Source organism: Tauraco erythrolophus, chromosome 5 (assembly GCF_009769465.1).
Source record: "Tauraco erythrolophus isolate bTauEry1 chromosome 5, bTauEry1.pri, whole genome shotgun sequence".
Lineage (NCBI taxonomy): Eukaryota > Metazoa > Chordata > Aves > Musophagiformes > Musophagidae > Tauraco > Tauraco erythrolophus.
Window position 1 is genome coordinate 14306123 of NC_141469.1, and position 72089 is coordinate 14378211.

At 38.7% G+C, this 72089-nt stretch overlaps 1 protein-coding gene across 5 annotated transcripts; it reads left to right on the plus strand.

Moving 5' to 3' along the window:
- The first annotated feature begins 23180 nt into the window (after positions 1–23180).
- Positions 23181–58842, plus strand: IL15 (interleukin 15). Of its 5 annotated transcripts, none has more exons than XM_086611924.1 (8): positions 23644–23681; positions 29007–29134; positions 32383–32512; positions 54067–54176; positions 55405–55486; positions 55951–55992; positions 57612–57752; positions 58337–58842. In XM_086611924.1, exons 3-8 carry the CDS (start codon positions 32450–32452, stop codon positions 58448–58450), a joined length of 552 nt encoding a protein of 183 aa, XP_086468050.1. In that variant the 5' UTR covers positions 23644–23681; positions 29007–29134; positions 32383–32449; the 3' UTR covers positions 58451–58842. The 5 variants fall into 5 exon arrangements, with proteins under 5 accessions (XP_086468053.1, XP_086468054.1, XP_086468050.1 ...); XM_086611926.1 differs by having other exon boundaries at positions 32410–32512; XM_086611927.1 differs by lacking the exons at positions 23644–23681; positions 29007–29134 and adding an exon at positions 23181–23212.
- The last annotated feature ends 13247 nt before the right edge of the window (positions 58843–72089 follow it).

The following is a 72089-nucleotide window of genomic DNA, read 5'->3' on the forward strand; positions in this document are numbered from 1 at the left end:
AGCTTTGTCGTCAGTGCAATGCTGTCCTAAACAATTTGACTTAGCTTTCTTCCTACTGCTCTTGTATTTATGAAGCTAGATCCAAGAAAAGCCTAATATGAACAAAACTGATACTGCAGTGTAAGTGTTCATGCCTAAAGCTGTAATTAATACATCCCCCCATTCTTTCCCCCTGCAGGCATGTTGCTCCTAACCAGAATTTTAAATACTAAACTTCATACGTCCCTCTTGACTTGACTTTACGTTTCTTCAGGCATTTGCAATAAGGTTTCTGGACATACACCAAATTGCCATTCCTAATTCACCATCTGAGCCTAGCTGGATTTCACAAACAAGATGGAAAATCTCCATCTAGTAGGTGTTTTCACAGCACATTCATACACGACAAAACCCAGGTCTCTGCAACATGTTAACCTCATTCTTTTGAAATTGGACATTTGAGCTCAAACCCAAGCCTCCGAGAAGCTCAGGTTTTCTTTGCTGTTCTTCCTCTGACCAGTAGCGGACAGGTTATTTAAGCACGCTCTGGTTCTTCAGTCTGTGCCAAGAGCTGTAGGCAGCACAGGCATGAAGTTGGGAGCAGCCTGTTGTATTTCGGGCGGACTTTGTTTTCCTTCTTCAGGCAAGAGTCATAAACAACATTGGATCCAGTTTACCAGTTAAACCATTTCATTAGGGTCGTTATGCCTGTCTCTGGTTATACATATCACCTTATAGAAAGGATACAATCCTGTAGGAATAGCCTTACAAGGAGAAGCGTCATCTTGATCTGAAAGCAGTTCAAAGCCAAGACATTAGGCACAGTAAATCAGAGGCCTAGAAATTCAGCTGAGGGCTCATGCTGTACTCTGCGTCTGGAGCTACAGTATTAACAGGGACGCCAAACAACTAACTTTTAAAAGGAAAGAGTGACGCTGTGGTTTTTACTGAAATGAAGGATGTAATTAACCAAACTCTGCAGGGCTCAAGGCTGTGAATTTGAAGAGAGGCATGCGCTGAGAAGAGGAATCCAAATGGCCAAAAGGACCAGAAGCTTAAAATCCCCGGATAACAACTTAACATATATTCATACCCAAGAGACAGAAAAAAAGTAAATGACATACCTACAAAAAATAGTCTCATTTTCAGAGGTTATACAAACACGTGCAGACTTATTTACACTTAAAGAATCAAAGAGAAGTTATTAGTTGAAAGTTGAATGATATTGGATATCTGTACAGAATGCTGATAGGAATTTAGGTTCACTCATTCCCCCCAACCAGCACCAGAATGTTGAGGACAACCTTGCCATGTGCTCCCAACATAAGAGTTCAGAAGAAATGATGCATTAGTCAGAAGGTGACTAAATGCGTTCACGCAATTTCTTTGTTTATTTGATCCATTCAGCTGCAAGTTAGAAAGGTCTTGCAGCATCTAGTAATATCTCTGTTAAGAAGGATTTTGGATAGGAACTTTTCTGACCATTTGTTCTGCTATTTATACTTAGAACAAGTCAAAAGGAGCAGAAAAAACTTCTCTAGCTTGTGTTGGAAGAGCTGCCTTTGTAGTATCAACAGTGAGAATTCTTATATAGGAAACATGTTCATAGTCATGTCAATATTCATTCGGAAGAGAGAATAGGTGAGGGCTACATACAAGCTGTGCTTGTGGGAAGGGCTGATGCAGGCCTGTATTTACTTATGTCCATTTCTAAATCCTAGATTTCAGCCATTTCTGTGTCCTCAGTCTTCCTCTTGGCAACCAAGGAAGTTCTCTGTAAGGCAAATGTAGGAGATGGAATTTCCCTGAGACTGTGGGACACAAAAATAGTCTCCCATGAGACCGTGGGACACAAAAACAGAAGTACGTGAGAATGAGACAAAGAAGTAGAAGCACGTGGCAACTGCAAACAACAGGTAACACCAACAGATGTGCAGGACACAGGATTGAGAACAGTGACCTTGGAAAGAAGAACAGAAAAATATTCTTACAGTAAACCAGGACTGGGACCAAATGCGGGAGGGGGGCTTGTCACATGTATATAAGATTGCCAGCTTGGCTCAATAAATGATTTTGCCTGTGCTTTTGCCTGAAGCACTCAGAGGGGTCCGTGCCTTAAACCTCCACAGACAGGCAGAGACACAGGGAATCTTACTTTTAGATGGCTGATTAGTTAGAATGTCTCTACAGTGCACTGCATCATTAGGGGAGGAAAACAGATGCTGCATTGCATGGTCCTCACTGTCCTTGGCCATCATCATTATTTGGACTTTAGGGCACTTAATGGTTTGAAATACCTGTTTTTCAAAGCGCCAGTTCTGATAATGAGTCTGTCTGAAAGGGAGCATATAAACTATGTCACTTCCAAATTCCATTCTAAATACCCAGTAAAATAATCTATTAAATAATGCTTCTTCTGGGCACGCTCCACATTAAGGAACAGGAAGGGAAGCGAGACTAAAATAAATTTCACAAAGACAGACGTATTGTCCAGGAAGGATTTCCCACATGAAACATCTACTGTCCAGTCCTCTGTCTACTCGCCTCCTCTGACTGCAGAACACTCCAGTGTTCTGTGGACTGAACCTCAACTAGATAATGTTCAAATTTCTGCAGAAAACTGTGACAACTTTGACTCTGTTCACTGTCAAGCTATGCTTCATGCACATTCTCATTCCTTTTTGGTAATAAAAGAAAAACAAACAAAAAAAATCTATCTAAAAAGTTATTCTGAAAGCTGGGTAACAAATGCCAGAGGATTCATAAAGCTGGAAAAAAAAAACATCTTACAATATACACAAGACAGAGTTAGTGTCACCAGACATGCAAGTGATCCATCTTCGCATTTTGTTTTTGAAGTTTTGAGCAATAAAACTTGTTTGTAAAACTAGTGTGGTTCAAACTACTCTATTTCTTGCTATCGAATTCAGGCAAACTTAACAGATACGTATATATCAAACTGACATCATATTGCAGGAGTTTCTTCCCTGCCTGCTTTTTTACCAATCCTCAATCCACTTTTCTTCCTTACTGTCATTTGTAATTCTGAAATGTCCTTTTTATTTGGTTTTGAGCTGCACTGAGGATTATGTTTATTGTTTTTATTATTTGAATCTCATCCTGGCTCCTATCTGCTTTTAAGTTTCCCAGCTACTCTTCATTTCAATGTGCCTAAAAGCACATTCTTGTCTCCTGATCCCAAGAAAGGCTTCTGAAATCCCATCTGCCTCTTGAAGGCACTCAACATTGCGAGATACCAACAGCACCTACAACTACACTGAGAAACAGCTGCAGACACAAAGCTTTCCTCATGAGCCTTTGCTAGGGAATGCAGGAGTTAACTCTTTCCATGTTTTAAAATTGCCCCCTTTCTTTGGCAATGTGTGCATCCCAGTTGATGGGGTAAAGAGGGACAAGGCACAGATAGTCATTTAGGATACTCTTCCACACACCCCTCTGAGATGATGTAGAGCTTCTTTGCTGGGCTGTTCATTTGCTAGAACGATTAGTCTGGAGAAATGGGAGCTCGAGGGGGACCTTATCACTCTCTACAACTACATGAAAGGAGGTTGTAGCAGGTAAATGTTGGTCTCTTCTCTCAAGTAACAATTGATAGGATGAGAGGAAATAGCCTCAAGTTGTGCTGGAGAGGTTTAGATTGGATATTAGGAAAAATTTCTTCTCTGAAAGGGTTGCCAAGCCCTGGAACAGGCTGCCCAGGGAAGCGGCTGTCACCTTTCCTGAAGGGCTTTAAAAGATGTGTAGATGTGGCACTTAGAGCCATGGTTTAGTGGTGGACTTGGCAGTGTTAGGTTAACGGTTAGACTCAATGATCATAAAGGTCTTTTCCAATTTAAATGATTCTATGATTCCTCACAGGATCTTCTGCAGATACACCTTTTCTTTATTACAATACCTGAAGTTAAGAAAAAAAAAAAACCCTCTGTGCTGTAACATGAAAGACCTACTGGAAAGAGGCTCTAGAGGAAGATGAATATTTCTGTGAAGAAAACACAGAATTACAATTAACCTTTTAAATAAATACTAGATCAAAAATTAGTAAGCCAAGAGTCTGAGAAAGAAAATCTACTGAAATAGAAACTGATACAGAACTGACAGAAAACACATAGCAAGTAGAAGGAATGAAGTCACAGGAAAGCCTGTTTAAGGATAGGGCTGGAAGTACAGGGGAGTAATATATCTGGGTTTTATACTGTAGTCCTGCCACAGCTGCACAGGCAAGCACAGAAAGGATATTCACACTGTCAGTTCTGGACAACTGGGTTAGGTGTAACTCTGACTCTTACTTTTCACCATCTGAGATCCCTGCACACTCACTGCAGAGGGATTAAGGACACAGATGAATGCTCAGCTTGGTTTTTAGTGGACAGAATTGATGAGGCCAACTCCCTGTGGAAAAGAACATGGAGTGCTGATACTTCAGCTGGCCTTCACAAGCTAACAGGAGTGATGCTGCTGTGCAAGCTTCCCAGCCAGATAAGTTGAGCCCAGGGAGAGCTACAGAATAATTCTATCTCGTACATGAGTAAACTTACTCAATGCAGGGACCCACATTTGCATCACACAGCCATATTCCTGAGTCTTGTCTGTCTAACTGTCAAAGGTAATAGACAGCCCCCTTTGTACAACAGCCAGTAACAGTAGTGCCTAGGAGACCTCTCCCCTCCTTTCAGCTGTTTTCTGTTCACCTGTTTTCAGGCAGATAAAAAGCAGAGTATAATAATTTCATACGAGGATTGCAAGGTATCAAACTTATAAGGTGCTCTCCTCGTTATCTACCCATTCCATTTTACTTTCTGGTAATATCATTTTAGCTATTGAAGTAATAGGAATAACTTAAAACTTTTTTTTTTTTTATGGTAGTCATCCAAATGATCTCGGTTGTTATATGTGCTCTATAAAGACATTTAAAAAACATTGTGATCTAATAATGGGATTGGTGGCTATCAGCATTAGGTGAAGAGCTGGTGACCAAACAGATGGAACAGTGTGTGCTGAGACATCTGCTGAAGCTAGTGGTGGAGCACACACACAAAATATCCTCTTCGGCGGTGCAGGATGGCTTCTTTGCATCTGGCCACTCCTGTGTGACCTGGTACTGTAACAGCATCTCCTGTCCTGCATCCTGTCTCTTCTCCGCATGATGCTGTAGCTTGGGCTAGAAAGAATCACGGCCCTAACAAGCCTCTGCTACTTCAGGGTAAGGAAACCTCTTCAGAGACCTCCTGCATACCAACTGGCCCTGCACAGTACAAAATACTATATTTTTCACAGTCAAATTATTCCCGTAGTTTCAATTTTATACAAAACAAAAAGCAGTAATCCGTTTTCCTGTGGTTTTCAGCAAGTTACTTACAAAAAAATGAGGTGGGTCAATTTCAGCTGAAGAGAAAAATTCACCATGCAAGTCTGAAGGCAGGATGTAAAATTCTTGTTACTCCCACTAAGTTACTTCTACTATTAGTGGGAATGCTTCCTGCTCTCGAAGAGAAACACAGCTTTAGCTGAAACCAGAGTAGCACAAAGCACTTTCCAATTCAGTGAGTGCAAACAGCAAGGTCCTCTCAGTAACGGAAGCAGCTGTAAACAATGGAACACAGGTGCAAGGTACTTAACCCATCACAGCTAAGATACACAAGCTGCAAACACAGGGGTAAGCTATTTGTTTTCAACTAAGCAGGAAATTAATTAAATGTGTGAAGCTGAGAAGAAGCCAGACATATGGCAATACTTGTAAGACAGCGGGTTTGTGGCATGGCATATCAGAAAAGCAAGAGAAGTTGTGTATGTTCAGAGAAACAGGACTTTGATGTAAATTGGTTAAACCAACACAAGCATGCCCAGGTAAAGTCTACCTTTGTGTCATCAGTTTTAATCCCAGAAGTAATCACAAGAGATCATAAATATGAAGCACTTATTTACCTAAGTAAAAGGAAACAAGTTCTTATTTTTGTATGTAACCCATGGAAGTGACTTTAAGTTACCTTCTAGAAATATTAGAGCCTATACTACCCATGTGTTATTTGTATCCGGCACAAAGGAGACTCAGTCAGGACCTCAGTATCCTTGAAAAAAGCAGCCTGGCTTGTATCAGAAATAGTGTGGCCAGCAAGATCTGGGAAGTGATCGTCCCTAGTCTAGTCTCACTGTGCAGCATCACGGGTGCTGCATAATGCTAAGTATATTATTTAGGTCCTGTGGAACTTTCCCAAGTTAAAAAAATATTGCAACCATTCCCTACTTGAAGTCACATCTGAACAGCAGTATTGACTTGTTAATGACACTGACAGCTTTTTCATCCTTTTCTCCTGCTATTAAAAAAAAAAAAACACCACAGTTATGGCCTCCTCCTCCTTTATATTGTTGATTTTTCGCTGTGTCTTCAGTGTACTTTGGAAAAAACTGTTGTTTCTACATATTTGAACAGGTAGGGAGTTTGACCTTTCATGGCGATTTTGCCTTAATTAAAATCATCTGAAACAAGTGAAGTTTGCTCCTTTTCAAAGTAATTGGATTAATGCACACTTTTTCAGTGCCTACTTCAAACTACTATAAATGGTCTGACATTAAATGAGGTTAAAAAGTCCCCTATAAACTACCACTACTGTTATTAAATTTAATTAAGATAGAACAGCATGCAGTTTAAATAGGAAAATGTTGCACAAAAATGGCAGCACAGAAAAATGACTCCAATGTTGTCATTAAAGCTAATTGCAAGCAAGGGTTTCTAAATGACAGTGTAATTAACAGGCTAATGAATACCTATTAGGATTGTTATTAACAATGAAATTTGCAAACATACATGGAAAACTAGTTAGGGATATCACACCATTAGAGAGAGATTACAAGGTAGAACTCTACAAACAAACTATGCAGCACTTTATCTGACTATGATACAATGCTCCAGCCATGTAGCACTAATTAAACCTTTTGCCCTTTCACCCTCCTTTTCCACCAAATTAGATGACAGTTACCACAGATTAGCTGTAAAATGTGTGCTTTGAGAAATTCCACCATTCCAAAATTCTGCATAGAGCTCATGGAAGGAACACTGTTTGATAAGGCAATGATCAAAGCTGCAGGAAGGCCACTGATTGTGTGCAGCCTATGCCCTCTGGCTGAAAACAAGCCACCTTTGGGATTCACCACTAAGCAAATCATCCACACAGCTGAAACCTAAGGGTTCTGCTAAATTAGGCTAATGTAGTTTTATGCATAAATGAAATTATTTCCACTTTTAAAGGGAGTATTTGGGCTGGCTACTTTTCCATGAACCGTTGCTAAATAGCAGACGGAACAGTGCTGGCTCGAATCTAGGAGACTGTCCTTTGCGTGGCAGATTATTATAATTCCAGTGCTTGAAGTGAAACTTCAAGGGAAGGGCAGGGCAGGGAGGATGAGAGTTCTCAATAAGGAGGAGACCATAATGAGCAACATAAAATGTGATAAAATAAATGAATTAAAGAAGCACCTGATGGTGGTTTGATATTTTTTTCCCCCTCCAAAAGAGCTTGAATGTGTTCACAATGACCATAAGGAACCTAATATTTTTGCTGGTTTGAGATAGTCTTACTAGAAGATATTACAGTTGAACAAGTATTAGATATAATTTGTTCTTCTCACTGAGCATGGTTTATGCTTCATTCTGTTGCTGAAGAATGTGCCACCGCTTTTTGAGCACAAAGGCCACATCTGCAAGTTTGGGCTTAGGCATATAACAAGAAGTCCCACTTGTTCTGAGTCTAATAGTTAATATCTGATATTATTACTTTTAGTCAGGAACAGAGGCTTTAGAAAGCAGCATTTTTTATTTTATAGGTTTTTTCATAATGCAAAGATAATTGGTTAAAACAGTAAATCAGCAGACTTGTGGCAGATTTTTGCCCCTCGTTGATTTCTGCACAGCTGTTATTTTTATATGCACTTCACAACACAGTCTTAGAAAAACAAGTTTATCTCTTCTGTTAAACTTGCTGACATGAAGGACAGAGTAAAAAGACCTGTTTTTCAGAGAAGACAGACAAATGTAATCCCAAAGTGCTTAGCATATTCAAATAAGTTAATGTTGTTTTCCCAGAGGCTGCAAATGGACAAACAAAAGGGATATAAAGTACTCCACAGAACATACAAAATTACTGGATTTGGATTACAGAGGCAATATATGCCAAAATTGGCGGATTTCATAAGAAATCTGAGAGAGAAAAAGTGTAGTGCTGATTAAAAACTTAAGACCAGAATTTTAAAGAATGATTTTACTTAACTAGCAAATACTAGATGACAAAATACAAGAGTACAGGTGTGATTACAAAAAGGAAGGAAGAAAATAATAATAAGCACGTTCCTGCAACTGTACCAGACTCATTTTCTTCAAAGACCTTGCAAACAACTCCAGTTTATAAGCATTTTTACAGGTTAGAAAGGTGAAACTTTCATCAAGAAAAAAAGCTTTAAGTGGTCAGATCTGAAGATTCAGACTTCTAAGTTAGACTATAAAACTGTATCATAAAGAATACGCAAGCTATTGAATATACACATGAAAAATTACACAATTTCCTCTGCCTCTATAAATAAGCATTTTTGGATAAACATATATTTCATCCTTAATTGTTTCATCCAAGCAAACTGAAGTCTATTGAACAAGTTATCAAAACACATCTTCAACCCAAATATATGTAGTGGAAAACAAGAAAAACAAAAACATCTAGAGAAGACAGTAAAAGAAAGACAGACAGTGGCAATTTGTAGGAAAAAGATGGTTTAAATAAACCCAAGGTTTATCCCACATCCCTTGACTCAAAAATTGCTACGTATCCAAGATTCTTTTCTTCATAGTAAGCCTCATAACCCAAAGAAAATTTTTCAGCAATTACTCTTCTGCCAAGATTGAAAACACTGACACCCTTTAAATAAAAATCTCTTTATGTAATCCTTGCTCTACAGTATTTGGTGAAGTCAGAAAGATCTGAATCATACACAGTCATGAGGACAGAATGAAACTCTGAAAGCATCAACAAAACTCATCATATTGAGCCCTGAAAGAGACCACATCTTGCAAGATAAGAATTAGATTATTTCAGCAGTTCCCAGTATCACATCCTATCAAAAGATGAAAAACCTTTGCCTGGCATATATGTATTTCTTACCTGTAATCCCTTGGAAGGGAAAAGCATATACCTTTACTTCTGGGTTGCTATTGAAGTGGTCTGAGCTAAAGTCACTTTATTTCCAAATAAAGGAAACAGCACAGGTGTTAAAACTCTTCATTTACACATGTCACTCTAATTGCTTTGCCTTAGTTTTTTTGAATCTCTCTGTGTAGGGAAGCTCTTACATGGGTTAACATCAAAGTTGTTTCAACATGTTCAGAGTTATGCAACACACTTTTTAGTTGCATCTAGATAATTTATGGAAAGTTCTTCTCATGGCCCTTTAGGCTATGAAGCCTTGAAAAAATAAAAGCTTAAATTCTCTAGAGTAAATCTCTATTGACTGCAGAAGAAATCCACAGTGTATGGATGTAAGCTGAGCAAACAAGTGAATTCTTCAACTACGCACCTTTTTGGTTTAGTATTCATTGATATCCCTCATTCAACAATGGTTTCATCTACAGATATGCAAAGGCAAACTGAATTGTAAGATTTATTTAGTTGAGAAGAGGAAGCTTATAAAGGTCAGCTCACGTGAAGAGGAGACAAGTTACCACGCAGTTTCACATACTAGTCACTATGAATAGCACACAGTAAATAAATAGTAATTCCTAGCTTTTATAGCATCCTATTCAGTTCCACATGAAACAAAGCTAACATTTGCATTTGCAGTACTAAATTCAACTACATAAAATAATGTAATCTTAACAAAGTCAAGGTTTGTTCGCAAATCGCAAAAGAAATTGATTTATGATGCAGGTCTTCTGTAGCAATTGTAAACTCTTTCTTTTTGCTCAAAAGGTTAAGAAACTGGAGCTTTTCCATCTTCTTATCTTCTAAGGTGGGTGAGGAAAAGAAAGAGGATGGGGAAATAAATGGCTATTTAAATTGCTAAAAATTCTAACCAACATCTCACCTGAAAATTCATTTTATCTGTTTGCTGGGCAACCTGCCTAAGAGAAGTTGAGATACTTTTACTGAACTGGAGCTAGTCTAAAAACTTACAAACTTTAATGAACTATCATGAAACGTTAAATCACTGAACTCCCCTCAACATTTACCCTTTTTCACCATGGAAATACTCTGTTTCCATTTCCTTTCAACATGTCCTTTGACTTCTTTTCCTTTTTGCAATAATGCTCATATATTTTACTAGAATGGTCTATTATTTTGCACTGTCCCACACTGAACAGAGTCAAAGGTTCTAGAAAACCAATTAAATTGGTTGTGGCTTTTGAAACACAAATCTTTTTAAAGCTTCAAAGATATCATCTGCATATCTGCTAACTCCCCTTGTTAATCTACAGTATGGAATTGTCTGTTCTTTTAAGTCAGCACCTTCTCATGTCCTTGTGATTCCTAGATGTGAAGATGTTCCATAAATCCTCCTCAAGAAGTCCATGTTAATGGTTTCACCCATAGGATCATCATCGCTAATCTTGACATTCACACTTTAAAAGTACCTTCATCTTTCTACATGACAGTAATGCAGAAGCAAACTTTTTCCAAGTAAAAAATTATCTTACAAAACCGACCCTTTCCTATAAATATCTATTCCATATATGCTAACTAGCATCCTATTGTTTATTTGTTATAACACCATGAGCCATTATAACAACAGAAAAGGATGTCATACAATATTGTGTTTTGTGTGGAAATGTAGTTTCCCTAAAAGTGAAAATTTCAAAATCCTCTATACCAGACAATGATCGTGCAGCAGCAAAACAGCAGGCTATACCAATGTATACCAGCTGATGTTTCCTTAACTGACATGTGGTTCAAATCTGTCTTAATCTCTAAAGATCAGCAATTTGCTGGGAAAACAGTGAAAGATTGCAGCAAAATAATTTTTTTTTTTCCCAGTTACTTGCAAATATTTTGTGGGATACTTTCCAATGTAAATACCTAAATCATGGTTTGAAAAGTAAGTTAAGAGTTATTATAAAGCTATAAGCCATATAAAATGTCTTAACTGCTGGAAGAATAAAAACATACTGATTTTTTTTGAAAGCTTAATTAAAAAATCATCTACTGAAGCTGCAGTAGTTATCACTTAACAGCATCCAGTATACACTCAGATAAACATATAAACAAATCAGATAAGCCAGGGGGTGGCACGTCAATGTTTGAGGGATGGTATGCTTGTGAGGTCCTTCAGTCTGCCACCTCAGTGGAGGCAAGGGATGGAGATCCATGAGGCAGCAAAGACACAAGAGCCATCGATGTGTTAGAAACCACAGAAGTGCCTGATAATGGTCATGTAGGAATTAGGGTTTCTCCCTCAAAAAAGGTGGTGTGATCAGTAGCCCAACTGAAGTGCATCTACACCAATGCACGCAGCATGGGCAACAAAAAGGAGGAGTTGGAAGCCATTGTACAGCTGGAAAACTATGATATAGTTGCAATCATGGAAACATGGTGGAGGACTCGGACAACTGGAGTGCTTCAATGGATGGTTATAAACTCTTCAGAAGGGGTAGGCAAGGAAGGAGAGGCAGTGGAGTAGACTTGTATGTTAGGGAATGTTTTGACTGTCTGGAGCTTGAGAGCTATGAAAGAGTTGAGTGTTTATGGGTAAGAATCAGGGGAAAGGTCAACAAGGCAGATATCATGGTGGGAGTCTTATCCTCAACCAGGATGAAGAGATGGATGAAATATTCTATAAGCAGCCGGGAGAAGTCTCACAATCACTAGCCGTTGTTCTCATCGGGGACTTTAACTCACCAGATGTCTGCTGGAAATACAATACAGCAGAGAAGAAACAGTCTAGGAGGTTCCTGGAGTGTGTGAAAGATAACTTCCTGACACAGCTGGTGAGTGAGACAACTAGAGAAGTGCCCCACTGGACCTGTTGTTTGCAGAGAAGGACCTATGGGTGATGTAATGATTGGAGGTCTTCTCAGGCATGGCGATCACAAAATGATAGAGTTTTTGATTTTCGGAGAAGTACGGAGGAGGCTGAGCAGAACCACTACCTTGGACTTCCAGAGGGCAGACTTTGGCCTGTTTAGGCACTTGGTTGATGGTGTCCCTTGGGAGGCAGTCCTGGAGGGCAAAGGAGTCCAGGAAGGCTGAACATTCTTCAGAAATGAAATTCTAAAGGCACAGGAGCAGGCTGTCCACATGTGCCAAAAGATGAGACAGTGGGGAAGTGCGGCCAGCAGGACCTGGGAAGTGATTGTTCCCCTGTACTCAGTACTGGTGAGGCTGCACCTTGAATTCTGTGTTCAGTTTTGGGACCGTCACGACAAGAAAGATATCGAGGTGCTGGAACATGTCCAAAGAAGGGCTGCGAAGCTGGCAAAGGGTTGAGAGCATAAGTCTTATGAGGAGCGGCTAAGGGAACTGGAGTTGTTTAGTCTGAAGAAAATGAGGCCAAGGACAGACCTTATCACTCTCTACAACTACCTGAAAGGAGGTTGTAACAATGTGGATATCAGTCTCTTTTTCCAAGTAACAATTGATAGGACAAGAGGAAACGGTGTCAAGTTGCACCAGGGGAGATTTAGATTGGATATTAGGAAAAATTTCTTCACTAGAAAGGGTTGTCAAGCTTTGGAACAGACTGCCTAGGAAAGTGGCTGAGTCACCATCCCTGGAGGGATTTAAAAGATGTGTAGATGTGGCACTTAGGGAGATGGTTTAGTTGGTTGGACTCATGATCTTAAAGGTCTTTTCCAATGTAAATGATTCTATTCTGTTCTGTTCTATCCAAAATTACTATTTCCTATTATTTTTTCTGATCCTCTGTTTGGGATAGGTTTATAAGTATACATTTCAGTGTCAGACAATAGTTTTTACTTTGCCTCTGTTTTGAATTTTTCTACCGGTATAATCTGCAAACTAGTAGCAACAGACCATGTCAAGATCTGAAGTGTGAATAAGTGATCGAAGACATGAGAGTAAACGAAACATAGGCATTTACTTGCAATGGTTTATAGGATTAGACTAGCCAGTCTGTCATGCAATGTCTGACAGTTTATTAAAAATCCCAGTCCTTAAATGTCCAGATATTTGCACAAAAAGGTTTAATTACTTCTGAAAGTGCAGCACAGATATACCTAGGTCAGTGTTCATGAACCAAATATATACTTACTTAGGGCCAAACTGGGCATTGATATATGGAAATAGTTGCACTTTCCCTGCCTCTGGAAGTATTGTATAAGGGACATGCTGCATTTACCACCAGATGCAAAAGGAGGCGTTACCTTAACTTTTAGATACATGAATATTTTAAGAACAACATATAACATTTCACTTATCAAGACATCACAGCTGAAAATCACTTGGAGCTTCAGTGATAAAATTTAAAAGTTTAACTTTGTTTATGACAAAGAACAGGTTATGTCTCAAAAAAAAAAAAAATCTAATTAGCAGGAAAAGTGTAGAGAACAATAGTGAAAAAATAGGACCAACTGTGAACAGAACAGGACCCCTGTTCAAGATCTGATGTGAAAAACTGTGACAGCTGGCAGAGCTTTTTGCTGCCTGAAAGAGACAAGCTATCTGAGAGGCTTCTGGAGGACACAAGGATACCCCTGGGAAATGGTCCCTGTGCCCTCGGTCTGCTCTCACACTCCCCATGTGCTCCTGGCCAGCAGGCAAGTTGCATTCTGGGATAACACACCTTTGGTTTGACTAAGTGTGGACTTCCAGTCTCTCCTTCGGGATCTTTGACTGATGTGCTAGGGTCCAAGCCAGAAGAAAAGAGGCGCAGATTCACTGTCCTCAAGATGGGGGCAGAAAGAGTGAAGGCACTACAGCTAGTCTCCCATTCTTGAAAACCTACCAGAAGAAATACTCAAAGAAAATGGAAATCAGAGGAGGAAGAAGCCTACACATTTTGTTATGGACAAACTATGACAAATTATTCTTCCTTTCATGACAGGATAACAAGTCTAAATGATAGAGGAGAAGCAGTAGCTGTCAGGTCGTCTTGACTTCAGTAAGACTTTTGACATGCTGTCATGTGAAATTAATAAAAGCAAGCACGGAATCTGCCAGCATGAGGGGGCACAACCTGTTGGAAAGGTGGACTCAGGAGTGCTGCTCACAGAAGAACTAGTGTAATTGAAAGAAAGGAATACGGGTAGGTCATCCAGTATTATTCAAGCATTTTCACTTGTGATGCAGCTATCGAATGAAAGTGCTGCTGAAAAAATCTCAGACAGTTCTAAACAGAAGGAATGAAATGTTTTGGAAGGGAAGAGCAGACTGCAAAATAATCTTGAAAAACTGGAGAAGTGGTCCAAACTGCAACACACCAACACCGAGTGCAAAATCTGAATAGTCAGCTGCTCGAAAAAACCAGCCATGACATACCTCTGGAGAAGACAGCCAGTCACAATCAGCCATATGCTGGCAGGGGCATGCAAAGGGGAAAAAAAAGGGGACTAAGAGTAGCCTACTTACAAAACAGGAATAAAATCTGGTGCTCGGCCAGAGGGCAGTCATCAAATCACAAAGAGCACCAAGAGATTCTGAACAACTTAAAAATACCCAGGGCATAAAAATTCCCACGTTTTCAAAATAACTCAGTCATTAGGTCAGACAGAATGGATATTTTAAACACATCTCCCTCCCTGCCCACTCACCCTTCCATGGAGGAACATCACTTGTGGTCCTGAGTTGCAGCATATAATTCTCACTTTCCTCTCTGGTTTTCTAAAAGTTCTTTTTGTCCATCTCTAAAACCTGGCTCTCTGCTATGTGTTTTCTCATTCTCTCAGTTTCCTTGCATTTGTCATAGGATTCTACCTTTGCTGTGCACCTCTCTTGCATGCCATATTATGCCACATCCCTGTGAAGTTCTTCAGCACACTGGAGGTTTTGAAGAGGGCTTCAATAAAATATCCACTACGTGTGGTTTAGGCACACACGCTCATGTCTTGGGGCAGAAGGATGGACTAGACAATGTCACAAAACCTTTACAACTCAATTTTTGATCTGTTTTAACACAGATTGATCTAAAACTGTTTTATATACACAATTGAAGAACACTCCGTATACATCAGAAAGATAAGTGTTGTATTTTTTAAGCAAAATATTAAAAGAAGGTGCAACCACAGCTAAAAGACTCACTGAAATCTGAAGGGTCCATCTCCTTGTTTGGAGATGAGGTGGAAGGAAAGTAAGTATATAGCAGAGTCCGTGATAAAGCTCAGATCCTAATAAACACTTTGAGACAGAGACTATATGAATATCCAGTATTATCTCTTGAATTACTGTTTACTTGGCACAGGAAGGTTTCTGCTCCTGTGCAATGTTTATGGTGACTGAAGTTGCCTCCTTATGGTAGCAGTGCTCATCTTCAAAGGGGGTAGTATGGGCCAACATGACCATGAAATATAAATATTGCTTTGGAAGGGAAAAAGGATAGGTGAAGACTAGTAAAATGAGAACTTCCTATTTAATGTGAACAGGTCTTCAGCAACCAGCAGTGGCGGGGGGTGGGGGGTGTGTGTGTGCAGTGGGGAGAGAAATCCCCAAGTAAACAGAAATCACAATGCGAATGACCACAGGAACCAGCTCCTCTCCCTCTCAGGTGAAGAAGTAGATATTTCTAAATTATCAGATGAAATATATTAATATTTCTAGTACTTGTAAACCCTCAAGTTACGCTACCTGTCCCACAGCTATCCCACAGTGGCCATCCCTAGGCAGCCCTGAGAAGGTCATCACTTTCATGTATTCACTCAGCTTCTGAGAAATGAACAAATTAGCAAAAAACCAACATTTTAAAATAAATCTCGTATTTCAGCCAAAGTAGAGCATATAGGATTTTATTCAAAGCTGCTGAATATAGCTATTGCTAATTGGGCTGACTGGCGATGAAAAAGGCCTCTGAGACCTTGTGATTTAGGGTGTTATGAACTTGCACCATCGTCAAAATTTCAAATCACTTTTTTGTACATTCAGTGCAAAGACTTAGATCTTCCTCCTTGCCAATGATTAAATGGATCTTTTGCTCCTCTGGTGTGCCAGAAGACAACTGTGTTTATCAGATTCTTAGGTCCAAGCTTCTATTGATATGTGTATGAAAGTAGAATAAAATTGATTTCTTACAGTCACTCAGGAACGAAACAAGTCAAGCGTGCAATTTTAGGTACCAGCTGCATGTGATGTAAATCTAGGAAATCACGCAGTCTCCACTGGTATAAACACAAGGAAGGGTTTGCAAGAAAGTGTAATATCAGCAGGAACTCAATTCCATCCCTCCCCTAAGCCACACAACACTCATTTTAAAGACAGGAAACTAGTTACATTGGGAGCTGCACAAAAATAGATGCTCTGGTAAATTCAGTGGGAGTCACTTCAGAAGGAAAGCTGTGGTAAAAAAAACAAATGACATGATGTTGCCAGTAATTTAGATTCCTGGGAAGTGAAAAGAAATGTCATAGTTTTCCATATCTAAGATTTTGGAGAGATTTTATTAGCCTTTCTCAGGTGACATCAAGTCCCCTGTTCTTCTGGAGTATGCCTACTCTGACTACTTGTCCATGTCTTTCTTGCAAGTTCACTACTTAGTATCTTCATTACATAGGATTTATGGACTAGCATTACTATGTGTAGCTGCACTCTCACAAACTGAAATATTTTTGAGGCAATGTATTTTCCTGAGTTCAAGCTTGATTTGTTTATTAAATACACACACATGAATCCTAATGGCCATATATCAGTACTTGCATTCTCAATTGTGATGCCCTCTAAAGTGTCTTTAACTCTTTCATAGCAGTAGAGTCTTAACTTTGTTCCAGTGAAAAAACATCTTTACTTGTATTGATTAAAATTCAGTATATACCATTTTTATTTATATTTCAGATGTTTGTGGCTGTTACTGTTTGGTTATATTTGACAAGGTACTGCACAAGCAGCTTCTGGAGACACATAAAAACAGGTGAAGTTAGCAACAATGGATGGTTTGAGTCTCATTTCTTCAATAATGTTTTTTCACAAAAAGCTACTTTTTTTTCCCCTCACGTTTTCAACTCTGCAGAGAATATCATAATCTGTTGAATGCCTTTTATCTTTTATTTTAATGCACAGAAGCTTTGATCCAACCATACTGACAAAAGTTTTTGACTTATTGCCAGTTTCCCCAGTTTGGATAGGCTGTATCGCAGTGGCAATTTAAAGGGCTGCTGCTGCTTTACGCTCCCATGCTAGGACACAGCCCTGGAGTCAGTCTTTGGTCTTTCTTCACTTTGAGCAATCTCGAGCAGATTGCGAATCCCCTTGAGCAGTAACAAGAACTGCAAGTCATTGGATCAGGGGTAACCAGACCTGCCGATATTAGGAAACGCTGACATTTTCACACAGATAAAAGTTGCTTCATATACCTTGTATCTCTGGGAAGCACGACCTTCTCGTTTCTCTCTGGATGGGCCTGGCCATGCCATGGGTCTGAGCAGCTGCCAAGTCATCTGCGGCATTCTCTGCTTCTGTGGGCCACTGTTTGCATCTGCAAGCCAATCCCATTCTGGACCTTGATATAGACAATTCATCTGAACTGGTCACTACACAAATAGAGTTCAATGGCCTGATACTGGAAACCATGTCCATAAATATCTTATCTTTTGCTGTTTTTAGGGTACATGAAGTATGTGCAGATAAATAATCAGGAAAATGGAGAGGACTGGAAATGCCTTGTAAATTTCTGTTGCTACATGTCATTGTATGATTTCCTACAAGGAATTCCAGTGACTTAGGCTAGACAGTCACAAGCAAGAATTCAGAGTGAGTAGTGGAGGTTAAATATGGGGATTCTCTATCCTTACGCATATCGAACATTTCTGTGTCCCACACGGTGCTAGAGAAAGCAGTGGCATACCGTTCACAGGAAGCTCCTGCTTCTGAATAACAGGTGCTTCGGGGAAATGTGAGAAATAACAGATGGGAAAAAATGCTCGTCTGAGGACAATAAGCTATCAAAAAAACCCAGGACTGAAATGACAAATGGCCAACTACTGATAGTAAATCTCACACCACTATCTTTTCATCTACTAGTCAAAACTTTGATAACTCCCAGTGCATTCAGCATTTCTGTACATAGTACGCCACATATTAAGATTCCCTACAGAAAGCACATCGATTTTTTTTATGAAAAGGAGTGAGCAATATATTGTGGGGTGATGTGGGAGTTCAATATTGCACAAGTGTGTCATAATATATGAAAAGGCTCTTTATATGTCCTAGTAACCTGAAAGCAATGTGACAAAACTAATGACAACCTTGAATTTGGTATGACTCCTAATTTTAAGTTAAATTTCTTGGAGAAAGCCCTTTCCTCCCTTTTGGCTAAATACAGTATGTTGTGCAGAGCCTCTTAAATTTCAAGTGTTTAGAATACATTCTGTCCATGTGGTAGCTAAAGTTCTTGTTTTCTCTATTTATATAGAAATTACTTTCTATTGAGATATTTCTAGCTTTGTCTCAAAAGCTCTGAGCATTAAAGAGACCAGCTGTATTACAATGTAACGAAACTATAAAATAGTATTGTCAAATGAGAAATATGACACGTCATGGTTATTGTATTTTAGTATTAGAGAGAAAAAAAGGGAAATAACCTTAATGGAATGCACATCATTTCTCAGTTGCGTTCTTTCCTCTTTCAGCTCTCTCTTTAGTGTTATTTCTTTTTAGTAGAACTTATTTGTACAGTCGTATGGATTAGGATCTAATTCTCCAGCATTCCTGAAAGCTCCAACTACAAATGGCAAAGTGAGCCACAAAGCAGGTTGTTAATCTCAGAAAGGGTGTCTACACAGACTAACACTGAGAGATCTTGACAACTTGTTTTGACAAACATTTAGTTTTGAGGAAACGAATCCAACCCACCTCCCCCACCCTCCCTGCCAAGTGATTCGGTTTCATTATTATAATACAACATTTCCATTCTTCAATTCACTGTTCAGGAATTTCTGTTGAGAAACACTTAAAAAATGCTTGTCTGGTAAACAAAGTAATAGTTGACTGACACATGTGTCTTGGGTGCGGTGCTTTAAACTGAAGAATGGCACTGTGTTCAGAGGAGGATTCTGAGCTGTGGATCCTGGTTGGAGGAATGGCCAGTGCAGTCAAGGACCCCTAAACCCTCAAAAGGCTTTTTCCAGCCCTGCTAATTGACTAATTTAGATTGTTCTGATCAGCACATGAAACCTAACAGCAAAACGTACCTGACTCCCTAGGCACTGCACTGGGCTCCAGCTACCCAATTCAGAAATCGCCCAGACGTCTGAAGTCAAGTGGCACAGCTTTCAACTTCAAAAAAGCATTTGAGTAGACAATTAATGCTATGGGAATAGATTCATCAACAGTTTTGTGGATTTGGCATGTAGCTCTACATCAGAGACCACTGAGACAGTGTGGACTGCAAGAGTTCTATGGTCTCGCCGCTCCACTCAGGGTTGATTAACCCAGAGAGAAATAATGCAACCATAACTTGAGAGAACTGCTATAGTGAAGATGTGCCTTTCGGGATGTTAGCCAGCTTTCTTATAAACAGATTTATTTTATTTTGTGTAGGATTTTCTGCATCTATTATGCAATTTACGTAACGACTCTTTTAGGAAAACTTTTAGGCTGCAATACTGCAAATATTTTGTCTAAATAGGATAGTGTTTGTTCACAAGGCACTAAACAGAACACTTAAGATTCCTACTCATCTTAAGCATTAAATGCCTTTCCCTCAGTTTTGTTTATGCTAACTTAGCAATTGATATGGTTTTGCTTGGAAACACTCTCTGTTTAAATAGGAATAGCTCATGCTTAGTGGCAATAGTTAATAAATTACATCACGCTGGAAATATTGTGCATACTTCTGAAAGGCAGAATATAATGTCTCTCAAGATGTGTCTAGAAATCAAATAGCATTTTTGAGATGCCAGAAATGTTTAATACCAATCTGAAGAGCTTATAATTTAGGACATATTATAATGTAGTGTGAAAACTAAGAGATAGATTATCTATAGTCCTACACCAGCCATGAAGCAGAAGTTTCCTAGATTTTCAGAAGGCACGCATTCCCACCTGCTAACATGTTTAGTATATGACATGTTCTATTACAGCAGTAACTCTGCCATAGAATTAGTTCAGACTTGAATATTATGTGTTGTTATGACACTCGTGCAGGACAGTTCCCAAATTAAGTTATATGTATGATTTACTGAAGATTATAGTTTCCAGAAACGAGCCTTCCTAGCATATATTAAAGACAGGCTTATGTATGTCCCTCATCATACAAATTCCCCTCTGCCCTCTCCTGCTCAGGAGTAAGGCTCTCTGCTGCTGGCCACTACCACTAGAATTAAGGCTCACCTTAGCTGAAATAACATGCAGAAACGGTGAACACTGGTGGGATGACTGGAATGTGACTCCTCTGAGGCAGAAGGCTGTTTCTTCCTGAATTAGTTCCTCTGGCTGCCACACTGGGAGTTGAGGGAGTCAAAGTTGTACCTGCCGATTAGCTCTTTGCATCCACTCTGTCACCTAGAGAAAGAAAACAACAGTTCTTTCATTTTCCTGTGCAGAAATTCACGAGGTTGACAATTGAGGGTGTAATAGTTCAGCCCTGCAGCAAAAATTCAAGCACGGCAGGAATACTATAATAAAAACATACTCAGACACACTATTCAAATTGCAATTACTGTCCTCTGCATCTGCCTGTACATTTGGGCTCAGGTTCTCTAAAAATTTTGGAATTCATTTAAAAAAAATAAAATTGTGCTTATCAGAGCATAATGGCTTATCAGAGCTCACGTTTTATCAGAGAAGGTCTCCATTTCAGGAAGCCTTTTTTAAAACAACTGATACTGAGACAGTAGGGGAGAAGAGCATAGCGCAGTCCCATCTTTAAGTGTTCAGAAATTTAGGAAAGAAAGTTGGCTCTGAGCTGGGTTGGTTGGAGCTATCCTGAAGGAGCCTGGCTCTGCAAGAACTGCCATTTTTTCCTCAAACTACTGTCAGAAAATATGTCATTGTTGTATAACCACCCACATCACATTGGTCTGGAAAAGCCTTCTTCCCTCTCACTTCTGTACTCTTGTTCCTGTAGCGATACTTCCTTTCCCAGTGTTCAGCAACAGAACTAACACCAATTCCAAAGGAATTCATTTCATGAGAATATGGGCAAACTTTTAAGAGTACAGCAAAGCCAAACTTCTTGTTGGCTGTCATGCAGCCACACAAAACATTTGGGCAGTGTTGCTTCAAATTAGGATGGTAACGTTTGAATTTTCAGTTATCCAGTTTTATTTTCAAAATGACATTCATGCATCTGTTTTCACTTTACTGTTTGCATGACGTAAGTTATCCACATTCTTTGTCACTGCACTTATACTAAGTTACAATTTAGTAGCTCTTTAGTGAGAGTAATTGCCAGTATCTTGCCAAAGAGCCTGTGTCCACTGTAAATGAAACTTGCATAAATTAGAAAGACTTCCTTGCTTGTAGGAGAGTATGAGAATAATTTATGCTATAAATAAACACCTTGATGGGGCTAGTAGTGTTTAGGTGACCATAAAGCATCCCTGTGTAATTAGGAAGCACATAGCTGTGTAATTAAGAAAATGAAAGAGAATTAAATGCTGAGGGAGTGCAAGTGGTATTGCCACCCTATTGTAACAAAATATATACTGACACTTGCATTATTTTTATATACAACTACTGTAATGTTTAGGAACACTTTTTGTATTAAGCTAGAAAATGATATATTTAAACCTCAGAAATGCCAGCAAAAAAAAAGAAAAAACCCAGACAGGTAGTTTAAAAAAAAAATAAATCCATCCTACACACAGTGCTTTCATTTTGAAGTGTTCAAAGGAAACTGTTCGGAAAGTGATTCAAAAAAAAATTTCAAACGAGTGATTCTTCCCCTTTCCCCACAGAATATAATTCATGAATACCTAAAGCTTTGTGTACTTGTTTTTTTCTGTGTGCTTATAAATATTTTTTCGTTGAGAAAATTCTGACAAATTATAGTGTAGCACAGGTACCACATCAAAAAAGCAAAGACAAATGGAAAACAATCTATTTTCTTTCAGTCTTAACAGTGACAAATATCAGAGGCTGTGGGATCTCAAGTCCAAATACATACCCTCACATATATACTTGAAATTATTTACTCTCATTCTCTGAGCTGGAGTAAACTGAAGAAACAGAGGTGTTTATGACCACTTTTGTCTTAGAAGTACTCTTATCACAAGACAGTTAATAAACGCATATGATCCTTTGGTTTAAATATTTATCTAGGCTGGTGTGTTTTCCTGCAATGCTGGTACCTCCTTTTGGGTTGCATTTTTGTGCTCTTGTCACAGCAAGAATTCCAGCCAAGTCTCTACTATTCTTTTCTCTTTCAAATCCCACCCAGGTGTCTAACAGCCGCCAGTCAAGGCAGATTTCACCTGCTATGTCTACACAACTGCTTGAAAAGTGATGTTAATACTCTATGCTGCAAGAGCGTACAAGGAGCGTGAGTAGCTGCTTTTCTGGAGACACAGATACAGTGTCGCGTGAGAGAGCCAAGAGCCCCTGGAGAGCACGAAATTCTGAGTTTTGCCTTGTGTTAAATTGCTGGAAGGTTCTTTGCAGTGATAGTGACTCCAAAACAGATCCTGTACAGGAGTTAATCAGCGTGGCTGTGTTTCATTTTTGCACCTTCTCTGCAGAATGGATGCTGGACCCAAGCGTCGGATCACAGGATACGGTGCACAGGAGTGCTAAGAAACGGCAGCAAGCTGCCTCGTGTAGTGAATCCGTTCTGCAGCCATCTAGAACTACTGTCTGGAAACACTCAGTTCCAGTCCTTGTTTCTCTCTCTTGTATGACAGCTGTTCAAGATACAGCAGTCTTATTTAGGTCCTTAAGTAGATTTTGTGAATCTGGCTGTAATAGAATAACCCAGCACAGGGAACTAACTGGTATTGCTTTCTATGGCTGTGCTCTTCTTTCTGGGTGTTGCCCTGAGAGGCAACTTCTCTTTCCTTCCCATGGTGGCTGCCCCAGTAAAATACTGTTCAGGCTGCAGAGAAGAGGAGGAGTTAACAGCGAAAGCCATAGTTGTTTCCAAGGTAAGCAACTCTTCGGAGCTCTGGTTGGGAGGATACACCTAAGCTACAAAGGTGGAAGGGACTGTGCAGAGACAAGGGCGCAAACTGTGCGCTTTGTTCCCTTTAGGGAAAGACAGGAGATAACATGCGCAAATGCTGCTGCCTGGGACACAAGCAGCTGCCTTTTGTGTTCGTCAGTCACTTGCCTGCCTTCCGAATCACAGGCACGTGTCTCCCCCCGCGGGTTTTTGGGTTTCTTCCCAAGTTAGAAAATTGCTCAGAAAAGGCAGCAGGAAATGCCTGCTACCTGCTGTTTGCGGTGAGAATAATTTCCACACCGTATTAGGCATAAACATAGTCCTACATTATTATATAACAACTGAAAGTAAAACAGAATGGAGGAGGGGGTGGAGCTTTTGCTGCTGTCACTAGTGCAAACCTTATCCTAATTACTTCTGTGTCAACTTGCTGCACAGCTTTTCCAAGACTTGTAAGTATTTTACACTTTTAACATCCTCTTGCTTTTCCTTCTTTCTTGTGCTACAAAGATGAGGAAACTTATACTGCTTTGCTTCCAATTATTTAATGTTTTTAAAAATTGTCTCATAAGATTTGTTATAAATATAAAAGACATAGTTTAAGAATTGTATTTAACCTGGTACCTGGCACCTGGTTCTCTGGTTCTGCTGTGTGATCAGTAATCATCAGCAAGTACAGAGAATCAGTGTTAGCCAGTGAAAACGTGTTGTTGCTTTCTAACTCACACAGCAAATATGAGGAGACAACAAAGATACTGCTGTAAGCCTAGCTAACATAGCAAGGACAGAGTTAAAAACCTGTGAGAAAAGTTATTTACCATCCTTGTATGAGCATTAAATGCAAGCAGGGAACTGAAAATCTGCAGTCAAAAGTGGAATCCTACTGTAAACAGTGATACAAAGACACTGTAGCTGACTGCAGTATAAGAGCGAGGTACTAGCTGGTAGTAAATCTGAGTAAGCAAATGCATTTATGAGTATGCTGTTAAAAATACCACTTTCCACCTAATGAAATCAAAAGGTAGGAGGAAAAGGACATGTGGGGCAGAAACTTGCAAAGGATTGTATTGTTAAAACCTGCAAAATTATCTGTGTAAAAGCCACTAACAGGAAATTCCCCTTGCTGTGCACAACCACTACCTTGTGATTCCTTCTGTTTACAGCAGGTATATTTTGCTTCTTACTTTTAAGAGAGTTTGATGTTGCAGAACAAACTCCTGATTGTTCTGATTATTATCACAATATGTTTTGCTATACTGCCCAAATAGTCAACAGCACAGCACTTCCTTTGCCCGTTATGAATGTGTTTATTTCTGTTTACAGTTACCTATTTATTTGACATGTACTAGATGAATGGAAGAGTATGACTCAGTTATTTTGTCTTGGAAGGAGGCACTTGATTAGAGATCAACTTAGTATAAACAAATGATCTTTACAGATCAATAGAGGTATCAAATTCATTCTTTGGGAGCCTACTGGACTGGTCTAAACTCTAAGAACATGTAGTATGACTTCATAGCCTGTCACAATTGTTTTAGCTCTGTGAACTCAAAACAATAACGATCAGTTTTGGCAGCTCTTTAAGGCGTAACCTTATACCCTGCTGTCTTTAAGAATGTTTTAATTCTCTGGGAAAAACAATATTATGGTCAGATCCATTCTGAGGCTTCCTAGGTCTTCACTGAAAAGAGAAAGTGATCACAGGGGACAGAAGTACAGGCTGATGTGGAGCAATTGGGTAGTATGGATGCTGTAACACTAGATTTTTTCTGAAGAGTGAAAAGTTCTGTCTCACTTCAGCTTGCAGTCTCTTCCAGGCCATGGCCAGTAATACATTTGACACAAACATTCCAATGTCAGGTGCAGACTTCTGTCAGTCAAGCGTTCTCTTCTGTGCTCAGGCAGTTCAGCTTGCTGCAGCCAGCATAGGAGGGAGAAGGAAAGTCTGGAACAGTCCCTCTGTGAGACATGTTTTTCTATGAAAATAGCATGTTTTGTGGTGTGAAGTAGATCACTGCTCTGTAGACCAGTACAGTGTTATTGCTTGCAGGGATCCACAGCAGCCCAGCCTCAGCTATTGCAACAAACTTGTGGTCTGCACAGAAGTACGTATTTTATTCCTATTGTTTTTTACATGACACAGTCTTGTTGCTATATCCTCTATTTCATCACTGCACCATCAGAAGGAGCTACAACCCAGGACAGTTTTTCACGAGGACTTTCTGTGCACTTGAAAACTCATAATGGAAGATAGTGACTTTAAAGGTTATTTTAACTACAGGACTGTAATGCACTGCTGATTCTCAGTATTGTAATACATTTCCAATTCTCTACATCAAATTACAGTGTGTTAGGCAAAGCAAGAATATCTCAAACATGTCCATCTGCTGCACATGCATGCTAAAATATTGCTAATTGTCAAAAGTATTTCAGAAGTAATTGCTCAGAAACAGAGGGGGGAAATCCCTACTATCAGTTATTTAGTATTGGCTACCGATTACTCACAGAAATGCATGTGAAGCAACATCCTTTTTTTTATACATAGTTTCCAAATTTAAAGCCATTCTTCTCACTCAACCCAGATTTCTGATTCCCATTTTACAGGGTTTGATAGGACAGGAGTTCACTCCAGGAATAAATGCTGACATATTAACAAACAAGCTGATATATTTGTCTCTGCAAAGACCTATTAATAGGTCCCCATGGGAATACATGCTCAAAACTCATTTTGGAGCAGCAGTTCAAAGGGATGGAACTATGTTGGAGGTCCCCAGTACCTAGACACACAGATTGTTATTCTTTTACACACAAAAGAACTTCTGATTCCATATCATTAATCCCAGATCAATTTACCATCTCACTGCTTCTGAGCCAAACACTGAACCTCAGCTGCTTGTGCCCACCTCAAAGGTTCCTGCATACTAAAGGCTCCTCTGCTCCTGCTGGGCCAGTGCCATTCCTGAGATGGGTGCCATGATCCCACACTCAGAATGAACCTGAAGGAAGGACTACAAGAGAAAGATATTTCATCCAAGCTGCCTGTACTGTATCAGTGTAAGCAGAGATGCGATTTGGCCAGGGCTGAGTGCCACCTTTGAGATAATATTCTACACGTCTGTGAGAGGTCTAGTCAGGATTTCCTCCACATCCTTTAGCTGATCTGGGGCCTGTTCATCACCATCCGTCAGGATTTATGGGCAGATGTGGCTAGATTTTTGTATCATGAAGACAACACAAAGAATTCAGGCACCTCAGCAGCTAATAAAAGCTTTCTGTCTTTCGTTCATAAATTAATGTACTAGTGTAAAATAAGGAGACTGATTCTTTTTTAGCTAAGAAATTAGTGAAGAACAGCAGAAGTATTTGGAAGCCAGCAGGAGATGTACAATATAATTAAACTGTTGTCCTTGCCAATAGGTTATTCATAGATTCATAGATTTCTAGGTTGGAAAAGACCTTAGAGATCATCGAGTCCAACCATCCCTAATCCCCATTAAACCATATCCTCAAGTAGATCTTCCACCCTATTCTTAAACACATCCAGGGATGGGGACTCAACCACCTCCCTGGGCAGCCTATTCCAGTGGCTGACAACCCTTTCAGAGAAGAAATACTTCCTAACATCCAACCTGAATCTCCCCTGACTAAGCTTATGCCCATTTCCTCTTGTTCTATCACCCATCACTAATGTAAAGAGTCCTTCCCCTACCTCCCCACCATCTTTTCTCAAGTATTTATAGGCCGTAATCAGGTCTCCCCTCAGCCTCCTCTTCTCCAGGCTAAACAGCCCCAACTCCCTCAGCCTCTCTTCATAAGTTTTATTTTCCAGCCCCTTGACCAGTTTAGTTGCCCTTCTTTGGACTCGCTCCAGGAGCTCAATATCTCTCTTAAAGTGAGGGGCCCAAAACTGGACACAATATTCCAGGTGCGGCCTCACCAGTGCCGAGTACAGGGGCAGGATCACTTCCCTGCTCCTGCTGGTCACACTATTCTTGATACACGCCAGTATCCCATTGGCCTTTTTGGCCACCTGGGCACACTGCTGGCTCATATCAAGCCGGTAGTCAACCAACACCCCCAGGTCCTTCTCCGCCAGGCAGCTCTCCAGCCACTCTTCCCCGAGCCTATAGCGATGCTTGGGGTTTTTATACCCCAAGTGAAGGACTCTGCACTTGGCCTTATTAAAGCTCATGCCATTGGCCTCAGCCCAACGATCCAGTCTGTTCAAATCCCTCTGAAGGGCCTCCCTACCCTCGAGCAGATCGACACAGCCTCCCAGCTTGGTGTCGTCCGCAAATTTACTGAGGGTACATTCAATTCCCTCATCCAGGTCATTGATAAAGATGTTAAACAGAACTGGACCCAGCACTGAGCCCTGGGGAACCCCACTGGTGACCGGCCTCCAGCCGGATTTAGCCCCATTTACCACCACTCTTTGGGCCCGGCCATCCAGCCAGTTTTTAACCCAAAGGAGGGTGTGCCTATCCAGGCCAGCAGTTACAGTTTCTCAACCAGAACACTATGAGAAACTGTATCAAAGGCTTTACTGAGGTCAAGAAAAACTACATCCACAGCCCTTCCCTCGTCAACCAGGCGGGTCACCCTGTCATAGAAGGTGATCAGGTTTGATTGGCAAGACCTGCCTTTCATAAACCCATGTTGACTGGGCCTGATCACCCGGTTAACCTGTATGTGCTCATTAATAGCACTCAAGATAACCTGTTCCATGACTTTGCCCGTCACTGAGGTCAGACTGACAGGCCTGTAGTTCCCCGGATCCTCCTTCCGCCCTTTTTTGTAAATGGGGGTAACATCCGCCAGCCTCCAGTCCAGCGGAACTATTATCAGCAGGTAACAAGATATATGCACTGTTACAAAACATCTTACAGTATTTCATGCTATAACAGATGAGGTATGTCTTTAGTGGCAGCATAGGGTGATCACTCAGACATTGTTACCGTTATAACTGCTATAAATTACAATTTAACAGTTTAGTAGTTTATCAATTAACTTTAGTGCCAATGCTTAAAATTTTTTACCAAAAAATGGCTGATTTTTTTTGCTCACTAAGGAACTGTTTTTAAAAACCTGTTTTATAAAAACACCTGTAAACTAGAAGGGTTGACCTTGTGACAGTTAAAAAAAATCTTACACCTGTTTACCCATGACTAGAATTTATCAAATGTTTTGAGGTGTCTTTCTGTAAATAAAAATACAAGTGAAGCAAATTTATTGGCTGTAATTTATTTTTGAGGCGAGAGATCACGATATTCTAAACCACTAGCCAAGAACTGCACCTTTTCCTGGCTGCAGACTTCCAGAAGGCTGTGAGTGTTGAACACTTAGTATTCTTCCCTAGGGTTTAATGTATAAATAAGGACAGTATGGAGAAGTTTATTGTCTCTGCTGGAGAAAGGACTTGAGCTCATTGGTGATGTCCGGCCAGCGTCTGCCACAGATCCTGTTTGTGCAGGTACAAAATCTGATGACGCAATTGTTGGGCTAATGACCTTGTGAACAACTTGTGCAGTAGAAGACCCATTTTATGTAAAGGAATAACAACACTGACAACATTCACTCCATATCTCTTAAATATCGTATCATCTGTTGATATGTTGTTGACTATTATTAACATAATACTAATTCTGTAACAAACAATTTTCCAACATGGAAAATTAGACACGATCTCCAGGGCCTGTTTTGATGCTGCACTGGCTAATTAAGAATTACAGCACTCATACCAGCGTTGTCTGTGTCACTGTCCGTCTTCCTGCAAGGGGAAAGAGGAACCTTCCCTTCCCTTCCGGGACTGAGGAAACATACTGCACGAGCATGGAAATCTATGCGCGTCACAGCTGAAAGCTGCTGCTGGTTACTGCCACCAACCTGCTTCTAAAAGTAAAAGGTATCAACATAGGCACACTTGTTCAAAAATAACTAATTATATCTGTTTGTATAAGCCATACAGGCTCTCTCCTGAGTCATGTAGCCTCAGTTTAAATGTTATATTAGTCTGTGTCAACATATCTTAAAATAATAGACATTTGCATATCTGTTAAAAGCGAGTGCATGTAATGTGCTTTTAAGAACACAGTAGTAACTCTCGCAGGGTCATCCATTGTAGCCTGTGGTGGAAAAAAAAAAAAGTATGATTTGTTTCCCTGCTAGTGTACTTTGGTAATGCTATAGTTGCTAGGTGGAGTTTTTCTTTATGCTGCTCCTTGGCAGGTTAAATAGATTAAATAATTAGATTAAATAGATTAAATAGTACAATTAGTTGTACTCAGGGCTGCCACGTGCAGAATAGATCACTGCTGGGCAGCAGAGGGAATGGGAAGGAGGGTGGCAATGGGAGACCACCCAGGATTACACTGGTTCCTGTTCTCAGCCTGGAGATTTCAAGTGTAAATTGGCCCTGCGAAGATCAGCACTAGGGTTTAGGATTAGGTACATGCTGCCTCGCTGCTTAGAGCTTGCTTTCACTCATTTTGTTTCATTTTAAATCTCTTTTATTTAATAAAAAAAGGCCTACCACCTTAGTTATACTCTATCTTATAGTAATTAGTTATACAGGCACAAGAAATGTGATTTTACGCTGGCCAGAAAAATATTACAAATAAATGTATGTATATAAAAATAAACCAGGAAAAGCAGATATTCTGTATTTCATATATTCTTCTTTTGTATGGCCCCATGTCTGATGTGCTCCACATTCCTTGCACCTTGTTGTAAATCTAAAGTAATTAATTTTATCTTTTTTTGCCATCCCTTTGTGGCCCTTGTGGCATCTGAACTAGCTGACTAGAACAACTAAAACATATGCTTGGAGAGCATGTAGCATCTCATCCTAAGGGCAGATATACAAAGCAACTTAAAGTCAAGATTTCTTGTAGGAAGGAACTCAGAAAATTATTGTCCCTTGTGAAAAATCTGGGATAAGGAACTTGCCCAAATGACAGGGAGATAGTGAGATGAAAGCAGGGACAGGACTCTGCTCCTCAGGGCTGCGTTCAGCTGCCTTTTTCATTGAACCCATGCTTTCCTTTCTGTGATCTACTGCCTCCTTTTCTACACATCTCGCTTTTTCAAACAAGGACATTTATACAATTTTTTTCAGGAGCTTGCTTCATTCAGTGAACAGAATCCATTTTATTCATAAATCCTGTGAAAGAAAAAGAAATCGTTACATCATACTGAGATTAAAGATTTAATACCTTTTTAAAATTCAGGAATTCATGGGAAGGCAGTGAGCACAGGATTGAGTTTCAAGTTCTGGAGAAGAATATGCTTTATTGTTCATAAATCTTCCCACTTCTGCTACACTCAACCTTTCCTCCTTCCTTTCACCTCCAACCTACCTGTCTTAATTGTTTGCTGTGCTCTCCATTTAGTCGTAATACTCAAATTCCACCGCTGTGCACCAGCAGCATCACTGATCTCTGCTCCTCAGCCTTCGCCACATTGTTCCTGTAGGAAGCCTTTTCTTTATTATACAAAGGCTTCCGCTTGCCTCCGAAGCGGTGAGATGGAATGTGTTCCCTGTGAAGAGTCTGCTGGAGACCAACGAGCTACACAGTGCCAACAAATCTCTTCCACAGTTATGTAAACTAAGACACTCACGACTTGGCCAAGTTTATGCAGGTTTTCTAGGCTGCCAAACTTGAAGACATTACTAAAAAGCACAGCTTTAATTCAATGGTTATAAACATTTTCTCTATATGAAAGAAATGCATGTTTCTGCTAATTTGTTTTGGAAATGACTGAACTACTCTTGATGGGACTTAAAAGAAAATCACTAACCTGAGTAAGTAATTCAGTCTAGGAAATCTCAGCTGTAATAATTTCGGCTTGACCAAACTAAAAGCAACTGAAACATGAGTCTTATTGTTTGAGACCCATCTGCAGAAGGCCCTAACAAAACTGTAGGCAATAGCCCCTTTATATATATATACAAATAGGACTGTGTTCTCAGCCCATATCTTTGAAATTAATTTAATTTTCTAAGAAAATACGCAGTCACACATCTGTGCGTTGTTTGCATATTTCTGCCTGCCTCCTCCCTGACATTTTTTTTTATTTCAAGGCCTAATTTCATTGACTAATTTACATTGGAAGAGGCATCTACAGGCCACTTCTTCCAGTCTCTCACCTAAAGCAGGGCTTGCTTCAACATTAGACCAGGTTGCTCCAGGCTTAGTTGACTTTTTAACACCTCTGAGGATGGAGCTTCCACAACTTCTGTAGGCAGCCTCCTTCACAAACTTACTTTCTGGTAGATTGCATTTGGATTCCTTTTATAAAAAATACTAATATTAGCATCCAAATAAACTATTCTGTCAACATGTCTTCCTCATTTTCTGCTGTATCTCTTCAAGGTCTTTCTGTGAATATAAAACCAGTTGTTTGAACAAAAATTTGCTTGTTTCTCCAACCTCAACTCTTGCAAGATTTGAAAGTGAATCTAGAGGGAAAAAAAGGTTTCTGAAAGAGAAGGGAAACATTTCAATTAGGTTTTACTATGTCATCTGTAAAAACTAAAAAAGAGAATGAGCTGGTTAGACAGTTGCCATGATCTTTACTATGAAAACACTGCTTAAACGGAGGTGGATTGCTGATGACGCAACTTTTGTTCCATACGGTTTGCCTCACTTTTTTCCTCTTCTAATTTATTTTATAAAACAGAGGAGAACAAAAGTAAAATTGCATAGCTGGACTGTACCGTGTCTATGTAAAAGGCAACTATTAAAAGCGTTTGTCATGCTGTGTTGTAGTAATTAGGGGAACTCTTCCAGCTCTTTATAAACACTAGGATTATACTGATGTTAACGACTTTAATACTAGCTACCTGGGCTACAACCTCTCTTCTGAGTATTACCACAAGTCACAAAAAAATTATCCTTTGCTGACAATATACATTTTCCAGGGAAATGTCACCTTACATTGCAGCATTGAAAGATGGGTCTCTATTATCTAGATAAAAGTAACTCTTTCTCAAAGTCTGTATTTTCCATTAATTTAGAGGATTTAAAAGGGACTTGCGAAAGTTACTTGTAAAATTTCAGCAGCTTCCTGTTTTGAATGCGCTTAATACAGAGGCTGAGAGCCACTTAGAACTATATTGCAACATTATATACTTACTTTTTCCATGTCTAGGTCCCACAATGTTCTTTCCTGATCCAGATTCCGTGCTTCTGTTCTGAGTAAAGTTTCAGCAGGCAGGATGATGGGGACAGCACGGCCAACACAAAACTCTGCTAGAGCATTGAGCAGGCTGGAGAGTCAGGTAAGTGTCACTTAAATAACATGACATTTTAGGAAATTCAGCAAAGCTTTAAATGTTATTTTACAGACCAACAAGAAAACTAGGTAATATAGTAAATTCAAGGCTTGGAAGCATTTCCAGTGTTTTAGATGAGATCACTAACACCCTATAATTTTCTGCTTTGGTTTTTCCATTTCTCATTTTGCACTTGTACCAGAATCACATAGTAAATAGGTCTGGATTTTCTCGCAGTTTATTCCTGGCACAGCAAGTTCTAGCAGACTCTCTCTCTTGTTGAGACTTAATGCCTGTGCCTAACTGACCTTTTGCAACATGTGAGGCCATAACCCCTGACCGTCAAAGGTGTTTAATATAGGAGGAAAATCCTTGCAAGTGTCCAGCCTCTCTAGAGGGCTTCAGAACTCTCGAACAGACTTTCTGGATGATTCTGTACCTGTTGAATTTCCAGGTTATAACCAAAAAGCCATTAGCATATGGCACCTGGTATTCCTCAGGCTTGCACGCAGCTCTGCACCGGCAGGCCAGTCCTTCCCTTTGTAGAGGACTGTCTCTGTGGGAAAGGACCCCACACTGCTGGAGACTGACAGTGGGACAGAGATGCATCTGCAATCTGTGGGAAGGGACATCACGCCAGAGCGGGTGGCTGCACCCTAAGAAGCCGTGACTCTGTGGGAAAAGCCCATGCTGGAGCAATCTGATGGGTAAAGGACTGCATCCTGTGGGAAGGACTGACATTGGAGAAGTTCGTGGATGACTGTCTCCTGTGAGGAGGAGCCCCATTTTGGAGCAGGGAAAGCATGTAAGGTGTTCTCTTCCTTTAAGGAAGGAGTGGCAGAAACAATGTGTGACAGACTGACCTGCAACCCCCATTCGCTGTCTCCCTTTGCCACTGGGGGAGCAGGTAAAGCTGGGAAGAAGAGAGGGGTGGGGAAAGTGTTTTTAAGATCTGGCTTTGTTTCTTGTTATCCTCTCTGAATGAACTGATACTGAATTAAATTTATTTGTCCTTAAGCTGAGTCTATTTTGTCTGGGGCCATGGTTAGTGGGTGATCCCTCCCTGTTCTTATCTTGACCCTCAGGCCTTTTGTTAGATTTTTCTCCTCTCCACCCCACCGAGGAGGAGAAGTGAGTGAGTATCTGGGTGGTAGCTTAGCTGCCAGCTGGGCTAAACCATGACAGAGAGTCACTCGTTGCAAGGTTTGTTTCTTGTGTTTATCTAATTCCTTACCATTCTGCTGGGAGACTGGAGTAAAAGATAATGATCACTCTTAGGAGATCATAGTATCTTTGCTTGTTGGCTGGTTTCAGGTCTCTGCCAGTGCTGTGATCTAGACACTGCATGGACCTACTTGTCATAGGCCTTTCAAAATTACACCTTACTATAGTGCTCCCACTTCTACACCTCCTTCTTTTGGGGCTACGCTTCTACCTTCTCCTGCATCATATTCCATCTCTCCACATCAGACTATAACTCCCTGAGCCTTTGTCTCTACATTTTCAGTCTCCTATCCATGTTCTCATATGAAAAAATGGGTCCTTGTACTTCTTAAATGGTGCTGAAGATATGATATATGATAATGACAGAGCAGGTCACAAGCCACTGTCTTGAGCAGGTACAAGTTATTGCAAGTTGTTCCACGACGATGGCCTGTAGCAGACGTGAGTCATGTTACTCTTCTAAGCCTGTAAAAAAATCAAATGCATCACAAGCAAATAACTTTCTATTTATGCAGAGCACTTCAAATACAAATACAGCTAGTATTGTTTTGACTATAGTATTTCCCCTACTGCTCTTAAAGAATACAAAAAGCCATTAGTCGTGTAGCAAGACGCAGACACAGGATTGTGTGACTATCTCAGTAGGAAAGCTTATTTTGTCCTTTGGTCATAGTAATGTTGCCTCTGTTATAACTTACCTATTTCATCTCCTTCATCCTTCATGATAGCTTAAAAGAAGTCTCATGTCTTCTGGAAGTGATTCTGTGTGCTTCCAAAGCCAATGAACTTTAAAAAAATATAACTGTACCACCATCCCTTTTAAAGGTGTGCGCAAATTTATGCATCTGGCGTTTATGTTGCTGTATTATCATCTCTTAAATTAATCATTTAAAGTTATTTCTTGTATTTATATGCAGTGGATGGTGTAGCTATGGAGGTATAAACAAAAAGAAAACATCCTTCCCAATAGAGCTTAGTGTCTAAACCCAGATGTAACATGTAGCCATTAACATCTATGTTGTGCCTGTTAAAATAAAATAAAAACAAAGTGGAGATGAACTGAAAACAGTAAATCATGGTAGAATAGTCTACTATGAGGAAAAAAGTTGAGTGGATTCCATCCATTGAGAATATATTATTGTGCACTCTGTGACAGTTTTGAAAGTATTTTTTTCCTTTAAAACTTCAGTGATCAATAAAGATTTGAACTGGATGATGCTTTTGTAGCTGAGCTATCTTCTCACTTATTTTTATCAGAGATTATTTGTATAAGATACTAGGCTGTGATTAGAGGATTCCTTCCCTCACTTACATCAGGGAACCTGAGGAAATTTTCATGTTTTGTAATTTTCTATGTCTTTCAGAGAAAAGGAAGTGGTTTAGTCATTTCACTAAAATGTATTGTCAAGTACATTTGCAGAGTTACACATGCATGTACTTTACCTTCATATTCTCTTCGCATTCTAATTCTTCCAAAATTTACTTTTAGAAAGATCACTGAAATGCTGCCATTACATATAATTCATTCACTCACTCATGAAAATGAAATAAATCAGCCCTGATCTTGGTTGTTAATTTATTTTCTTTCCTCTGAAAGGTATTAAAATGCCTATTCCTTAATCAGTTGAGTCAAAGGAACTCTGTGCCACTTTGAAGTGTTAGGCCTATTTGTCTGCTGAAGGAATAAAACTCACTGCACACAACTCTTGGCTTCTCATTTTCGGGATATGCAGTTCTGTGAGGGACAACACAACACAGCCTTTTCAGTTTCCACTATTCTCTCCTGCCTCCCTTTCCATCATCAATACATTAAGCACCTTTTTTTTTTTTTTTTCCCATAGAATCATGGAATGGTTTGAATTGGAAGGGATCTTAAAGATCATTCAGTTTCAATTCCCCTGCCATGGGCAGGGACACCTTCTACTAGACCAGGTTGCTCAAAGTCTCATCCAACCTGGCCTTGAACACTTTCAGGGATGGGGCAGCCACAATTTCTCTGGGCAACCTGTTCCAGTGCCTCACCACCCTCAGAGTGAAGAATTTCTTCCTTAGATCTAATAAAAATCTACTCTCAGTTTAAAGCCATTGTCCCTTGTCCTATCACTACACACTCTTGCACAAAGTCCCTCTCCAGCTTTCTTGTAGGCTTCCTTTAAGTACTGGAAGGCTGCTAGAATGTCTCCTTGAAGCCTTTCCTTCTCCAGGCTCAATAACTCCAACTCTCTCAGCCTGTATTCATAGGAGAGGTGCTCCAGCCCTTGGATCATCTTCGTGGCCCTCCTCTGGACCTGCTCCAACAGCTCCATGTCCTCCTTCTGTTGGGGTCCCCAGAACTGAAAGCAATGCTCCAGGTGGGGTCTTATGAGAGCAGAGTAGAGGGACAGAATCACCTTTAACACAATCAACTTTAGATCTATAACTGGAACACAATTTCAATGCTTTTATTAGCTAATTCAATGCTCATGTTTCGATGAAGTTTCATATGCAGTCATTTGTTACACCTTTGTAATCATCTAGCCAGTTGTAAACTTTCTTTTCTGAAAAAGTTGCCTGTTAGAGACACGCCTCTAAGTTACAGCTTTTCTTCAGTGTTAGGGTAGGCTGCAAACTTGCCTTGTTCTGTCCTTGCTCCAACATATCCAGTCCTTCAGCCAACTCAACAGCCTAAGCCTGAATCAGGCCTTTTTGGCAAAGCTGAATGAAGATGTGTTCTCTCTCCAAGCTTTCCAGGTGGTGGCAGAAACAAAGGAGAAAACCACAGAACAGACATCCCAAACCTTAATCATTGCTGCCAATCATTGCTTAATCATACAACTTTAATCCTTGCTGCCAAGGAGAAATGGATGTAATATTAATATATTCTGTTTCCTAGTTCCTGAGTGAGGATAACAAAGTCTCTTCCATAGAGAGAACCATTTTCCATTTCAGAACAACAGACAAATCTCTGTACAAAGATTAATATTCTTTTCTTACCTGCTTTGCTCACTATCCATGCCTGTAGAGAAAGATCAATTCAGTTATCTTATCCTGAAGAGGGATCAGAAAACAAAAAGAAGAGAGAAGCCTCTATAAAAAAGGGAAAGGCACAGAAATTGTCAGAAACACAGGAACATCCAGAAACAGCAGCTGGAGTAACTGCAGAAATTATTGGCCTTGCTGGAGAATATTCCAATCAAAACTCCAGTCCCAAAAAGCCCTACAGCCTAAAATTAATGACATTCTGAGAACAACTGCGCACTTCTCCCTGGCTCAGGATGCAAGATTACGAGTCACTGACAAACCCACTTCTTTTTCTGCTGCTTGCCTTTCTGCACGTATGTCAAGGACGGCAAACACCACCACTATGTTTATCGTCGCATAGACTGATTCAAAACCTGTGGCCTCAGTACTTGCGGACATGGTCATTGCATCTGCATTGTTACATTCAGTCAAATCTGAAATATTTATTCTTAGAGGCTGAACTTCATGGTGTAAGGTTTGCATTGTTGGTGTTATTTTTTTCTGGTAAAAACCATTTGTATTTGACAAAGGCTTAAAGCAGCATCATAAGGTTTTTTTTAAAGGAACAACTGCATAAACCCCTTCAGCTTCTAGCTTCCTTGCAGACTACCTTGATGCTGTGCTCAGCTGGCAGGAGAGATTAAATTGCACGAACAAGAAAAGTCTCAGCAGTTCTGCTTCCTGAAGTCCTCTCCCTTGTTTTTGCTGGGAAAGATTTTCAGGCACCTGAGGCAGACACTGTCTCTATGTTATTAATTAGCCTCATCATTAACCATTGCTAACTCCTTTTCTGCCTCCTAGCAGAAAACATTTTGGTCATTCTACAATTCCTTGAGATCCTCCCTCCTATCTATTTTGTTTGGTGACTGGACCAGGGGCAGGGTAGTGGGGTGTAGTAAATGCTTGAGCATTGGAATGTTATGCAGATGGACTGTGAGACCTGATGGGCTGTGCAGACAGGAGTCCTAACGGTCTTGATGTAGCTTGGCAATCCAAACTGTGCAAATCCACCTGCCATCCACGCATTGTAAAGTTTTGTAAGGCAAGATTTTGGTATCCACTTAACTGATGTAATTTACTCATCTACAGCCTTGCTGTTTGATCTGTCCTCACCAAAGTGGTGAACTAAGTGTTAGTAGTAAACTATGCCCTGAGGTGGAACTGTCTCGTTGTTATACTGTTTTAACTTCTAGATGGTCTCTGAGTGGATTTTTAGGATAATAAGCTTCATTTCCTTGCCATGTGTCATTTTCCTATCACAGCCCTATCCAGCACAGCCTTGTTGTGATTCACTGTTCTTTCCCAACATTTACTAGTACTTTCCAGAGCCCAGAAATAATGCTTTCCTGAATGAAGCAGCTCCAGGAAAAGTTTATTCACAGCTTTTTTGCTGGAGGAAAGAGAAGAAAATGACAGCTTGGCAACTTACTTTCAAACGAAAGCACCTTCAAGTGGAAGTGTATTAGCACTTATTTTTTTGAAAAAAACCCAAACCCCACAAAGTTTCCTCTCTGAATAGAATCTAGAAGTTTCACTTCAGTTCAAGACAGGTGATTCATGAAGTCCTTTTGGACAGAATATGGGATTTTGTTGGATTAACTACAATCACAAAACCCCAGTGGTTTCTAACAGATATCTGGCAGGGGGTTGAGGGAGTGGAAGCTGGAGGAAAAGACCTCACAGTGCCATTCGTATGTACCGATTTAAAGAAAAACGGCTATGGAAATAACAGCTATTCCGAATTAATTCTGTTAGTTATAAAAAAATAGATACAGATATATATTAAAAAGACATAAGCCATGCAGCTGTTAACTGTCAGTTCTTTTGTCTGTGCTATCAGACAATTTCCAACTAAATTCATAAAGCACAGGCTGCCATGAAAGTAATTGCTTCTAATGCAACATAACACAACGCACCAGACCATTTATGTCTCACGATACTCCTAGCAAAAGTAGAACTGGTAGCCTTTATGTCTTGGCTAAATTCTTACGTGGGTAAGTATTTTCCCTCTCGCTCGAAACACAAGTATGTGTTTCTTCCTTTCTCCTTGTCACACCTTCAACCAAACTTTTCAGCAAAGAGAGAACCTTGATTTGTATGCTTTGAACACTTTTGTGTCCTTAATTCCTCTGAAATTTTCCTTATTTAACGAGTTGTTTGTGTTCCCTAGAAATAGCTAGCTATATAAAAATAGTGATCACTCCTATGATTTCTGGTTTCCTACAGAAGCTATCTGGATAACTACAGGATTTTACATTTTAATTTTTTTTTTTTTTAACGTGTCCAAGCAAACACAATATTAGTTAACGGACTTTGGCTCTGAGCCGGCAGTTATGCTCATTTTGTTTCATACCACAGAAATGTTTCTCACCTCATTATCCTGTTCGATATAGGTAGAGAATTGCCTTATTGCTTCTGTTCAGAATGCTGAAAGGTTGTGCCACAACTTGGCTGGTCTTAGACTTTCTCAGCATATTTTGGTGGATTTAGTCCTTCCAAGAGACAACTCTCTGAACTACGAAAGGGGTCTGATTTTAAAATTCGCTGGAATAAATAATGTGAGCATCATTTTTCATCATGATACTAATGCAAAGGAGATACGACCAAATAACATGTCAAAATTAAGATCCTGAATCATATTAATCATCCACAATACTTCTAATCTCACTTGCTGTTGATTTGCAGATATATTTGTCAAAGTAATTTAAGAGGCATTCTACGGCATTTTAGACTTCAGTAATTTCTTCATGTCTTTATTCTTACGGCAGAATGTGTCTTTCACTTGGCTTAATATCATTACTTAATTAGTTAGAAATAATTTGTGCTTCCCCTTGCCAGCTACCATGCTTTTTTTCAAGCATGAAGATCTGGGATGTGAGATTTTTTCCATTGTAGATATCCTGTGATTGTTTTTCTCAGCTTTCAATATCTCGTCCCCTGCTTAGAACAGTCAATAGATGATCCTACCACACAGGATGGCCTGTTTGTCAGCCTCAAATCCTATATCTTATATCAGCAAATACTACACTATCTTCCTCATATTTAGTGAGTCCCAACAGAAGTTTTTTTCCTTTGCTCTGCTCTTCAAATCCCACTCACACTGCCACCTGGGTAGTGAAGTAACCGACAGGGTCTGGAAATTACAGGAGATGTCTGCAGCAATGGCAGACAAAGAAATAAGCAGGAGAAAAGAGTACATTCTCTGAGTTATGAAAGTTTGAGTTTGGCCATTTTATCTATCAGTCTTCAACAACAACAAAAAAATCCTCTAAGTGACAAAGAAACTAGGACTAAATTTTTATTTAGTCAGCAGAAAACAAATGATTCAAGCAGTAGCAAGATCAGACGAAATCAACTTTAGTGGTACCTTTTACTTATTCATTCTGCCCAGCAGCTCCCTTTCAGAAGTTTTTATGAATATGCTGGCAATAGGCAACAGTTAGATGTCCTTGAAATTTTTTCATAATCTTTTTCCATATCCTTTTCCGTTTTAAGAAGCAAGAGTCCACATGCTGTTACTACAAGAGATTAAGCTGTGATATGCAGTTGTCATATGTTATGAGACAAATAGCTCCTCAAGAATGTTGAAGAATCTTCTCTAGAAGCGTTAGGTACCAGGCAAAGATCTCTGAGAAACGAAAAAAAAAAAAAAGATCAGCATTTGGTTTTGTCTTGGAACGAGGAATTGGACTCCCAGAAGCCTCTTCTAGTCTGTGACATTAGTACTATGATACTACATAATAAGACAATGCAGTGTCTCAAGACCACTGAAACCCAGCCTAGGTGTCCCTGAGCTTTTAAATGCGAAGCGTTTAGTTTATTAGCCAATCTCTCAAGAACAATTCCCTGTGTGAGCCCAGAGGAGAAACCAATGTAATTTCTAAGGAGCAGGATGCTTGTTCACCTGAAAATCCACACTGGCATTCAGGAGAATTCAGTTCACTTTCTGAAATCTCCACAAATTCTTTGTGGGCTCTGAATTCCCTATAGGCATAAACTCAGTTGAAAATTCTGTTACAAGTACCTGCTGTTACCATTTGCATTCCCTCTAGCTGATCAGAACACAAAGTGCAGCTCTTCTTTCTAGTATTCAAATTTATCTAGAGCTTCTAGAGAACAATCTTCAGCAGTTGGATACCTATAATCCAGGTAGTTTTACTGGCTTTCCTACTCTCTCTCTTATTCCATACTCAGAAACACGTGACTTGTGCATTGTGCTCAAAAAACCTTATACTATTAACATTTGTTATCTTGGTTAGGGGGTTATCCAACAGTGCCTAAACATATTATAAATGTATGGTGATACAATAGAAATGTCTAGAGCATGTACACTACTGATGGATTCACTCTTTAAGTATCTATGAGATCTATTTTTCTGAGGGAATATTTGTGAAACTTTTTTTATGTTCTACTTTTGAAACAATTCCTTCTTTTCTCTTTTTTTTTTTTTTTTTTTTATTGAAGGACAAAACCCACACTCATCTCCTGCCCTCATGTAACTGAAAATATCTCTCAGATTCATAAGATATTATGGATGTCTGTAGATTATTTTGCATAATTTAAATGACACATGAATATTTCAGGTCTCATTTTAAACTGTGTGCGATTTCAAGATACATGGGTCATAGTGAGGACAAAGCAGTTTTCTAGTAGTTCTCATCCAGATAAAGATAAAGAACTTGACAATAACGCAAATTTATGTGCTTTGCATAAGTGACAATTTTTAACAAGAAACTAATAGATAATTTGGCTCCCAGTCTGAGTAAGATACGACGTTGAAATTGAACTGATGTACAAATGTCAAGATGTCAAACTCAAGCTCTGTATTGCACTTAGTAAAAGTGACTTTTCAACATTAAGGTGATCCAACGAGACGGAAGGCTAGTTGTGATCCTTTGTGGTTTGTAGGATTCTGAAAGTTTTTGCCAGTAACTTTCCTATGATATGAGCTCAGTGTTCATATCATATTGAAAGTATGGTAGCATCCAAGAACTGGGACAGATTGATTCATCTCAAAGCAATTTAAGACAACTCTTTTGTCCCGACTCAAATATCAGCAAGCAAAAAACCTTTCATTTAAATAATGGATCTTAATTTTGATTTTTGTTTATACTCAATTATTTTCTAAAGAAAAGGTCATTTTCTCTAGCTCACATAACCACTAATATTTTTTTTTAAATGAAAGAAACTTCTGCTTTAAACATACTACTTATTATTACTAAGCAGAAAAAAACATAATGTGCCATATTTCTTAAGGATTTTTCTAAGTTATACACTCAGATTCTTAACTGTTAGAATGTTTTTATCATATAAGATTGTGAATGACAACTTTTTTGCTTGCTAGTTTGTTTTGTAATTTGCTTACAACTTTTGTCAATCTTCCTTCCAAAGAAATGGGAATGGAAGTAACATGCTCAATGAATATTTGAATCTTGTCTTGTATGAGTCAAATATGAGTAGCTCAACTATTTCTGATACAGAAGTAGAAAGAAGCATTCTCAAAGTAGTAGGCTACTCTTTTTGCTCAGTATCCCTCAGATTATCTGAAGGACAGGGAAGCTACCTTTGGAAAAAATAAGCTAGGCATTTGAGTAGTATAAATGCCTCACTCTTACTGAAAGAATAATAGAATAAATGGATATTTATCATCATACCTTCAGCTGACCACAAGCTTAGGTTTGTGGGATGCAGCTTTGCCAGGCGCTCTGAAGAATTCTACACGTGCCTGCCTTGGTTCCAAAAGTAATCTTGAAAGTATGGTACATTGTCCCAGGCATTTAGAATCAGTAAATGACGGCCCTTCCATGCATTTTTTAATTCATAGTTTGTGACTAGGAAAGGAGAAAGTTTGCTTCCTCTTTTTCAACTAGGTTGCTCAGTTTCAAAATGGCTATTGTAAATGATGACAATGTTCTCGCAGTGCCTCGTGAACTGATACAAAAAAAAATAGATCAAAACCACAAGGAAATGAAATACTTGTTTTAGGGAAAAGAGTGAATACCAGCATTTGTTCCTTTGCAATGTCTGAAGTATGTGTGCTTCCTGAAGACAGTGTCATCGTGACTTTTAGAAAACTCAAGCTGACTTAAAAAATGAAAGATATATTCCCTCAGGTTATAAATTCTTGTAAAAGTAGTACTCTCAACAAAGAGGCCTCATTAATGTAACATTTTGCATTTTTAAATTATTTACCCTATATTTTAAGTTCAGAACATAACATTGCCTGTCAAAATTTGAAATGTAAGCTGAAAAAATATTTATGTAGAAGAAACTGCTACCTAAAATTCTAAAAAAAAAAAATCTATTAAAAGGCAAATATTTATCTATGCTGATAAACAGCAGGGAAAAAAGGCTAGAGAAATTATAAACCTGAAAACACTACCCCTAAATCTGACCAGCTTTATCTGCATTCTCCTTTGCTGGAGATTGAAGGATGTATCAGGGAGGTATTGGTATACTCTTCCCTTGGCATTCACAGATCACTGCAGTTGGAGACATCAGGCCTAGAGGACTTTTGCTTAAAGTCAGCTCTGCTATTCCTAAATTCGATGTGCTTCTCTAATTCATGTCAGGGACATGTACCTAATTTTTAATCTGTAAGACTACAACCCTCTCTCATCTGCCTATTACAACTCACTCATAAGGTGCATACTACCTAGAGACCAGCAGGGGCTAAAGAAGAGTCATTATGTGTGACATACTTCTTACAGCAGGACTTTCTGCAGACCTTTGAGAGTACAGAAGCTGTGTAAAGAAGCTTTAATATAAAACAGGTTTTCAACAAGATGACTTCTGCATGGCTACTCTGATGCAAAACTCTTATTGACTACCTATACAGGTCTAAGACAGAGATCAGTAATGTCAGTCAGGCTCTGAAAGCAAAAGGTGGAAAATCCAGTGGGAAAAGAGCAGACACGGCAACCTGCAGGATCAATATCCAAGTGTAGAACAAATAATAGTATTAAATCTAGCCTAATCACTTTGCAAGAAAGACTTTCTGAGGCGACATACAGCAGGGGTGCTGTAGAGTGGCAGGAATAGGTCATTTGCTTTGAAAAAAATTAAACAGATGTAAAAATTTGAAAAAAATAAGAAACTTTTGTTTTCTGGGACTAAAATGGTGCTGGACCCGTTCTTCAGAAGCGTGGGAAACTTCTAGGTGTGTGTTCTCAAGAGGAGGAGTCTAGTTCAGTAGTTCAACTTCTGGAGAGGAGAATTGGAGCAAAAGTCAGTGAGCTCAGTTAGCAATGTAGAAGTTCCTGATTTTACAGAAGAAAAGTGTAAAATTCTTCAGCATACACATTTCAGCCATACTCTCTGCTATGCTGATTATCCACTTTGCGTGTCTTATGGAGAGGGCACTAGGAACATTGGTGAAAAAGCCTGTTGTGCTATCTTGATCCTTAGAATAAGTTTGCATTGATGACAACTCTGGTTTTGCTTTGGGAGTCGTAATCTTTGAAAGCAGCAAGAGTGTGCTGGTGTGTTCATTCTGACCTAAGATAGGTGTAACACAAGATCATACAGTTCTTGTTTTGTTCCCATGTGGAAATAGGCACTCAATGCTATTTGTTAAGTTTCCAAAACAACCCAAAGAGGAATGCTTACTTGGACAGAGCCAGCTGATTCCTTGGATTCTTGAGGTCCCACACTGAAACACCCAAAGATTTATTATTATTAGCATGAGTCACAGAGAATGCAATCATAAAACTTCAGTATAAAGCTAAGTCTTAATGTCTTCAAACATTTAGTCAAGGACACTTCAGAAGCCAGATGGCAGCTTGGGACTCACCTGTGATAATGTATGTGAATTTTCCTTACCGCTTTAATTTCCGTTGCATTCTGCCACGTTTCTCTATGTGCAGTATGCATGATGCCTATTTTGGCTTTAAGATCACAAAGTGCCAGGCTGTACGTGAACAGTCATATTTTTGATGACTTCTAGATTTGCTATTAGCTTTACCAACCATGTGGACTTTACATGGCATTTGGGTGAATATCTGCCAAAAGCAAACTTTGTTTGCTTAGAAAGGCAGCAAACTAAATTAGTTTGCAATGTTGGACTTCTATTCAGGACATACAGACTCCTTGTTTCCTTCGGCAGCAAGCAAGCAGTAAGCAGTCCTGGTGGGAGAGTAAAGAAGAGCCTATATAAGACAGGAGGGCTATATTGCCTTCAGCAGACTGAGTATTGTTCAGGCAAACGGTATGACACACAGTTATCAATAGCTTTGGTAATTCATTACAGTGTTGTTTTTTTAAAGAGAGACTGTGATTGTGAGGCAGATCAAACCCTGTATTAGCCCTTGCTTAGAATGAGAGAGAACTAATTTGTAGCTTTACTATTCAAAAGAGATGGGAAAACTTTCCTGAAAAAAGACTATGGGGAAGTATTATCTTTAGCTTACTGTCCTCTTACGCCTTCCCACAAAGTGGACGTGGCACATTTACTCAGCCAGTTACCTACAGCTGAATCAGGCATTTATTTCAGTGGGAGCTGCTGAAAGCAGTCCGTTTTGAAAAGGTGACTAGTTTGTTTTTAAATTTTTTTTATTGATTGATGTTCATCTGAAGATGTGCCATTTCTAATTTGTAAGAAGTATTAATTTTTCTGGCAGGCTATATAATCTCCCAAAACGTTTCTTTTACTTAGCAAGACTAATCATAATTCTGCAAATAATATATAGATATATATTAATTTAATAGAATTTATTGACTTTTTGTAATGTGGTCATGGGTTCAACTTCAATGTATATTTCATCCCTTAGAGTTTATCTTGAGCCTTGTATGAGCATGTCGGAAACATTTATTATCACTTAATTGCAGTTAACAAATTTAGTTGCTTTTGGCTTAATGTCTTTTAAGTTAAATCAATGAAGTAACCAATCCCAGAATGCAGACCTGTAATTTTATCCAAGAGTTAGCTCCTTTTCAATAATATTGTTCCACACAGCTTTATAATATAAAGGCATCCAGGGATTTTGTTGTATTTTGCAGTATTGCCAATTATACACAACTGCTTTTAACATCCCTGTGAAGTACTTTTTTCCATCTTTTCAAAAACACTTTCGTCTAAAGGAAGGTACGCGCCAGTAAACTCATCTTACCCTGCCTGAAAGAAAACTTGAAGTTTTCTGGATGAGTGCTGTGCTGCACTGTTAAGAACTATGACTACTATTTTTTTTTTTTTTTTTTGAGCTACGATACAGAAGCCAGCTTAATATAATCTAGTATTGTTTCAGCTCTCATGAGTTTGCACATACACAGCCACTTCCATTCCTATACACATTCTGGGTTTGGCTGCCAAGAAATGAAGGAAAATCATCACCCATACAGATTGAAGAAACCTCAGATAGTGACAACTACTGTATTGCACTCAACACTTGCATATATATAGAAAAGGTGATTCAGTGTTCAGTCTCATAATTTGTTACATTCCACAAAAATACATTCAAAATTTACATGAAAGGGGAAGGCTTCTGTAGCACACACTAGAGCTTTTCCAATAATCAATTTTCCTGTGTCCTAAGACAAGAAATTAGGGATGATTTTTCAGTTACTGTAAATCTTACTGCATTGTTATTTATAATTGACAGAGTAATACAAACCATAAATAATCTCCTTTCCAAATTTGTTTGCCTTTCCTATGCAGAAATATGAAACAATACTATAGTAGAGATATTTTGTTCTTCTTTCTTTGAATCCTGACACAGTTTTTTTCCTGCCTATTGATCTGTTTACAATATTGCTTTGTTGTTCAATAAATCTGTTTTTCCCAGGTTAACATTTTGGTCAAACTCTCAACAACTCTGGAAATGGAAATAACTTCACTGGTTTCAGTAAAGCTATGACAGTTGACACACATTAGGATATGATTCTGCTATTTACGAAGAATAAAAGCACAGGAAAAAGTAGAGTATTTCAAACTACATCCTACGTATTTACTTCAAGATCCAGTAAATTCCATTAAAACTATTGCTGCAAGACAGGGTCATAGATTGTAATTTTCCTTTTTTTAAAAAAGCTCTGAAAATACTGCCTTACTTTACCACTTTGAGAACTGCATTTGCTATTTTTAGTCTTCTGTCTATTACAAGTGTGGTACAGACCTCTATTAGCATACGATATTATTCACAGTCTTTGAGCTGAGTATTTTGCTAATAGGTATTATTTATCCAGCGGTTACTCCTGTGACAACTATTTTATGGTCTCTGGATTTCCAAGTTTTATGCATAGAATGGTTAGGGTTGGAAGGGACCTCAAAGATCATCTAGTTCCAAGTGCATCAGTATGACATCCTTTATACTTCTTACTAAGTTTCTGTGTTAGGCATTGTTTTAGATGTTAACATCCTACTCTAAACTCACAAAAATTGTATTCCTAATTGTATTTTCGTTCCCTGTTGGATACTTGTTGTCATGGCATAAAAATATCCAAATAATATTTACAGGGCGTGCCTAACAGCATATATAGATGAAGACACATTTTGCTAAACGACTTCAGTGCTGACTAGTTCCGACGCTTTTTTTAGTGTTTTCTTAATGTCCTTTACATTTTGAATCTCCTGTGATTCAACTGCTTACTAATCCAGAAGAGTATACTCTGAAAGTATTCTGAAAGGTCTTTTTACAAATTATTGGACGTCGCAACCTCAGGCGGGTCATTTGGCGATGGAGGGTCAAAGCTAACTATCTGTGCCCTACAAAAAGGGTTTTTTGTTGTGTACTTCCTCTTTACTGACTATGCCTTTAACTCATTAATTTAGGCTTCTCTATTTGTCAATCACAGTGTTCGTCAAGCAAACCTAGTATTAATGTCATATATGCTTTCATCAGGACAACATTAATTTGGTATTTCATAATTTAATAAGTGATTGATACCTTGAAAAGACTGACATTAAATAGAAGGATGTGAAAAGAAAGAAGCATGTGTTAACTTCCTTTTCTGGCTGGATTTTGACTGCTGGCAAAAAATGCTTAGGAGAGATTCTGAATTGACAGGCAAGGGGTAAGTCTAACCTATGGAGTAAGCAACATGATTGATGTCCCGTTCTCTCAACCATGTAAATAGGGATCTGGCAGCCCTATTTCAAGCAGAGCAATTAGCAGGAGAGGCCTGTGGTCATGGAGCATGCATTGTTCTGAGGCGCTCTGACAAATCAGTGAAAGCAGACAGACTAAATGGAAAGCTCTTAATTTATAATATTCATAATTATAACCGACTAATAATATTTGTCCCTAAACACTACAGTACTTCTGTTGGATTTCACTGCTACTGTGACTGTAAGGTTCTTCAGAAAAGTATAAAATCATTCTTTGCACCAAGGACAAACCTCCTGTCAGGCCTGCAGCCAAGTATAGGACACATCTTTGTAAGGCAATGGTATGAGCCCCGGGTCTCATGCATGTTTTGCAAAAAAAGGTCAAAGGAAATACTTAACTTCTTACCTTTCAAATCCTGATGTTTAAGATATTGAGTGAAACAGCAACGACTCTGTGACCTTCTGGCAAAATTTTCAAACAGGCATTGCCAACTTTACTTTCTGGTGTAAATGCCGGTTAGCAAGAGCATATAGAAGAAAGTTCTACTGGATGACTGTCAAAAGCAAATCAACAAGTATTTGAGCAAACCAAGAATGCATAAGTGCATAAGTGATTAAACTGAAAGAGTTTCCTGCCATGCTGATTACTGAGAATACTCTTCTGAAGGTCAAAACTACTCACATACAAGCAGAATAAGCTGGGTAGAATAGTACTCCACAGGAGAGTCGCCACTATACAACAAAACCAAGGAAAGCTGTAGTTCTTGTGTAGAGGGGAGTGAAAGGGAAGTAATCAAATAGAAATAATATTTAAAGAATGCCCAATTTTCAAATGGCAGCTGCAAAAATGCTTTAGCCTGCCTAACTAGCTAAATACAAAACTTCTAAGAAAGCACTTTAGCTTTGTGAAATAAAGGCTTGAAGACATAACAATCAAAGGCATGTTTTGGCTCTCATCCAGACAAGCATTCAAGCATGCAATTCAGTTTAACACTCAGTAATTCCACTGAGTTCCTTTCTGGATCAGTAAGTACAAGCAAGACAGAAATGTGGAAAGCTCACTCTTTGCCTTCAAACCTTGAGGAGAGCTGCTGGTAACACCTGATGGAGCTGGTGATGGATGGCGGATTTCCTAGGCTTCTGTGCAAAGATGGGTAGGAAGGGAGAAGACGAACTGGAAGGCTGTGAAATCATAATGTATTCAGGCACCATAACAGCAAAGGAACAACTTTTTAATGGTTGTTGCATTAAATGGTGTTCAGAACAGAACTTGCCAGAATTGTAAAATATGTTTCTTTGATAGATGGGACTAGTCTGTAGAAATTGGGAAAGGATTTAAAGCCCTGGTACTAGATCCCTTCATAGGAAAATATTACTTTCTGTTGATATTGGTAACACACAAATGAAATTATTCTCAAGGTGTGTTTAAAGGACTGCACCTATTGGTAGCATCTGCTACAGAGTTTCTTATTGTCTCAGAGTATTTTAATGTGGTTCTTCATCTCTGAATTCTGTCCCATCACAACAAATGCATTCTGACATGAATTCATATTCAGGCCTGGGCTGCATCAAGAGGAGCGTGGCCAGCAGGTCGAGGGAGGTGATTCTCCCCCTCTACTCTGCCCTCGTGAGACCTCACTTGGAGTACTGCGTCCAGTTCTGGAGTCCCCAACATAAGAAGGACATGGACCAGTTGGAGAGGGTCCAGAGGAGGGCCACAAAGATGATAAGAGGGCTGGAGCACCTTTCCTATGAGGACAGGCTGAAAGAGTTGGGGCTGTTCAGCCTGGAGAAGAGGAGGCTCCGGGGTGACCTTATAGCGGTCTTCCAGTACCTCAAGGGGGCCTACAGGAAAGATGGGGAGAGGCTGTTCAGGAGGGCCAGTTATGATAGGACAAGGGGTAATGGTTTTAAAATAGAGGGAGGTAGGTTCAGGTTGGATATTAGGAAAAAATTTTTTACTATGAGAGTGGTAGAACACTGGAACAGGTTGCCCAGAGAGGTGGTGGATGCTCCATCCCTGGAGACGTTCAAGGCCAGGTTGGACAAGGCCCTGAGCAACCTGATCTAGTTGGAGATATCCCTGTTCCTTGCAGGGGGGTTGGACTAGATGACCTTTGAAGGTCCCTTCCAGCGCTAACCATTCTATGATTCTATGATTCTATGATTTTGTTTGTTTCTCTTGGGTTGTTCTCTTTAAACTATCTACAGGAATTTAGGAACAGAGCAGAGAGATCCTTCACTGAGTTGCAGTGTTTCCCAGCATTTACTTCATAGTAAGGCACTAGGAACATGTCTTTCCTCTAAAACTTATTCATGATCCATGAAAATTTAATTTAAAAATTACATATTTAAGAGCTCAATACTGAAACATCTATCTAGTTCAGAAGTATTGCTTTCTTTGTGGGCTCCATTCCTTTTTTAGTCACTTCCATTAGTTTATGAAACCTTCATGGCTTCTCTACTGAAAAAAAAGAATCCTTTTTTTTTTTTCCTTCTTTCAGAAAAAGTTTCTTTTCTACAAGGCTAGGATACAAATAGGGAAAACCATCTGGTTATCTTTCCAATTTTATAGATTCTGACATTAAAAATGCTCACTATACTTCCGAGCATAGAGAAGGAGCTCAAATATATGCACAATACCCAACTTTAAATAGATGAAGCGCTCTAGTTGTACAGCTACTTTTCTGTTGACTAACTTTGATTTTAGTTTCTGTGACAGCCAAAACAGTAAAATCTTCTGCCGTGTTAAAGAAAAGTTTTGTCATCCGCTTATATATTTGCTTCTTTAAAGAGAGAACAGTACTACTGCTGCTTAGATTTTGCTCAGTGGTAACTGCTTTTAAAGTGCTTCATTTTAACGCCATTATAGAAAAACGGCATTCCTTTTCCAAACAGATAATTGTGTATATCATAGCTTTCAACTGCATTTTGGAATAACATATATTCACTTACAAAGGCTTTAGTGTTTAACCTAGAGTTGCAGGTTATTAGGAGGCAAGCTACAAATAAAAGTATCTGTGTATTTAAATATGAGCTGCTCCCTTGTCCAAAGTTCAAGCTGCCATAAAACAAAGATAAGTTTCAAGACATAATGACAACAGAGAGGAACTGGTTAATGATTAAATAGAATAAGACACGAAAAACTGACCCTAGCCAAAGAAATGTTTTATATTACAACAGTGTGTGTTCAAGGCAGGAGAATAATTTATCAAGGCACTTAAGTGAGATAACATTCCTTCTGTTGTTGAATAATAGTCGGGGTGGAATAATTAAGAAATTCAAGTAGAAAATGGCCCTGAATTGTTGAAACGAATGTTATGTGTTCTACTGGACTTTAAGAACCTCTTTCTCTACAAACAAATGGAATACTTTTCAGAGTATGCATACAGTATATTTTTTATATATTCTACAATCAGTACAAGTTCTCTATTACTTCTAAAAAATTAAGCATTTATTTTAAATTAGCAATGATTATTTCATTACAATAAAATAGTTACCTACTATAGTTAAGAAAACCAAAGATCATACAACTACAATAATCATTAAGAACACAACGTTCCATTGTCATCACAGTGAACAACTATAAAAAAAAGGAAACAAATTACAAACTCATGATAACCTTGGCCCATTATTCATTAGGTACTATAAAGCATTGTTTTCCTCACCTCGAACACTTTGTTCTCAGCATAAATTTGACAATGCATTTGGACTCGATCTCCCTCTCAAATCAGCTTTCTAAGGCTCCATAATACTAATTATGAAACTCTGCTGGTTTTAGCTGGGGTAGAGTTAGTTTTCTTCATAGTAGCTAGTATAGGGTTGTGTTTTGGATTTGTGCTGGAAACAGAGTTCATAACAGAGATATTTTCATAACTGCTGAGCAGTGCTTATGCAGAGCCAAGGCCTTTTCTGCTTCTCACCCCACCCCACCAGTGAGTAGGCTGGGGGCGCATGAGAAGTTCAGAGGGGACACAGCTGGGACAGCTGACCCCAGAGATATTCCAGACCATATTACGTCATGCTCAGCCTATAGAGCTGGAGGAAGAAGTAGGAAGTGGAAGACGTTCAGAGGTACGGTGTTTATCTTCCCAAGTAACCGTTATGCATTCCTGGAGATGGCTGAACACCTGCCTGCCGACAGGAAGCCATGAATGAATTCCGTGTTTCGCTTTGCTTGTGCACTCACCTTTTGCTTTACCTGTCGTTAAACTGTATTTATCTCAACCCATGAATTTTCTCACTTTTACCCTTCCAACTCTCCGCCATCCCACCGGGGGGGTGGGAGTGAGCGAGTGGCTGTGTGGGGCTTAGTTACCTGCTGGGGTCAAAGCACGACAAACACAAAGCTGGTAAATGCTTATGGACCCAACCTAAGTCTTTCATATTTTCATTTGTAGCTACCTCATCTTGTTTGATAAAAACTGGCTTGTAAAATATTTCTAAAATATTTTAAATAATTCTGTTAAAACATGATTTAAAAAAAAATTTAAACATGGGACTAAAACATGTTTTCTTCAGCTGCATCCAACAAATCAGATTTTCAATTTCTTTAAATGTGCATTTGAGTTTCCCCATAAGGTTACCTTTGAACTTCAATTAAATTAAAAAAAACAAAATGCCAGAAAACAAAATAGGATATTTTTTTAAGGATTGGCAAATCAAATCAAAACAGCTAGTATGCAGATTTTTTTTAAAAAAAAAAACAAAACCAACACCATGACAAATTTCAGATCAAACAATATTAACTGTGGAAAGGTTACAGCCTTTCTGTCATACTACAACAAAATGATTTAGCTCTTTTGACCATAGCCAAACAGTTAATATTTCCTTTCTATTACAATCTTGTCTGTTTGGAAAATATTTATTTAGATATACTTCATATTTTAGTTCTAATACTCACATATTTTCAATTTTCATTTGCTGTCGAAACAGCAACAGGTTGAGCCTTGGCTTTAGACATACTTCGGGTAACAATAACACAGCATGTTCCATACTGAAATAGTTCAGAAAGTACATGAGATATTACTTGCTCTGGCCTTACTGTAATTTAAATTATCTATTCATCATTCATTTACATTCTTCTTATTTAATAGGTTTTGGACACACACAGGTGATAAAAGGGTCTGGCACTGATTTCCATTATTGAGTGCAGAAATTTATGTAGTGATTAAATTATTATGCTATTTCAGCTATATCTGTGGGTTTTGGAAGCAAAATAATTGTCATTTACTTAAACCATTTTCTATTTAAGAGAGTAACAAATATTTGTTACGAATACTCTTCAGAAGTCCCGTGTGACACATATAAGTATGACTCTCCTGGCTTTACCAGTAGATGCTTTAATAAGGTGGCTTTCAGCAAGTCAGCTGCAAACCTGACAATGCATGGATTGAGCTCCCATTTTGATATTTTTACCACTGCACAGTGCCAGCTCTTGTTTTATTATGTTCTCTGGTCCATTTTTAAATATTCACTTGCAAGTTAGTATGTAAATTAACTATTGCTAAAAAAAGCATCGTTTGAGTCAGTTAATATAGAAGTGTTGCACATCGTTGCACATATGACAAGAAAAAAACCCTTGGATCAAAAGTACAGTTGCAGATAATTTCCTCTGCAAAGGAACTGTATCAGCTTAAATCAAAGGGCATGTGACTTTGGAACAAAAGGCTCCCAGGCTGGACACAGTGAAACTTTTGCTGATGGTCAACACCCAGCTCACTCTTCCTTCTTATATCCAGTTGCCAGACTCCACTGACAGATTTCTTAAAGGCATCACTTCGAATGTTAGATGTACATACGCTATGTAAACAAATATAAATACATCTATATTTAAGATCTATGCACTTAACCATAGCATTTGATGTATTTGATACAGATTTTCATGTATATGCAACCACAATATTATAGGTAATGTTACGGTTGTAGCTGTAGAATTTGGGTGGCAAAAGGCAGCCAGGGGAAAGATCTCCAGGTTGAAACACAAAACAAAAGTTCTTTAATGTTGTCCCTGCATTAACTTACAGTCTGCAGTATGAACAGACAAATAAATAGGGAGCCCAGGATGAGTTCAGATTTTTGCAGTGTGTCTTCAGCATCTGATTTTCTACCTACTGTTGTGTAAAGTGATTATATATTCCTGCAAGCTACGTATCAGTTTGTCTTTCAATCTACACACAACAGGTAGTCTTGTCTTGATTGGCTGTCTTGTCAATTTGGCTAATTAAGTCAGTACTAAAGCAAAATTCTGTGAAATCAGATTGTGACAAGCTATCGTCTTGGTTGTGTCTTTCAGAAAACACACCTGAAAAGTATTTGTCTGCAATATCAGCTGTATCTTCTTCTGAACAACCATTTCTTTTGCCTTTTAAAGAATGAGATGGGACTAATCATCTTCTTCCTATGGTAACTACAAAGTAAATGTTAATTAGACAGTAAATACAAACTATTTACTTTTACTATTACAGCTGTTACTTGCCTCCAGTCGCTTTAGAGAGTGGATCCTCTCTTGCCATGAAATGCAGTCCCCCATTGCTTCGTAGGCGACGGTCCCGTACTTTATTCTGTCCTTGACTAGGCTCATTCTGGTCAAGAATGCATCTTGGCCCCAATCTCTGTGATAACCCTTGAGTTGTTGAAATTGTTGTATTTGAAGACCTCCATCAATCGCCATATGTCTTTGCAATGAAAAAAACCACCACATGTGAGCGTTTTTAAATACATACGCCAAACTATCTATGAGATGCCTCAGAAAACTGGCCCTGCTTCCAAAGCCTACATGCCCCACTTGTTTTCTCTTTGTGCCCCTTCAGTCAAATCTCTTTGCTAAGGTCTGACATTTTCTCTCTCTCTCTCCCCTGGCAAAATCATGGTAAATGTCCTCTGATTCTTGTTATAACCCGCCTTTTTTCCCTTTATCAAAAATCTTGTAATTTAGGGGAAATTGTTAAATGTTTAACAACTGCTTGTTTTAAACCAACTTCCCAAAGCAATTGGTCTGTCTTTCCCTACATTGTTGTATATCATTTATAGTACAGCAGTACTTAAAGGCATCCAAATTAAGGATCCAGGTGGAGACACATTAAAACTGGAATTCACATTCTAAAAATCTTCCCTGGAGAAGGAAATCTTCCTTCCATCCTTTAGTGGTTCACATTGAGCAAAATCTTAACCATAGCAGGAAGAAGCTTTCCTCAACATAAAAAATTACATCTAAAATGACAAATAATATTTCTACAGGTCTTAACATAGAAATTCAACAGTATTCGGTGGGGGGGGCGGAATTTTCAGTGTAAGAGACTTTGCAATTTGTGATTTTTTTTGTATGCTTTAAAAGAACTGTGGGTATTTTATATTAATTAGTTGAACCTTTCTCTTGCATTATGTTCTATAAAACTGGCCTTTTTAAAAAACCACATTGAAGTTTATACAGTGTGTGACTAAGAATCCGGTTTTATGTATCTTTATGATTTTATGATTTTTCAAATATATTTGCCCTCACATTTACCATATATATATATATACATGTAAACTTTGTATCTGTAGTATCTGAATAAACTGACTCTTTTTTCAGCATAAACATTATGTTTACCTACTGTTTGGCCTAATGGTCACTGGTTTTCTTCTCTTCTAGTGCTTATGTACCAAAGACAGCGGCAGGTCATTGCCAGTGGGAGGAAGTTCTGAAAGATTTGGAGCAGATCAAGACATCCAAAGTAAGTTCATAAAAAAGTCAGAATTTCATATAATCATAGGAGCAGACATAATTAAATATTTAGCACTGTGCTCAGCTAAGAACGGTCTGTGACAGGGAGCAGGAAAATGATGGTGTTTATATAATGCTGTTTTATGGGTGGAAGCAAAGGAACAGAAGGTTAGAGGGAATTGAAGTTGACTGAACACTGCAGACTCTAGAGTTAAATATTATTTTTTTCTCACCTCTCGTAAGAAAATAGACTTGGGAGTTATCTCCTTCGGAGAAAGTATTTTGAGACTTGATTCTGATGAGTCCTTGTCACAGTGAAGCCCATCCTGCGGGTTATTAGTTGATTTTAAGATCCCAGTATCTGGATGGATTGGGCCGTAGAACTTGGAGCTGATCCGTGTCTTGCAGACTTAGCTTTATCATCTCTAAATCTCTTAGTTAATGTTCCTAATTCTAACTCTTGTTTTCTTTTAGGACATTGATGTCAGTTTATATACTGCAAACACAGATGAGGACGTAAGTAAACTTAAAACTTGACAACAACTGTTCTACTATGGTAGCTTCATTTCTGTACTAGCAACTTTCTCCTAAGGTAGCCCTGGTCTAATTTGAGAAAAATTTCAGAAATCAAATAATTTGCCTTGGAAGGAATAGTTCTGTTAGTTAAAGTACTTATGATAAATTATAGAAGCAGGTATTAATTATTTTTATTGAATCACCTGCTATTAAAATTAATCAATTAAAAGGGATGATCCAAAATGATCTTATCAAAGCAAACACTGCTAAAATAATGTTGGTATTCATTTGTAATTTGAGATAGGAAAAAAGAGACCAAGAAAATACTTCCAAAAGCGATTATTTAACACGCACTATTTAATGGAATATGGAGAGTAACTGTCAGCATCTGCCTGTGCATTTCTTTGCTTTTGCCATTCCTTATCTTAGCAGCAAATACCTAGGTACTCGCTCTCAAGGATTTAGATTTCTAGTAGCTGCACATTATCATTTATCCTGCAAAAGATGAACTGTGTTCATTCATCAATATATGCTTAATATAATCATAGAAACCTGTGTAAAATATGATCATCTTAAATGCAGTTTCCATAAATCCATTCCTGAAGAGACTTTTCCATAATCTGTTGCTGCGAAGCTCAGTCTGCACTACATGGGACATAGGCACCCATCAAGAAAACGCATCCAGCCTTGCCTCACTCCTCGCAGTCACCTCTGGTACAGCCCTGGTGGAATTGGCTGGATTCATTGCTGTGGTAGTAGCCTGCTTATGAGACACTGCTCCCCTGGCAACATAAATATTCACACAAGGACTGTGCCGAACACAAAAAATACATGAATCCTGTACATAAAGAGTTAATGAAAGATTTCCTAGAAACGATGGACTGACTATTTCAGTGCAGAATAGTCTCAGCGTGCACGCAGAATACAGTAATGCTGATGTGTTCAGTGGATCTGGCAAGCCTGGGAAAGCACGGAGTCTGATGTGTCTGTACAGTTAGTCCTGTACATGACAGGAAAAAAGGTCGCAGAACATGCTCGTCCACATCTGCGCGCGCATTCTCTGAACTGAACCGAGTCAGAGAGGTTAATCCATTGCAATGGCTGAGTTAATACCTGGTAATGTCAGGAAGATTTTCTCAAAGTAGGACATTCTGATATGAAAGTCAGACAACCTGGGACTTATTCTTGGCTTTCTTGCTGGCTTGATGGTGAAATCAGAACCTCTTCTTCTTTTTCTTAATTTGTGAAATAACAGATGATATCTACTTTCTTTTCTCCCCTACCTATTCTGAATTCAGATCTCTGAATGAAAGGGCTAGAACTACCAAGAATACTACTACTTTAATACTACTATGTTGAATTATATCCCAAATTCTTATCGTGATTAATTATTTTCCTATATTCTTCATCAAGACTCTACATTTCACCTCACTAGCAAACTGGCTGGTCTTTACGTTGTTAGCTCTCACAGCCAATCTTTGCAGACATTTAAAAGCATTTGAAGAGTAAGAAAAGATACTCAGTAAATAAAAATCAGCCACTTTGTGGTAAATTATATCTTACATTAACTTATTTCTTTTAAATCATAAAACTAGAACAACTTCATATTTTTTTTCCAGAAAGAATGCCAAGAACCTATAATTAGATGCTTTTTCTTAGAGACAAAAGTGATTCTTCAAGAATGTCTTATCAAAAATTGTAGTAGAACACAGGATGTATGGAACATATGGAAAAATGGAAATGCAAGCTTAGAAAACAAGGTAAGTACCACCAACAGTCTGTGGAAAAATGAAAATCAAAAGTGTTTCTTAAGTAGTAGAAATATCTCTTTCATTACATAAAAGGTGAGATGGTACAGACGAAAGCAAATGGGATCCATTAACCTGTACATATAACAATGAAAAAGTTACACATAAAAAAAATGAAAAAGCAGCATTTACTGGTTTTTAGAACAACGCTTTCAGGATTCCCATCAAAGCAATACTTTCGACTATGCATGCATATGTATGTCAGGGTGTCTGAATGTGCATGTATAAATAACAGTTTGTGACTTCAGTATCTAAAGTCAGATATGCTCAAACAAATGCTAGAAAAGTATCCTGATTTCCAAAGGGACAGTCACTTGCATCTCTCACTGAAGTGCTGTTATCTTTGAAAGCTGATGCTACTCAAAAAGCAAGCCAGGAGCTGCATAGACCATAAGTACCGTGGAAAGCTCCAGCAATGCTTCCTGTAGCCATTGACTGTGTTGCAGTTATTCACAAAAACAGGACAAGCAAGGGTTAGTTCTCTATCAGAACAAATAGATCAGTATCCTGCTTTACTATTGCATTTTCTGTTTCAGATGAATTCCACAACACCAGGAAAATGCAAAGAATGTGAAGAGTACGAAGAAAAAAATTTTACTGAATTTATAGAGAGTTTTGTAAAGGTTATACAGAAGGAATGCAAACACTGACCAAAAGACACAAGCTGGGAACCAAGATTCTTCCACGAACATCCTCAGATAAACTAGATTACAGCCAACAATAAACGGGAAAGAATATCACTTACATTCCTACCTACACAGCATAACGTGTAAACAAAGAATAATAAAATCCCTGTAATTCACAATGTATTAGTAACTGATACATACAAATGATACTACTTATGAAATATAAATGAAAGGAATTTAACAGGATTTAAAACTTATTCTTGACTTAAAGTATCTTTATATTTTGGTAAGTCCACCAGAAAAAGAAATCCTGTCAAACTAAACAACCTTCAAAACAAAATTCTCTAAGAAAATCTCAAGGATATCTGCAGTGGGAACCTCCTCATGAACATCAGCTCAGGGCTAACTAAATGGATTTTCAGAGAAAAGCTCTTCTTTTACTATTATTAATATAAAATGATCATACTTTTAAAGCATTTGGCTATAGCTATTTTTATTATCCGAAATCTATCCCTTTACCATCTGTGCTCCTAGAAGATCTAGCTCATCTCTCACTTCTGTTGTTAGTCGTGTCTGACAGTTTTCCTTGCTATTTGATATTTCCTCATTATCATTCCTTCAGAGAACCAATGTCAAAACACAAGCTGAGGCCTATTTGTCTTAAAGGTCTACTAGCTATCTCTTAATAGATTTATTTCTGGTATGGTTTTCAGATAAATCCAATTACTTGTTTTACCTAAGAATTCAATGTCAAAAATTAGAATATTTGTTTAAAGATTCTTCCTTGCCTTTTTTCCCCTTTTGTACAATGGTGGTATAAGGGTATTAAAAATGATCTCCAGTCTTTTCAACAGAAGGCAATGCTGGTGTTTGGTTCCACTGTCCAACGACAGAACATGCTTTGTAACTTCATTTGTTACCTCCGGCACAGACACTGCCTTATGCATTACGGGCATTCCTACAGTTCCTTTAGCAATTACCAAAGATTTCTATCTATGTTTCAACCAAAGAAAAGTAGCATAAATTTCACTGTGTGAAGAAAGGAGGGGACTAAGTCTCTTATACACTTAAAAAAATAATTTTATGTGGGAGAAGTCTTTTTCCTGTGTAGTACAGTTTGTAACTTTGGTCTCCTTTTGGGGTAAGAACTTTGAAGGCAGGAATCACTTTTAACTGGTTATTGGAAATCATGATAACTCAGTGCAAAGTCACCTATCTCCTGGTAGTTCTGAAATGTTGCATAGCCTTCTTTCAGCTCTTTCTAAAGTAACTGCTTTCTTCATGATTCATAACCATGTCATATCAATTGCTATACATAAGTAATTCTTTCCTCCAGGCACCTCCATTTCTCCATCTTTGATAAATGGCTGACTCCTTCAGCTGTCCACTTACCAGGAAGCAAGTCTCAATCTCATTATGGCAGCAAATGCACTGCCTGGTTCTCCCTTATTGTTGGGTTACTCCCAACAGTCAATCTTCAGCACTCCGAGGAGCTGGATCTGCAGTAAACTACAAGAGAAAGAACATAAATGTGAGCACAGTGGGTGTAATCTTCCGGGTGACTCCCAGACTAACTGATTGGTAAACTCGTAAGCACATTGATATCAGGATTAAACAATGGCAGAGGTATCACAGAAGAAATAAACAAATTATTTGCCACTACAAAACATCAATTAAAGAAGTGTTTATTACATAGTTTGGATGAAGTGAACTGGTGTTACATTTTAAATTTTTCCTTAAAACAATGCTATGTCTTGATTATGATCTTTCACCTGATGTCCCATACATAGGCAAGGTAATATCAAGTAATGACTGTGGTCTGAAATCAAAGTGATAAAGGAATTTTCCTTATTCTGGCTTTGAGAGAGCTTGAGACACAGTCCACCAGTATTCATGATGGGAGAAACAAGCAGCTCCTTTGCTCAGATAGTTTTCTTTATCCTGGTAATTGTGAAAATCAGTTACTTGATCAATTTTGTTCTGTTTTTCATTAAATCATTGACCAGTGGCAAGTATGTTAAATATTGTGAGTTTGTCTTTCCCAAAGAATATTGCTGAGTCTGTGACCACTCAGCTTGCCACTCTGTTAGCCACTTTCTGCTGGACATTGGCCATATCCCTTTTATTTCATTTCACCTCCATCTGTTGCAGAAGTATATTCTAGAACCAAAAAAGGCCATTTGCTAGTTTCCCAGTATTCCATAATCTAGTTTTCCAGTATTTCTCCTGGTGTTTTCCTTTTCCTGAGGGCTAAGGTGCCATCTGAAAGCTTTACTACATCCTGAACCTTATGGTTATAAGAAATGATCTAATCAGCATAAAGGAGGGACTAAATCAAGGCCAGGTTGTTTTTTTTTTTTGTGGTTGTTTTTTTGTTTGGTTTGGTTTTGTCTTGGTTTGTTGTTTGTGAGGGTTTTTTTAGTGAAAAAATTAATACATATCCTGGAGGAAAAGATTCAATATGACTAAGACGTGCGTGAATCTGATCTGATGTGTTAGTACTGCAGACAGAAGAGAAGAAATTAATTCAGGGTGCCTACTTTTGAAGTAGATATCCTTAGTTTGAGGAAAGTATTTCTTCTACACAAGGTCTAGTAATTTGTGTGGCATCTACTACCTAATCCTTTCCAACTGCTGTTCATAAATGTTAAGAAAAAGAGTAATACTGTGTTTTCTCCAATTAATCCAACTCATTTTGGGACTAAGGTGACTCATAGCAGAGTGTTTCTATGTTCAGAAAGAAAAATAACTTTGCCTTCTGACACCAGAAGAGAAGAATAATGCTCTTCCTCAGAAGTTTTGACCTACATAATTCTGTGTTCCTGACTTTGCAGAAATATAAAATCTATTTTTCCTTTCTTTTCCTGGTATTCGCTATCCATTTTTCTGTCTATGTTTTAACAGGATAATGCAAGTAGCGCTAGTGCAGACAACGTCTGACATCCTCTGCCTTCTTGCTGTTTTATTAGACACTGTAGATAAATATTTGTTGCTCATCAATAGATCGTTGCCTCCAGTGGCTCTGAATATTTGAGCACCTGTTGATCAGGTACTGTGCAGATAATTTCACAGGAGATGTTTGAAGGTCCTCACTGTTCAAAATCAGTTCTGGATCAGCATCAGTGTATTTTTACAAGGACTACTAGCTATAATACCTAATTTTTAAAACACATAAGAGAACTTTAACAATATTTTTCGCAGTCCAGATTTTCTTTACGGAGTTTATCTATGCTGCATGGTGAATAGATTTCAGTTTCTGCAATGTCCAACTGTCTTTTACAATTACAAGGCACAGTATGAATTATCAATTTCATTTCCCTAGTAGACATTTGGACCTTAAAAGTAGCACCTGACAATTTCCCCATGGTTTTTTAAATCAGTTCAGTTTCTGACTAAGGTTATACAGTGATTTAATTAAGCTGGTAGTACGGCATTATCACTGTTGAGTACACTGAAGGAAAATTCTCCTCTGATACCCAAAGTAAGCTTTTTCATCCTGAGTGGTCCTTCTTAGGCATTTACCTATATGGATGCATAAGTCTGTAATAATTGATCACTGCCCAGTGGTAGTGGTCCATTTGTCCCTTCTTTAACCATGGGAGGAAACGTGAAGTTACGTGAGGAAGATAGTAGAAACATACTTTAGGATCCATTCCAGCTCTGTGTGGCAAAAGCTCAGAGAGACAATGAACATTTCAGTCAGCCCAATGTATAGTGGTAACACTTAGAAAGGAGGGCAAACAGTGCATTTGCTGTGTATATCAAAAGGCATTCTCTATAGCTAAAACAGTGTTTCAGCTTCTTGAACCCTTCAACCAAGGTTCCAGAGCCAGAGTTTCATAGAAGCCAAGGAGAAAAGCTAAAGTAGAAGCCAGTAGAGTCTATGTTGATTTTCTCTCCTGAAAGCAACAGCCTGCTCTTTGTTTTTCCTGCTGCAGTTTTCTGAACAGGCCCAACAGAGATTTCAAGAGAGACTAAGGTTTTGTGGTTTTTTCCCATAAGTCTAGTTCAGCACCTGAAAAAGAGTGATATCATTACACGTTTTAACAGAAAACATCACTGAGTTACCATTGCCTGCACATTTTTGCCAGTTATATTTTTGACTACCAAAGAACTGTTCAATTTTTCAGTAATTCTGCCTTTGAGTAGAAATACCAGACATGCAGGTGCAGCAGAACACAGGGATTCAAGTGGCTACACTGGAGCAACAATATTAACCTCCTGTCACACCAAAGGATCAGTGAATGTTTCCAGAAGCATCACCTATTTCATAAAGCAAGGTGAAGGATGTTTGCCTTTACACAGAAAATTACTGCCCAGTAGGTTATGGCCTCCAGGTAAACTGACTAGGACAGAGACATGTTACAAATTAGCTCTCCTATGACACATCGCACTAGATGGTCCCATCGCTACCCATTCCAAAAACATAAATTACATGCACAATTGTTATTGAGCTCATTTAACTAGACAGTCACATCATAGCTACTGTGGTTCTGCTGTCCACTAAACACAAACTAAGTGCCCTGTCAACCTTGCGAATCTCTTTCTCTGCCTGCCATCCTCTCCTAGTTTAATGTGGGCAACAACACAACAGGATGGAGCTATTAGTATTTTGTTGCATTTCTGATAGGAAGAATATGGAACAAATATATAGAAACAACATTATAATAAAGTCATCTAAGATTAGCCTATCTGTAATTATCATTAGCTCCAATATCACTAAGATCTGCTTTTCTCACAATTATACTCAAAGGTGACCAAGCTGCCAACCTCTTCCTTGTAGTATTGGAAAGACAGGAAAAATGAAACATCCACTACAGAAATGAAAGCAAACAGAAGGAAGGAAAAGAAGTGAGAGCCACCTTAAATGGTAACAGTGAAAGCAAAATTATTCCAACTTACTGTGAATCTACTGCATCATTTCTTTCTGAGTAGCAGAATTTGGCAAGAGGCTGGATGGAAACAAGGATATACCTGCAATTTCAAAGTTAAACAGTAAATTTCAAAGAGCGCTTCCCATAACTGCAGTCAAATCATTGATGTCTTCCCCAAAGAGGCACCAAAGGGAGGTTTCGGAAGACTTTGGAAATTCCCATCCTGAGTCCCTCAGCCAAGTCATGATGGGATGTCTTGGCAGGAGGATTAAGAATGTGTGAATGACCTAGCTGCTCAGAACAAGTGGATGAAGCCAAAGCAAGAGACACAAACTTCATTGTGCCCTTAAGTCAGCATTGGTGCTCCTTACAATAGAAATAATATTAATTTTTATCCAGAGTGACCTTCATCTGCAGCTCATCCAAATGAAGGCGTACCTTACTAGCAACGGAAACAGCAATGCACACAAGAATTTTTGTACAGCATCAGGAGACTGATCAATATGAGACAGAGCCATACTTAAAAGGTGACTGTTCTGTGGCATGTAAAGAGCTATACCTTCTCTAGAGACAGAGAAGAAACAATTAAACTTCGCTGCTACGCTCTCTATGGAATAGTGCTCGCATGCACTTAAGGAGAAAAAGAAAGTTATAAATCAGTAGGTTATGTATTTCACAATAATAACATCAAATCAGCATCTGGACGATCGGGTAGTGAGGTGGATTGTGAACTGGCTGAAGGATGGAAGCCAGAGAGTAGAGGACAATGGGACAGAGTCCAGGTGGAGGCCTGTATCCAGCGGAGTCCCTCAAGGGTCGGTACTGGGACCAGCACGGTTCAACATATTCATCAATGACTTGAATGAGGGAATAGAGTGCATGGTCAGCAAGTTTGCTGATGACACTAAACTGGGAGGAGTGGCTGACACACCTGAAGGCTGTGCTGCCATTCAGAGAGACCTGGACAGGCTGGAGAGTTGGGTGGGGAGAAATTTAATGAAATACAACAAGGGCAAGTGTAGAGTCTTGCATTTGGGTAAGAATAACCCCATGTACCAGTACAAGTTGGGGACTGAACTGTTGAAGAACAGCACGGGGGAAAGGGACCTGGGGGTCCTGGTGGACAGCAGGATGACCACGAGCCAGCAATGTGCCCTTGTGGCCAAGAAGACCAATGGCATCCTGGGGTGTATTAGAAGGGGTGTGGTTAGTAGGTCAAGAGAGGTTCTCCTCCCCCTCTACTCTGCCCTGATGAGACCACATTTGGAATATTGTGTCCAGTTCTGGGCCCCTCAGATCAAGAAGGAAAAGGAACTGCTGGAGAGAGTCCAGCGCAGGGCCACAAAGATGATTAAGGGAGTGGAGCATCTCCCTTATGAGGAAAGGCTGAGGGAGCTGGGTCTCTTTAGCTTGGAGGAGACTGAGGGGGGACCTCATTAATGTTTATAAATATGTAAAGGGTGACTGTCATGAGGATGGAGCCAGGCTCTTCTCAGTGGCATCCAATGATAGGACAAGGGAAAATGGATGTAAGCTGGAACATAGGAGGTTCTGCTTATACATGAGGAAGAACTTCTTCCCAGTAAGGGTAACAGAACACTGGAACAGGCTGCCCAGAGAGGTTGTGGAGTCTCCTTCTCTGGAGATGTTCAAAACCCTCCTGGATGCATTCTTGTGCGATCCGATCTAGGTGGTCCTGCTCTGGCAGGGGGATTGGACTAGATGGATCCTTTGAGATCCCTTCCAATCCCTAACATTCTGTGATCTGTGATCTCTAAACTCTTTCCTTCCAACTACTTTCCTCCAAAACCTGGAAACACTGGAGAATTCTCATCTCCTTATCAGAAGGCTTAATTAGGCCAATAATCAACATCTTAAAGAAAGACATAAAGAAATTAAAATTTTCCCAAAAGCCGCTCTCTTCTGAATGCTTATTAAAGGTAGTATTTTCTTAGTCAAGTCGTTGAGAATCAATTGGATTTGTAAAAATGGGGGAGCAGATGGGCAAATACAATGAAGCATGAAACATCTCTTCAAATGACTGACTTATTTGTACCACGGCATAGGCAGATCACTACTTCTAAAAGTGAAAAACGTGTAGGGGAAAAACGGAATGAACAGAAATCAGAGGGCTTTCTGGGAAATTTCTTGAGAAATACCTAAGACTAAAGAAGCTTATTTTAACTTTAGCATACAAATGAATACCTTATCCTGGTTCTCTTCCTTCTGAATCTGAATCAGATTTTTCAGAGATGGATGGTGACTAACTATTGGGTAAAAGGTTTAAGTCTCTGTCAGATGGTGAATGGGGAGGGAAGCAGTTGAAGAAATGTCAGGAGTTATCCAAGGTATGAGGCATAATCTTCAGGACATGTTCTCATGAACGAAAAAAATGAATTGATGTAAATACCTTCATCCTCAGCTAATTTTTTAGAGCCCATTTGTAAAAATATAATGTCCAACAGAAATGGATCATGACAGAGTTCCTATCAACTGTGACTCTAATGCTATGTTACCCAAGAGAAGAATTGAATCTTTCATCCTATTCCTTCAAAATCTGATTTCTTTGGGAAACCTAAATGGGTTTATATTCCAATGGGATGTCTCCACAGTTCTTTCAAATTTCTAAACCGGAGTATTTACTTAAGATTTATCTTGTAATACAGTTAATCTCTCATCATATTCAAATTCTCTAGGCAAGAAAAAACAACAGCACAGTTTCACCCCAAGACTGTAATTCCACAAAGTCCTGAACCATACGATCTTTGCCCCTTTGTTTCTTTTCCTAGTGAAACTCAATACTCCTCCTGGCTCTCCACTTCAATATACACAGGTCAGAGTTCAATCTCCACGTACAATTACAGAAACTCTGCAGTCACTCAGATAAAGCAACCTGCTCTGTGGCTTAATATATCCTCCAGCAACCTCACTTCCCTTTCATACATCTCACATCAACCACATTTACAGCATAAGAAGGATTATTTGCACTTTCTGTCGAGCAGAAGAGTATTTGTCAGAGTTACAAGCTTTAACAAAGTTTGCCGCTGACAAACTCTTCTGCCTTACATCACTTCTCCCTGAGCCATTAGCTTCTTCAGCAGAAAAAGTGGTTCAGTAATTCTGATTTCCTACTTCATGACTACAGTTTTATATAAAATATTGCTTTCTTTGAACCTGATGAAATAAACTTTCTATATCTTCCTGTAAGTGGCTGTGTCTTTCAAGTTAAATAAATGTGCATAACATATGACGTGGAAAATTATCTGTTGCTCAGGGAGACAATATGCAGCATATATATATATGTAAATAAAAATATATTTATATTTATTTTAAAAAGCATATATATATGCTTTATTTTGTGGTTTGATTATACAAACTTCCTATGAATCTATATTTTCTGGTGTTTTGTTTGCTTTATCTAGATGGTAAATTTACCGTTATCTAACCAAAACTGTTTGATTTTTTTTTTAGTAAAAATAAATATTTATTTATTTTTAATGTTATCTAAGTTATATTTATGAACAAATATGTGCAGGTGTTTTATATGATGATACATCAATAGCATTGCTTTTAAATAGACACTGGTCAAACTCTAGTGTGAGATACGGTCTATGCCAGAACACATTAAATAATGAGAACTGTGGTTATGTTAGAATATAATAATAAAATAACAATAAAATAATAATACATAACCACATTGTTTATGACACATAATATGATCATAATCGAATAATAAAATAATGTTGCATTATTACAATATAATCACACTGCTTTATGCATTCATTCCTGTAATGTTTATTATCAATAAAATTCCTAACTCTGCTTATTCAACTGATGCAATTTTTTTTGTGTTTTGCACTGCACATTCCATCTATGTCAGCAGGTACATAGTATGGCACTAGCCACATAAAAAATCCAAATGTAATAATGTCTGTGATACAAGCAAGGTAAAATGTTCAATCTACCACTTGTAATAGAGAGACATTTTATTTTATTGCTTTCACAAAAAAAACAGGTACTGTTTTGTGGAGATCAAGGACTGACTATGAAAAATTAAACAAGTAAAATTAAAAGATGGTTTGGTTTGGTTTTCAAACAACTGCAAATTATTTACACTGAGTGTTCCAGACTTCTAGAACACACAGATTTGTCAGTAGGCACCTATAGGCTCAAATACACCTATTTCTACCTGGTATATTTGCTGTATTTGCCTACTCATATCTTGCATTCCAAGCACTTCAAGGCAGGGACATTATTTTTGTTACATTCATTGAAGTCTTCAGGAGTAATCAGAATTTATCTACTTCTAACTAGAACAGCTTAGAGCTTACCCACTTTCCTACACTAAACAGGTTAGCTTATTCATATGCTACTGCTTATTTTACGTGTGTGTGTCGGTGTACGATATGCCCTAATCAAGAGATTTTCAGCTTGTGGTCCCCAGGGCACCTAAGCAGAAAGTAATGCAAAAAACCAACCCTGTTGTCCATCAGAAAATGTTAAATGGTCATCAGAATAAAAAAAAAAAAAAACAAACAAACAAACATGAAAAACTTCGTAGTTCCAAGGACTGCCTCCAGTAAAAATAAAAACATGTAAGTACTCTGAGAATGGTTTCTAGTGCTCTTTTTCACAAGTTGTAGTTGAGGAAAACAAAGAACTGCAACCAACTTTTTTTCTGTCAAGTCGCCTTTTCGAAATCAAATTTTAAAACCCAATGACAGAATTGTTGAAAGAACCAGCACTGGACCCAAATACAGTATTTCTGTTGTGAGACGCACAGAAGCCATCAGCTTGCAGCTTTGTTTACTCAACGCCTTTCAGGAAGCAACTGTACTGGGCTTCTCAAAATGAATCATTGCGTGTCAGCAATCGTAACACAGCCTTAGTGGCCGATCTGCCACAAGCGATAGATCTCGTTAAATTGACAAAAGAGAACTTAAGAGAAATTTAAAATATACTTATGTCATTGGAACGTTTCTAATATGGCATAAACAATAAGAGTATTGTAGCAGTGTGCTATCTGTGCCACAGATACAACTGAGGAACCATTCAAAAGTTGCCTTTCCCAGTTTTTCTGAAACCCATATACTTCCTTCAGTTAGCTTGAAATCTGTAGCCTTGCAGTAATATAGGACGTATCAGTAATCCCAGCCTGGGATCTTTTGAGCCGTCAGTTTCCCGAAGAGCCAAAATTTTCTCTGCCATAAAACAAATTTCTAATAATTCTCATAATTGATAGAGTCTACTGGTTTTGAATGAAGTACTGAAAAGTCAAACCATGCTTTTGCTCAGTCTCAAAGCATTCAAGTCACTTTATATTTAACCAGTTAGTAGTACATGGAACTCCTTAATCCTCTAAGGCAGCAATACTGAATTGCAGGTGTTCATCATCGTCAGTTATGACAGCTGGGAATTTCTTCTCCTCATTAACCTTAATTGTGACTTTCTTTATCACATGTTGCAAGAATCTTTTTCTCTTCTTTTAGTTGCAAGATGACAAATGAGAGATTAATCTATATTTCCTCTGATTGTTCCTTTGGCAAGCTTGCTACAACTAATTAAAAAAAATTAGATCATTATGAATAATTTGTGCAACTTTTTCCTGTAACTTGCTTCCTGCTTTTATGCACCATTCAACATTTTAATTTCATTTTACTCATGTCTTCAGACAACATTTTGCTCTCCTACACTGCTTACTGCAGGACAGGACAATCTTCCTGGTAGTAGGTATCAGGCATTACGATAAGGTAACTTATCCCAAATCCCTTGGCTGTACTGTATTTTTATTGTTTGACATAATTCCTTTTTAGGACCTCATCCTCTAGTATTTTATATCACTAATAAATTATGAAGATCTACCTGGGACAACTTAGACAGAATTCATTTAATTTCTTACCTCATTTGTAAGTTTTAAGTTCTTCAGCTGTGACATATAAGGGCAGGTGTTAACTACTGGCTCAAAGACCTAAAGGGTGTTTTGTCAGTTTAATGTCACCTGCTTTCCTCTCATGATCTTCTGGGATCTTCTGAAAGCACTGATAACTCTGCATAGTCTGTGTTTTGTTTCAGCATTGGTGAAGGAATCGCAAGCAGATAAACTTCCACAAAGCAGGCATCAATTGTGTCAGCAGGTGGGACATAAGCTTCTCCCGGTACGTGCTTGTACAGGACCTCTGTTGTCTGGTGACTGACAGTAAGACCAAGCTATGGGAACGATGCTTTGCACTCCTCAATGCACAGAAAAAGGACACAATCACCAACAGCCAATGGCTCATGAAATAGCTCTTTGGAAGTCATAATGTCTGACTCAGTGCAGTGGGGCTTCTGGAAGTCTCATTAGCAACTGAGTAGGTGGTGATGACAGTTATTGTAGAACATGTGGTTTATGCAGATAGTTTTCTTCTAGGCAAGCTGCCATAAAATAACAATTCTAAAGTCCTGTTCTCATGACTTCATCAAAGGCCTTTATGCCTTTACAAATAAAAGGGAAGAGTGAGGAATTATTCCTTAGCCCCAAAGCTAACTGGCACAGTACAGCTTATTTGAGAGTGACCACATGAATGAATGGATCTGCATCTAGCACCAGAAAGCAAGGAATATTTTTAAGCTTCAGTGACATAAAAGGACAGGATGAAAATTATAGCACCTCTGACAAACATGCTTGTGCTGGTTTTGGCTGGGGTTATTTTCTTCATAGTAGCTAGTATAGGGTTGTGTTTTGGATTTGTGCTGGAAACAGAGTTCATAACAGAGACGTTTTCATAACTGCTGAACAGTGCTGACACAGAGCCAAGGTCTTTTTGGCTTCTCACCCCACCCCACCAGCAAGTAGGCTGGGGGTGCACAGGAAGCTGGGAATGGACACGGCTGAGACAGCTGACCTCAACTGACCAAAGGAATATTCCAGACCATATGACGTCATGCTCAGCATAGAGAGCTGGGGGAAGAAGAAGGAAGCTGGGGGACATCTTGGGTGATGGCGTTTGTCTTACCAAGTAACTGTTATGCCTGATGGAGCCCTGCTTTCCTGGAGATGGCTGAACACTTACCCATGAGAAGCAGTGAATAAATTACTTGTTTTACTCTGCTTGCACGCACGGCTTTTGCCTTACCTATTAAACTGTCTCTATCTCAACCCACAAGTTTTCTCATTTTACCCTTCCCGTTCTCTCCCCCATCCCACAAGAGCTACCTTTACCCTTCCCACACTGAAATGCTTTCTTGCTTCATGGTAAAAAAATGTTTTATGTGCTTCATTTTACAGTCCTCTTCTCGTCAAGGGTGTTAAACTTTTCTTTTTCTCTCATTAAACAGCCAGGCTACACTCGTCTCCAAACGAATTGCTGTCAACAGCAAGACCACCCTAGGTTCTGCAGCTGACACAGTACTGAAGAAGAGACATATTAAATCTCAAGATGCATAGCCCTCCAATGTTCACAGTAGCTATGCCTAAGACAGTGACATCAGCTTCAGAGAAGGCAAATCTCCTTTGGCTATGAAATCCGTAGAGCTTGAGGTTATCTGTGCATTCTTGGTCATCAGAGCAAGTTTAGCTGAACAAGCCATTCCAGAAGGGCACGATAATACCTCCAGGCACCTCTAACTCTCTATCAAAGCTTTCTATTAATAAACTACTAGTGTATCAAATAGATCAGTTATTAACTACAGTTATAGCAAATAGATCTTAGAATTACTTAGTAGAACAAAACAGAAAGCCTCACAAATGTCTTTTATCATCCAAAAAGGCAAAAAAATCCCCACCCAAACAGCTGCCTTAACTCTTCCGATGCAGCCAGAAATTATTCCAGACTGGTTTTTGCACAACAGTAAGGACACTGGGGCTTATGTTGTAACTTGAACAATGCAGCTGGACAACATTTCTGCAAGGCAAAGATGTTTATTTCAAACGATATTCACTCACAGCTGTTGCCACAACAAAAACAAATTAAGAGATCTTAGAAATCTATTCATGTTAAAGATTATTATTGGCTGTTTTCTGGTTGTATTTTTTTTTACTTGAAATTATTTTCTAACAGAGAAACTTACTACATCTTCAGAAACAGTCTTTTAAGCGATTTCTTAAGTTATAGCTTTATCATAAGACTACTGATGTCCTTGTGAAAAGAGGATAATAAACGTATGTCAAAAAAGTGCATATTGAAGTAGTTTGCAATTCTCCAATGCCCTATAATAATACTGTGTGGGATACTAGCATACATAAAAAGTATGTTGATTACATTCTCAAACTTTCTCTGGACTTCAGGGAAATTTACAGTGGATTTTATTCTGTATTCCAAAAGAATTACTGGAATTTTCAACTTTCACTATCTAGAAAAAAATGGCAACTTAAAGTTAGTCTGAAATGGCTCTCAGTTGATCCAGTGAAGTCAGCTTCACAGTAAAAATCTTGGCTATATCTAAAGTGATTAAGAATTTTCCAAAAGACATTCTTTGTGTAAAGGTAAAACTACAAACTCTTGTAAATACAAGGCAGTGTTTCTGCATAGGTTTTTTTTTCAAGATTGCTCAAATACTCTCTCATGTATGCATTTGGCAATACTTCTGCAATGAATTGTACAAACTCGTTCTTGAATGGTAAAACTCACTCTATGCTCGAGATTGCTTGTATTTTTCCTTCGTTAAAAGACCTTAAAGTGTGTTTTACTTATCAAAGTCAGAGAAGTGGCTTGTCCAAAATATATACCAGTGATTTAGAATCAAGGGAGTTTTTAACTCCATTTTACACCATTTAAAAATATTCAAAACTTTCTCAGAATATATTCTAA

What these genes read in the sequence shown, in the direction of transcription:
- IL15 (XM_086611927.1), top strand. Translation starts at nt 32,450, where the DNA reads ATGATGGGGACAGCACGGCCAACACAAAACTCTGCTAGAGCATTGAGC. An exon ending in TGAGCAGGCTGGAGAGTCAG is followed by an intron (nt 32,513 to 54,066) that starts GTAAGTGTCACT and finishes TGTGTCTTTCAG; the next exon opens with AAAACACACCTGAAAAGTAT. An exon ending in CTAATCATCTTCTTCCTATG is followed by an intron (nt 54,177 to 55,404) that starts GTAACTACAAAG and finishes CTTCTCTTCTAG; the next exon opens with TGCTTATGTACCAAAGACAG.